General features: G+C 43.2%; 4 protein-coding genes and 1 long non-coding RNA gene across 12 annotated transcripts in view; 2 read left to right on the plus strand and 3 right to left on the minus strand.

Annotated features, from left to right (window-relative positions):
• Window positions 1–2,981: 2,981 nt before the first annotated feature.
• On the plus strand, window positions 2,982–23,950 carry per1b (period circadian clock 1b). 4 transcript variants are annotated; one of them, XM_080792698.1, is made up of 19 exons: window positions 2,982–3,202; window positions 10,500–11,115; window positions 12,650–12,903; window positions 13,044–13,165; window positions 13,715–13,916; window positions 14,345–14,539; window positions 14,847–14,925; window positions 15,018–15,124; window positions 15,263–15,416; window positions 15,666–15,927; window positions 16,071–16,339; window positions 16,630–16,745; window positions 17,081–17,227; window positions 18,054–18,377; window positions 18,543–19,342; window positions 19,677–19,863; window positions 20,138–20,354; window positions 20,817–20,967; window positions 22,248–23,950. In XM_080792698.1, the coding sequence occupies exons 2-19, from the start codon at window positions 10,721–10,723 to the stop codon at window positions 22,521–22,523; spliced, it is 4,257 nt and encodes a 1,418-aa protein (XP_080648824.1). In that variant the 5' UTR covers window positions 2,982–3,202; window positions 10,500–10,720; the 3' UTR covers window positions 22,524–23,950. The 4 variants fall into 4 exon arrangements, with proteins under 4 accessions (XP_080648824.1, XP_080648821.1, XP_080648823.1 ...); XM_080792695.1 differs by having other exon boundaries at window positions 18,054–19,342; XM_080792696.1 differs by lacking the exon at window positions 2,982–3,202 and adding an exon at window positions 8,203–8,451 and having other exon boundaries at window positions 18,054–19,342.
• Window positions 23,951–26,437: 2,487 nt separating this feature from the next.
• pcolceb (procollagen C-endopeptidase enhancer b) lies at window positions 26,438–35,840 on the plus strand. Its single transcript, XM_080792500.1, has 9 exons — window positions 26,438–26,573; window positions 28,842–28,950; window positions 29,113–29,371; window positions 31,226–31,350; window positions 32,487–32,623; window positions 33,103–33,776; window positions 34,357–34,440; window positions 34,835–35,005; window positions 35,432–35,840. The coding sequence occupies exons 1-9, from the start codon at window positions 26,482–26,484 to the stop codon at window positions 35,560–35,562; spliced, it is 1,782 nt and encodes a 593-aa protein (XP_080648626.1). The 5' UTR covers window positions 26,438–26,481; the 3' UTR covers window positions 35,563–35,840.
• A 3,666-nt stretch (window positions 35,841–39,506) lies between these two features.
• LOC308334931 lies at window positions 39,507–41,089 on the minus strand. Its single transcript, XR_013965940.1, has 4 exons — window positions 40,987–41,089; window positions 40,698–40,741; window positions 40,558–40,596; window positions 39,507–39,606 (listed from the first exon to the last, which is right to left on the minus strand). It is a non-coding gene; the product is annotated as an uncharacterized lncRNA (long non-coding RNA).
• A 1,323-nt stretch (window positions 41,090–42,412) lies between these two features.
• On the minus strand, window positions 42,413–51,234 carry LOC308335059 (transmembrane protein 272). Of its 2 annotated transcripts, none has more exons than XM_080792016.1 (5): window positions 51,223–51,234; window positions 48,155–48,244; window positions 48,008–48,058; window positions 46,411–46,617; window positions 42,413–43,738 (listed from the first exon to the last, which is right to left on the minus strand). In XM_080792016.1, the coding sequence occupies exons 2-5, from the start codon at window positions 48,225–48,227 to the stop codon at window positions 43,533–43,535; spliced, it is 537 nt and encodes a 178-aa protein (XP_080648142.1). In that variant the 5' UTR covers window positions 48,228–48,244; window positions 51,223–51,234; the 3' UTR covers window positions 42,413–43,532. The 2 variants fall into 2 exon arrangements, with proteins under 2 accessions (XP_080648142.1, XP_080648143.1); XM_080792017.1 differs by lacking the exon at window positions 51,223–51,234 and adding an exon at window positions 50,795–50,887.
• Window positions 51,235–54,156: 2,922 nt separating this feature from the next.
• The window catches only part of LOC308335171 (calpain-5), a 19,922-nt gene continuing 2,895 nt past the window's right edge, over window positions 54,157–71,183 (minus strand). For 3 of the 4 annotated variants that reach the window (XM_080792178.1, XM_080792176.1, XM_080792177.1), the window contains exons 2-13: window positions 68,919–69,084; window positions 65,807–65,938; window positions 64,713–64,918; window positions 63,668–63,860; window positions 61,934–62,127; window positions 61,203–61,280; window positions 60,050–60,515; window positions 59,208–59,330; window positions 58,640–58,836; window positions 57,810–57,928; window positions 55,355–55,491; window positions 54,157–54,712 (exon numbers count right to left, since the gene is read on the minus strand). In XM_080792178.1, the coding sequence (XP_080648304.1) occupies window positions 54,533–54,712; window positions 55,355–55,491; window positions 57,810–57,928; window positions 58,640–58,836; window positions 59,208–59,330; window positions 60,050–60,515; window positions 61,203–61,280; window positions 61,934–62,127; window positions 63,668–63,860; window positions 64,713–64,918; window positions 65,807–65,938; window positions 68,919–69,083 (2,190 nt within the window). In that variant the 5' untranslated portion in view covers window position 69,084 and the 3' untranslated portion in view covers window positions 54,157–54,532. The remainder of the gene's footprint in view (window positions 54,713–55,354; window positions 55,492–57,809; window positions 57,929–58,639; window positions 58,837–59,207; window positions 59,331–60,049; window positions 60,516–61,202; window positions 61,281–61,933; window positions 62,128–63,667; window positions 63,861–64,712; window positions 64,919–65,806; window positions 65,939–68,918; window positions 69,085–71,183) is intronic. The other variant, XM_080792179.1, reaches the window with a different exon arrangement.

Raw genomic sequence — 71,183 nt, forward strand, 5'->3', positions numbered from 1 at the left:
CAATTTGAATGAGGTGTGTAAACACTTATTTCACGCAGTGATATTAGTATAGCTATAGAGTGTTTGTGCAGTAACAGTGTTAAATAGCTCTATATTGGGGCAGTAATCATTGCTATAGTGTTTGTTCAGTAACAGAGGTCTCCCTGTCTCTCCAGCTTTTTATATTAACAGAAAAAGCATTTTCAGAAACTGAAACTGGGAAGCCTGACTGCTTGCAAAGTGGGGTTCAGGGACCCAGCTAAATGATAGTTTGTAATTCCCTTATGGGTCTGTAACTCAGAGTGTACAAATGGAACCATTCGTGCAAATGGAACCAAATGTAACAGGTCCATTTGGTTCCATTTGTACACTCTCAGAGTTAAATGAAGTTAGATTTTATACTATGTATTGGGGTCCCAGAGATAGAAATGCCATTAAATAGGGGGCCGTAGCCTAATTCAGGTCAAACCGGGGGCCCTAGCGCCGTAAAAATCTTCTCTTATGGGGGTCCTTGGCATGTATTTTCAACTGGGGGGTCCGCAGGCTAATGAGTATCGTTTTGGGGGTCCTTGACATGAAAAAGTTTGGGAACCACTGATCTATAGGGCCAACCACCACACTTCCACTCAACTACATTATTTCATTAGACATTGAGGGAAATTAAGATTCTCCGATTTCTTTTTACAAAAACGCAGATTATCAACTAACCGGTTAATCGATCGCTAAGGTTATCAAAACGTATCAATTCTCAATTAATTACTTAATTGAGAATTCCAATCCCTACATGTAGTTCAAAAGCCTATATTGTGGAGATGATTGGTGGTCTTGCAGCAATAGAGGGTATGAGCTATGCGTGTGACATCATCATCATACCCGGAAGTTATGTGGGAACGCCCACTGACACTGAGTGTCAAAAAACTACTTTCTGGCCCTGACAGCCGATACATCCAAACAGAAAAGTTCTGTCTGATTGCATTAAACAATGTTAAATAACGTTAAACCCACTTTCTCACTTTATGTATGCGCCTGCCCAAGATGAAAAACAATATGGTTATGTTTTAGAGTGTTCTGAAATTGCAGGGCAATACTTGACCTAATTACAATGATTGTTGAACATAAAGTATTATGAGTATAGCCTATCATCTCTCTGAGCCACCTTACTGTTCATGAACCCTAGTATACAGCATCCATAGCAAACTAGACTAGCAAACTAGAATAGCAAACTAGACTATAGCAAACTAGACTAGAAAACTAGAAGAACGGAGGAAATGAACAAATCCAACTCTCAGATTCCACAGCAACCAGAAGTACTGATGGTGATTTGTCCAAACAGCTTTGTGGGAATACAAAATGCAGAATGCATTTCCCCAGCAGTGTCCACAGACACCAGTGATAATTAATGGTCAGTTGTTGTTTGTGAGGTATTATGATGATACCAGTGATAATGGTCAGTTGGTGGTGTTTGTGAGGTATTTATTATGATGATAGCTAGTGATAATGGTCAGTTGGTGGTGTTTGTGAGGTATTATATGATGAGGGTATGAGGCAAGGTTTATTGAGTATTAATTTAGTGTTTGAGTGGTGCAACCACTATAGACAGCTATGTGTGTGTCCCTCCCTGTGTCCGAGCACGAAAATAGCGTTTTTTCAGTTCCAAGTGTTTTGTAGTTCCAGATATCGTCATATATTGTTGATGAAATTTCATACAATATCTTTCAAATATCGCAATATATCGAATATCGTGATATTATCGTTATTGAGGGCCTAATATTGTGATAGGCTATATATCGTATCGTGAGGTACCCATATCGTCCCACCCCTAGAAAATATGTCTAGATCCACAAATGGTGACATATTTTGATACCCCCTATATTATTTTATGAAATTACATCTTTGAATTGGATGTATATTGTATTCATCACACACCCTATAGCTAGCTTCTTCTTTTTTCTTTTTTTTTGGGGGGATATTTCATATTTGTCATGAAAAACAAGGCTTGTTTTCCTTTCCATGCAAAATAAGAAACAACAATCCAAGCCAAGAATGCTTTGGATATGGATGCAGAATTGCAGACCTAAATAAGCTGTGTGAGAATCTGCACTGCAGATTAAAGTCATGGGCACTGTGCACATGCATGTCATTCTGCCTGGTTGCTCCTGTTCCCTACATATGAAGACTTGTGTGTTGTTTACTGTGAGCAAACCACTCCGCACGCCACGTGCAGAAAGATCATTTTGCCGGCGTTAACGTGTTCTAGCCATGGCTCATAGCTGCAGAGTGCAGACCGCTACACGCCGCCGTAAATATGGGGATTTACACGCAGCATGATTTCCTGATTTATTTTATAAGTGTATATTTGTAGCCCAGGTCTCTAAATGTTCTGATCAATTGAACATGGTGGATCCTGTAAATAAGTGTAATGCTTAATGGATCGTCCACAGTCACACAAAGTAACAGTTTTTGTATTGACTTGTGCTTTCGTTTGAAATGTACCCACTACCCAGGCACGTCTGCAACTCTGCATACTGTGAAATAAAATGACCAATCAATTAATACTACGATTTAAACGAGCCGCCGACGACAACACTACAATATTATTACATTTTTAGACAATTAACCTAACGGGTCCGTTTCGTTGATTATTAGGTTCTATTTCTAACAGCGACTCTGCCTCTGGGAGTTTGTTTTTGTTTCGTTGTTGTACGAGTATTACGGGACTCTCTCTCGCAACGCACACCACACCCACTGTGCTGAGTGTGCTCTAGTAGTGTGTGTTGGTTCAGGAACAGCCACTAAACAACGTGATCTCTGAAGCCGCGTGCTGTTTTAATACCAACCAATCAAAACGCCGTGGGCGCGGCACAGGCAAAGCAAGTCTCCCACCGCTGTCCAATCGGGTCCCTTGCTACGCTCTGTCCTGGTTCGTACACATGCACACACGTGTATGCCTGCGTGTGTACACCGGGTACTAGTTGTAGCCTATATGTTCTTTTGAACACAAATGTCTCCCCTGAACTAAAGTAGAACACATACTGAACACAGACACAGAGACCGACCGGCACGACACGACACCACAGTACTACGGACTCAAGTGGAGCTTTATTGAAGTCTATGCTGTTTTACCCCACCCAATTATTCCTGGATATTGCATTCCTTTAACTTGAATTATATTTCGTGGGACATCAACAAAGTGCTTGATCGTTCACATTTCCGAAACATAACGGTAAGGAACAATGGCTGGGCGGATGGATGTGTGATTGCTGACTGTTCGCTTTCAGATATAAAGACTAAATGATACATAGAAATGTAATACATCCGATGATCCGTTCCGGTCCGTATTACGGTTGTCTGTCTAATCTAATGTAGGCGGCAAGGCCTAGGCTACATTTATTTTGTATCTCACAATTCGATATTACCAGTCCATGCATGCACTGACTGAACGCCCCCAACCCAACCGCAAATACTGTAGCAACATGTATGTTCATTTTCCATAGTCAAACGATGATAATCGTAGCATGCTGTGTGTATGATTGTGTCTATGTCCTCGACATGGTTCGTCGTGCTAGCCAGCCTAACCTTGGAGATTCAAGACAGATCATAGATGCATTTTATCGAGTCTATTTATAGATATGCAAATGTCAGAATCGATTATGATTAAAAGGTATATAGCCTGATCCAAGGCTATAGGACCATGTGGTGGTGACCGCATGCATGGTGTTGTTAGGGTAGGGCCGGTAGGTCTATTTGTCATCGAACATTTGCAAACATATGAGATTTGCCTTCTGCATTTTAGTGGTTTATGGTTGGCATTGGCAATATTCCTATGATGAGCAACACATTAAAGAGCGTCTAACAGTTTTAAGTACCGGCATCGATAGTCTGACTTATATTTCTATCCACTAGGGGCTGCACTTGTACTTGTGTGTCAGCTTGTTTAGTTTACCTCTAGTTCATTACTTGTTAGTATCTATTTCCATGAAGACAGGATTTGTGCTCCCCATGTTATATGGTGATGCATCATTAAACCCTCTATAGGCCTTTGAACTTTGCTTGCAAGAATGCTCATTGTATTCTGTCTTTGGTGAATGACCCACATTGTTATTGTTCTCGGGTATGTATTACACTCTCACTTGTGTGCTGAATTGGGCATTTCATCAGATATCATCCTTTGAAATGTTATGGAAAACCAGTCACTGCACCTGAGAGGCTGGTACACTTTTTTTGTATTTGCTATAGTCACATAAATAGGTTTTCAATGTAATGAGTCCTGCGATGCAGGGATGGTCTTTTAGATGAGTCCCAGGGACATTTTATGAGTCCCACTTATTTTGCCATTTTTACAAAGTGCAGCATTTAACTCCCATTTTATTTTATATGGCTATAATGTGGTTATATTCATGTAGAAAACAGAAGAAGAAATTATTATTATAACTAAAGCTAGCAAAATAAACTAGAATAAAAAACAGTACAGTCAAAAGTTGAGTTTTGAACTTTTGGTCCCAGAATCTACCGGGAGTTGGAACCCCAAGAACTAAAGCACCTATAAACTAAAAAACCTGCACCAAGGAATTGAGTTCCTAATGCTCCCCCCCAAAAGTTGAGTTTTGGGATGCACCCTAATTTAATCTCTGCACCTGTATACAGGGTTACAGGCTGTCCGTGGCCTATACATGCAGCATCACACACTGTCCTTACTTCTGGAGGATATCAATAATCTGAATACATAGTACCACAGTGGTAACAAGCCCTCATGGCTTTTTGTGTAATTTTCCATATGACTCATTCAATGAGTCGCTTAGAGGAGAGTGCCTTTTGGGCATGATTTCAGAAGCATTTATTGTACACTTCCTGGATCAAGGTCACACCAGGCCACAGCAGCAGAGTACCACAATACAAGAAATTAGTCAGAGGAAAGGCAATGGTGCCACTGGGGTGAGCTGCATGCACAGTTGCACACTACAGGTTCACATGTCTGGGACTGACTCAGCTTGTCTCATTAAAGAGATGTGGCAGTAGGCCTACATTAAAATACATTATAGACAGAGGAAACACTCATTCCCAGTGGTATGTTGAAATGTGAGCATTGTGTCTGTTTGTGCATTGATACTGACAAAACGATGCCTATCCTTTGTTCGTTTTACAGCCATGACTCTTTACAATACGCCTGGGTTATGTGCTTGTTTTACAGTAGCTACAAGAATACTACTTGCATTTTTACTTGCTGCATAGAGGTTGTACAAATGTACACACACTTAATTGCCAGCCAAAATTCAAGTTGACCTCATTTTCCCCAAGAGAAAATACTGGAAAGAAAACAAGGTTAGCTAGGGATAAAAGAGGAGCCAGAGAGTTCAGTAGAGGACATCTTGTGTGACCCAGCCCTATGATGCTACTGTATACTGTTACACTATAATGTAAGGGTTTTTGGCTTGCAGTCTATTATTTATCGTACAATAGATTAGGCTATATATTGGCACTTTGTTTTAACATTGTAAGAAAGGTGATGTGTGTCACACTGATGAAGGCTGGATATAGCCAGTCAGCATATAAAAATCTCTTTGATGAACTTGGAACTTGGTATTTCTTTCTATAGGCTAATCATGAGGGCGCCATTTCCATCTCATTGACACCAGAGCAAAATGTAGGTGTCATCGTACTTTCACACAGATCTACATGCTCATGACTGAGCTTAGTGAGCTAAATTGTGTAGATTGGCCATTTTTGCTAATCATTGTACAATTAAGAAAACTAGAGCGGTGCCCATTGGGCACTGGCCTACTTGGAATGATGCAAGTTGGAAATGAATGCCCCACCCAGTTATTATGTGTCCCTTTTATGCCCATATGGAGTTCTTTTACAGGCATGCCCAAATATGGAGTCTATGCAGATGTCAGAACATTTTTGTGATGTCAGAAAATGTCAGCTCCATATATGGAGATCTATAGGTGTGATCAGGTGTGATCAATTGGCTAATTTGGGCCCTGTACAGAACCTGGGCAGGGCCCCTGTCCAGAGCCTGGCTTTTTACCTGCTGTTGCATCCTACTATCGATCACCTGCCAGTGAGGAGCCCACACCGGGAGGACGTAGAGCCTTTGTTCTGCTCCTCCCGCCCAAGAGAGCCCAGAAAAGCAGAAAATCCCCAAAAATATAAACAAAAAATCCTCCATCACTCCCCACAATCCAATTAAATAACCTGCCTTTAAAAGGGATATTTCACTTTCAAACTGTTTTTAAGTTGCTTGATTCCGTAATTTAGATATTTGATATTCATTTTATAAGACATTATCATTTCTTTCATTAATTATCGGCCAACTAATCAACCAACATACATTAGTTACCTCCTCAGGGTGAAAGAGGAAAGGAAGTAGAGATAAGAGGAACATAGGTAGAACACACGCACACACACACACACACACACACACACACACACACACACACACACACCCAGCCAATCGCAGTACTTGCGCGCTCTGCTTTCGCAAGTAATAATGAAAAAATGAAATAGGCCTAAATGAAAAAATAAGTTCTTCTCACGCATTAGAAGGACAATATCAGCCACAAGAACCAAGGACGAGTGTTTTCGATGAATCTATATCATGGTTAATTGGAGTTTGAAGTTCTAAATAGCCTACTGAATCAAGCAACTTAAAAACTGTCTGCCCGCGCTAGACCTCTGTGTTTAACTTAACAACTTGCTAATCCAGTCGGGCCATTCACCAAAAATGTACTGGCATTACTCTGTGCCAACATCCCAAATTCAACTTCACGTGTTACGTTTGTCACTAGGTTTACACTAGAACACGTGTAAGAGTTGGTGAAATTATTTCTACCTATTTTATTAGACTACTAAAGAAAGAAAATAGGAAATAGTCACATACAGCACAACAATATAAAATTGGTGCGTGCCAAAATTGAGGGGGGGCAGGCATACTATCACAGTCTTGTGCAAGTGAGGCAGCACTTGTCAGCAGATATCAGACATGCAATAGTATTCATGTATACATTGTGTCATCTCCTTTAAAAAGCCCCTGGGAATCATCCATGCATTGTAAACTAGATACTAGTTGCAAACTGTTGATAAAGGATTAAATCAATCAATCGATGAAATGCATCCATTCATGGAGTGCTATGCATTTTATTTTAATTTCCTTGTTTATAGGATATGCAAACAAAAAAGTTTGAACTAAACTCTAATTGAGTATTGAATGTTGACCGTAGCGAAGTAGAGCTAATAGCCTACTTACTCATCCCACGGTAATTGCGTGGGACCTTTTGTCTTCATGACATGTTGAGTGCCGGTAAGTACAGTACAGTACAGTACATCATGTACAGTTCTATACGTAGGCACGCCGCACATACACACAACACACACTACTACAGCTAGGATCAGCCCCCTATATACAGTACAGTCTACACACCCACTATCTCAGTAAACTTAACTTGGCCGGGGGCGTGGTTATAAGCACAGCCCGTGTTGCATTTGAGTATGTCGCACCACTGACACAAGACACAATGCAAAGCACAAGCATGCAGTCTCCTGCACTGCCTTGCGTTCCAGTGTTCCACTTCGCGGTCCAATGGGAGCAGAGGACGACTTACGTGCCTGTCATTGGCCCGGCACGTCGGCCAATGGGCGGCGGGCGAGGCTTGCGGAAAGCACAGCCGCGTACACGTGCCTGATGCTTTCTGTACGTACATAGTACATACAGTACCGTGTGTCAGTGTTGCCATGTCAGCTTATTATAAGCGCATTTGGGCTTGTTTTTCCTGTGAAGTTGCTTGTAAATATTTGTAGTTGCGGTTTTTTGGGGGGGCTTCTTCCCTAATGTTGTTTAAACCAAGGTTACATTTTCAAGTCAAGGACCGCCCAAATTAATATATATTTGTCTGCGGACCTCCCCCAGGCCATCTGAAAAAAATGGTGTTGTTAGAATATTCTTAAAAAAAATCCTTCAAGATGTTTTTAATAGCAGATCTAAAAGCGACGCGTTGTGAGCGTGTAGATCTACTATTTTAACTACTATTTTACAGCACATTTTATATGTACGGTATTTTACATATACTTGCACACTGTATAGAAAAGAAGCGATCACTATTCACTTCACTGTGCCCTTCTTTTGGGCTTGTTTTCATAGACCTGGTCGCTTGTTTCTCTCTCACACTCTCACACAATCTGGCAACACTGCCAATGTGTGTCTGCCGCACACAATGACATGTTCAAAGCAGTTGTGCTATCTCGCGCCGCAGCATTGGCAGCAACAGTGAAACGGACTTTCTTTTCATTATCGAGATTCGAAGGTATCATTTAAAATCACGTACGTAGAGGAACAACGTTGTTGCTGGAAAGGATTGTGTTTTAATACGGAACGGAAGGAATAATGACGAGACAAAGCGGAGTGCTACTAGTCTGTCTGTGTTTATGATGAAGCCCGGGCCACGACACAACTTCTTCTGCACACAAGTGACATTGGTAGGGAATTATGATGCAGTTAAACAACACAAATATGTGTTTTTTTTAAATGGCATTATTCGATTTGTATGAGAATACAATGTGTGGTTGTGTAAATGAATGGCCAGTGGCGTTAGAGAAGAGATGTCAGGAAAGGAGCGATCCACGGTGAAATGCGATTCTCTCTGTGTCCGTGACTCGAGTCAAGTCATGATCACAATTATTATTATTAATTGACTGCTTTAATAGTTTGTGAGTCGATTTGTCTTAATGTTTCTTAACATTAATATAAATTGGGATGTTCATTAGTCATAGATTAGTAATACTACTAGTTTAGGGTATAGTGGACATTCCCTTCTGAAGTAACACTGCCTGCCACCATGCAGGTTAACCCGGCCTCATTGCTGCAGTACGTGCTTTCAAAAAGACGGTCTTGTGTTGAAGTCGTAACATTGTAATTGCAAGTCATATGACAACAGATGGGGGGGACCCCAGTCCCAGATGATAGATGACACTTAAGTGACAAATACTTACATCATCATAATGTTGTGAATGTGATATATATTGTTATCTTGACTACAAGCCCACAATGCCTTGTGTTGGCGTTACAGATTGTGAGCTTAGAGTGGCTATTTTCACATCTGTGGAACAGAGCCAAACTAAATGTAAAGCCTCAACTCCTACAATTGAAAGTGCTTGTCTCACTGCTCTAATGGCCACTAGACTAGACTGTGGCCTCACCAGCATTGGGGCCAGAGCCTAGAGATGTATATGCAGTGGATGAAAAAACATCTGTGTTTAAATTTAAATACGATAAGATAAACCTTTAATGATCCTCCCTGTGTGGAAATGCATGTGTCGTAAGCGGCAACGACAGTCGACAGTAGGCGTGAAAAGCTTGATAGGTAGGTAGGTATAGATGAGGTCAAATAAAATAAACAGACAGACGCTAGACATTACACAGTGACGTATGTAACGTGGGTATATTGTGTGTATATTATAAATTGACTGTGGGTTTTTTTCCTGCAACACAATGGCCCTTGTGTTAGTTCTTGATTAGAAGGTGACAGTGTTTTGTTTGTATAGACAGAGTGCATGGATTGGTTTTTAGTTTCCTGTGAATGTGGGAGAGGACAGAGGAGCCATTGCTGTTTGTTCCATGTATGGGTGGACCAGATTAGGCCATATAGATAGATGACTGTGTGGATTGTTAGCTAGCTGGATAGCATATCACACGTATTCTATTTGCATGAGCAGGCCTGCCTCAGTGCCTTCCAGCCCATTGGCCCTATCAGTCTCTGGCGGCCCATCATGGAAGTATGCATGGATGGCAGTCTGTCGTGATGCCTACTCACAGCTTGCCTGCTGTAGCCATACTTGGCAATCTCTTTCTCCCAGCTCCACCTCACACACAGGGCAAGATATGTGCTAAGTGTGCATTGTCTTCATTAAAGATCCAAAAATGTATGGTCCCTCCCCTTCCCCCTGTAGGCTCGTAATACAAGGGGACTTACCTATGATGACTAAGTTAACAGATATACAAATTCAGATTTATACATATGCACTTGCTGCATCATGCAAGTGACGACTGAGGGATCGGATTGTCATTTTGTCTGTCCTCGTGAGGACTGTTTCTTTTTACTAGACATGTGAATAAAGGTCTAACAGTTGGGCGGCAAGCGTGCATGTGTTAGCACAGACTCCCATCCATTAGGTGCCAAATTAAGACTGTTGCCAAGTATCAAGGCAGAGGCTCTGAGTGTGTACTTGCAGCTATTGCTATGTTTTGCTAGTATGCTAGATGTTTACTCAATTTAAGAGGAACTATCTGTTTTTATTGCAATGAAAATAAATATATCAAGACAAAGATGGATATAGCTTGTTAAACATGCAGAAAACAGCTAGGGGGAGGGGCTGCCTGGACATTCTACTGTGATAAAAAACTTGGGCTATTTTTATTAATAATTATCTTTGATCCACAGGAAGCATTGAATGTAATCATGTCAACAACCACTCTTAGAACTGTGTGCAGAAGCATGATTTGCTCTTCTCTTTTTCTCTCTCACCAGGTGACTGTTTCATCTGCAGAAAATCACCTCCTTTCAGCACATCACTTTGGAAGCCACCAGTGATACTTTTACATAGAAACATTAATATTTGGAGGATTTGTTCTTGAAAGACAGCACCGTCCGAGAACCTTCAACGGAGGGTTGTTGTGATTTTAGCAATTATGACAGGCCTGTGTAGACATAGCATTCCCACCTAAAAAGTGAAAGTAGATCTGATATTGATGATGTTGGCGTCCTCCTTGTCTAAAAGTATGAGTTATGAGAACTCAAAATCGGCCCCTAGCAGCAACACGCGGGGCCGAGTGACGAGGGCAGATGAGAAAGAGAATGACAAAGAAGCCAGCTCGGGAGGATCCGACTCGCAGAACATCGGCGGCCAGCCAGGCTCCATCGTTGCCAAACTGGAACATGGTGGAGGAGCGGGAGCAAGAAGTTCATCTCCCAGCGGAGCATCTGGTTCCCGAGGCTCGTCCGGGGACCAGAGGGGGCCTACCTCAGATGATACGGACGGCCTCTCCAGCGGGAACGACTCTGGGGAGAACAGGTCCCACGGGCACCAGTCCACACACAGCTCCTCAAGGAGCAAGGACTCTGCCATGATGCTGAGCAACAAGAGGTAAGAAAGAATGCATGGCAGATTCGGTTGAAGGAAAATGCAGTGCACATACAAGGAAGAATCTCTCTCACTCCCTTTCTTTCCCTTTCACTCTGTCTCTCTTGCTCATAACAGAATAGGGACACTTGGGTTCATTTGGTTAAGCCAGGAGTCTCAAAAATGGCAGTTTTGGTGTTATAATCCTCTTATGTAACGTCACCTGGAGAACGTTAATGGCACCTCACTTCACCTCCCAGTGACTTCATGCGCCTGCTGAGAAAATATGCCCTCTCCCTCAGACCACTCACATGGCAAAACACGCATCACGATGGCTTACGAACTTCACCTCAGTTACTAAGCAACCATCGACAGACACGGACAAATCCATGCCATGTCCATTTACAGAAATCTAACCAGCGTTTTATAAGATCACCCAATTTATAAAATCTCTCATAATAATGTGGAATTGAAATTAGTTGGTTTAGATTGGATGTTGATTTAAAAAAAAGAAAGAAAAAACATCACGAGCCTGCCTAATTGATAACATATTATAAATAGTATGTTAATGTCATGAATTCATTTAGGTGATTATGGATATTACTGGCCTCTCATTAATCACAAGTACCCAGTACATTTCCACAGGAAAGGGAATTACTTTAGCTTATTGTTGAAATCCTATGACTTATGAAGACTATCACGTACGGCTACCACGTAGGAGCTGGCGATGTTGTAACCCTTTCACCCAAAATAAATTGATGTTGATACAATTATAGCTTTCAATGGATGGATTTCTATCAGCCTTACAAAAGCTTCAGTCCGACTGCTCTGACAGCTGCTCTCTGAGATATCAAGGATTACATAATGAGGAACTAGTGTTTAAATAGCGTATGCTGTAGGCATGTGGGACCCTTTTGCAGAGCTTATTCAAAGCTTCAAATACTGCAACCCCCCCTTCCTTTTTCGGGTGTTTTCTGTAATTAGTTTCTTTTTAGTTTTGGAGTTGGTTGTTTTGTGAATATGTCTTATGTTAATGTATGGAGTTGGTTGTTAATATGTTAATATCTTTGATATGTTAATTATATCAAAGATTGTTTTACAATCTATGGCTATGACTTTTCTATGATATCAACTTGCAGACTAAACCAAAGGGGTATGAAATATAACATAAAACCAGAGAGGCTTTGTATAATTGCATAATTCGGGAGGCATTAGTCAATGATTAATCCGCTGAGGCTGACACTTAAACAAAAACTTCATAATGCAATTGTCTAAATATGATTATATTCCAATACAAAGGAAAGTGTTAAAATAGGTCATTTTAGGTCAATCCCCCTAAATTCATCCTCTGGGTCAGGGGTTCTCAAAGCTCGGTCTAGAGACTCTCAGGGCTCCTTGAGGGGGCTCCGAATAGAACCTTGTAGGTCTGTAACTCTGAGGTAACACTTCTGACCTCTTGAGTCATGTTGGGCGTGTATAAAATGTAAAAGTTTGACATCCACTCCTCTGTGTAGTTGCATGTACTGTATGTTTAAAACACTGACCCTCTTCTTCCCAGCTCCAACTCCCAGAGTCTCTCGCCGCCCAGTGGCTCTCTAGCCTACAGCCTGCTGTCCACCAGCTCAGAGCGGGACCCCCCGTCCACCTCGGGCTGCAGCAGTGACCAGTCGGCCCGCGTCCGGACCCAGAAGGAGCTCATGAAGGCCCTGAAGGAGCTCAAGATCCGCCTGCCTGCCGAGCGCAGGGGCAAGAGCCACTCCAGCACCCTGGATGCCCTCAAGTATGCTCTCAACTGTGTCAAGCAAGTCCGAGGTGAGAATGCTTTGTCTAAACGGTTATTCAACAAGGCTCACCTTACTTCAACTATAGGAATCAGGGTTACTTGATGCTAATTACTGTATACTGTATAAAATAGAGCTTAAGACTGATGGTGTATACTACTTCTTCTCCAGCCAACCAGGAGTATTATCACCAATGGAGTGTGGAGGAATGTCATGGCTGCAGCTTAGACCTCTCCACCTTCACTCATGAGGAGCTGGACAACATCACCTCTGAATACACCCTCAAAAACACTGTAAGTTATCAACCCAGGGATATTTTTGAAGATTGTGTGCCCAGAATAGAGGTTGATTTGGTTAAAGCAACTCAACTCCACCACCTAGTGGCCGTGCCGTATGGGAAATATATGGAAACATATATATTAAACAAGAGTAAAGAGTAGTTATCTGAGGAAAACAGTGAGGGAACACACTGTAGCTATTTACAAAGATAAGGCAGGAACTTGCACGTGTTATGGGACTAAGCTGTACCTAAAACAATAGATACCAGGCCTGTCATGGCACAGAACAAATGATGCCAAAGGAACAACATTTTACACAATTGAATGTGTAATTCTACCATGATATACTCAACACTAAAAGCCCCCCATTTTCTAAAATCACATTGAATAGTTAGGCACTTATTTAATAAATTATTATTTGGGCTATTCGCAATCACTTTTGCATAATCATTCCATTCCAATTTCCACTTATACCTTTTCAAAAGCAGATCTCCAAGGTCACAATGCATCGTGGTATTTTTGTCTTGGCAACTAATCATCACCCCCCCCTGTCTCCTTATCCAGGACACGTTCTCCATGGCCGTGTCCTTCGTGACGGGGAAGGTGGTGTACTTATCACCCCAGGGGTCATACCTGCTGCGCTGTAAACCCGAGCGCCTCCAAGGCACCGTCTTCTCTGAGCTGCTGGCTCCCCAGGACGTGAGCACCTTCTACAGTGGCACGGCACCCTGCCGCCTCCCCGCCTGGGCCACCTGCATCGGCTCTGGTGAGAAAGCACAATGTTTGGGGGTGACTGGGAGGATCAAAGGGGGTTATGGTAAATTGAAAAGGTCCATTACGTCTGGGTTTAGTCCTTATCTGAACAAAGTGAAAATATTTACTTAGTAGATTTAACAATTTAACTCGTGTATATATATGCACATTGTTGACTGGAGTCCCAGAGTGGTCTATACTTGCCTCCGGCGTGGTGCCCGGTACAACTGGCCTCTTTTAGAAGGCGCTTTTAGAATCATCCTTAGGTTTAAATGGGCTAGGCCATGTCTTTTTTCCCTCCCGATACACAAAATCTCTTCAAGTAGATTGGCTATATTTGCGGCATGTGTTCACCCCAGGATAGGGTTCATGTGGTTAACTGAACACTGGATTTTGCTGTGTACTAATCATGTCGACGCCCTTTGCCCCCTCCGCCTCCAGTCTCCCCTCCAATGGACTGCACCCAAGAAAAGTCCATGTTCTGTCGCATCAGCGCAGACCGGGCACAAGGCAGTGACCTGCGCTACTACCCTTTTCGCCTCACGCCCTACCAGCTGACCATCAGAGAATCTGACGCGACTGAGCCGCAGCCCTGCTGCCTGCTCATCGCAGAGAAGGTCCACTCTGGATACGAAGGTAAAAACACTTCGAAAGAAGCACGATGTTGTTTGTTGTGTTGACAGCCACTCTGATAGCTCAGTAGACAATGGCCGAGCGTGTTTGTCAATGTTCACTTCAGACTAGTGTTTGTGTCTCTCTATAAGATGAGGTCATAACAGAGGCTAAGGCAGTGATTAGCGTTTCCCAGTTTCTAAATGTAATTTGTAAAGGATAGGAAAATAGGATCAGTTTAAATCAAATGAGTGAGATTGTTGGCATCCCTGTTTTAGGCATGTCATTTATGTCAGTGGGAAGAATTAACAGTTGATTGTGTCCCTGCTAGCGCCCCGTATCCCAACAGACAAGAGGATCTTCACCACCAGCCACTCGCCCAGCTGCGTCTTTCAGGAAGTTGACGAGAGGTCAGTACTCCCAATCGACCAGCCTGCTGCTTTTACACAACAACATTCCACTGTATTTGTAATAACATTGTACTTGTATGATGTGTACACAGAGCGGTGCCACTGTTGGGCTACCTACCTCAGGACCTCATAGGAACCCCCATTCTGCTCTACATCCACCCTGAGGACAGACCTGTGATGGTGGCCATTCACAAGAAGAGTAAGTCTTATTTTATCTTTTATTTTTGTCTGCTCTACTGAGAGGTGATGTGACAGGAGCCCTCCCTCCGCTGTACTGCACTGCTCTCTTACACTCAATTTAACGTTCTCTCTGTGTCGCCTCATCTTGTCACCTCAGTTCTGCAGTTTGCAGGCCAGCCGTTTGACCACTCACCTCTGAGGATGTGCGCCCGCAACGGCGAGTACCTGACCATCGACACCAGCTGGTCGTCCTTTGTCAACCCCTGGAGCCGGAAGGTGGCGTTTATCGTAGGGCGTCACAAAGTCCGGACGTAAGCTCCGCTCCCTCACTGCTGTGCTTGAAATAAAATAAACACACAACCTCTCTGAAATTGAAATTCTTTCCGTGGTGGAAATGATGTGTATGCACATATGTGCAGATGGGTCATCATACACACACACACACACACACACTGTCATTTAAACTTTCTAAAAACACATACACCATACGTTTGTGGTCAAGGATGCTTTCGCCCTTAGTAATCATCACCCACCTCTCTCCCTCCGTCTTGCCTCTCCAGGAGCCCGCTGAACGAGGACGTTTTCACCACGGGCTACGAGAGTCGAGTCACCACGCCAAAGATCGCCGAGCTGAGCGAGCGGATCCACCGCCTTCTGGTGCAGCCGGTGCACAGCAACAGCTCGCAGGGCTACAGCTCGCTGGGCTCCAACGCGTCCCGCGGCTCACGCTGCTCGCACCAACAGCACCTCAGCGCCTCGTCCAGCGACAGCAACAGCCCGACTATGGAAGACGCCATCGTCAGGGTCGCCTCACACAAACCTGTGAGTGTTAGTAGCTTCTATGCATACATCATGTCACATCTCCTTTTGCCAATGCTGCTTGTGTGACTGTTAGCCACATACCAGAAAAGATTTGTTGAATGGAAACGTGTCTTGACTCTTGAATTGTGCCGTGCTTGTTGCAGATGACGTTCCAGCAGATTTGTAAGGACGTTCACATGGTCAAGACAAACGGGCAACAGGTCTTCATTGAGTCACGCAACCGCCCACCACTCAGAAAACACGCCAACACAGGTACAGCAAATGGCCTCAGAACCATCAGGAGTGCTCCAGTCAGAGCTCAACCTGACATGCCCTGTCCGCCCAAAGACCTGATCCCTGCACTGTTCATGCCAAAGGAGACTCCTACTGGCTACTCCTACCAGCAGATCAACTGTCTGGACAGTATCATAAGGTAAGGCTGGTTGGCACACTGGTTCAGATGACAGGGTTACATGACTAAATGCACAACCTGAGATAGAATAATATAAATGTTGTAGGGAATCGATTATTTTCTTAACAGTTATTATTGTATTGATTAATCCTTACAATGGCCAAATTAAGGATAGATTATTAATCAAATATTTGTATTGAATTGAGTACAGGAACAAGCCGAAAGGCTTTTCTGGTTTCAATCTTTTAGCAGACCTTGTATTGTATTGTACTTCCCTGTTAATAAAGTATTCAACTTGGGTGTGCTTCCAGGTACTTGGAGGGCTGTAACATTCCTAACACAGTCAAGAGGAAGTGTGGCTCCTCCTCCGGCACCTCCACCTCTGACGATGACAAACCATCCAGTGGCACCAAAAAGTATCACAAAGGTACATTCTATACTTACATCTTTCAAATATGGAGGGGGAAAAACTCTAGTGTGAAATTTCACACAGATACAAGTCAGCATAGTCTATCTACGGGGACAAACATAAGAAAGAAGACAAATGGTGCGTTCAGACCAGCAGATGAAACGATCGATGCAAAAAGAACGCATCACAGCATGATTTGCGGCAGCTTCACCCGTCATAGCCACGTCTCGCTGGCTTCCATTGACAATTAATGGTAGACTGCATCATTTAATCTGCCCGTGTGAACGCAACACAGACAATGAGTTTAGTTTTTTTATTTTATTAACTTGAGCTGGCCGTATGACTTTCTGCAGGCACAGGGCGGGTGAGCCTAGTGCGGGAGCCGTCGCCGCTGCCTCCTCTCATGGCCAGCAAGGCGGAGAGCGAGGTCTCCGTGACCTCGCAGTGCAGTTTCAGCAGTACCATCGTTCATGTGGGAGACAAGAAGCCTCTGGAATCAGGTGTGCAACAACGCTCAGCACACCTCCTTCTTTCTACTCCTGTAGTGTGAAACGCCTACACCGCTAAATTTAGTCACTTGTAATTGTCAGTGGTGTGAAAGTACATTTGCTCAAGTACACTGTACAGTTTTAGGTATTTATTTGTACTTCACTTAAGTATTTCCAATTTTTCAATACTTTTACTTCTACTCCACTACATCTCAGAGGCAAACATTGTACTTTTGCTCCACTACAATTATTTGAGTTACTAGTTACTTTATAGATTTTGATTAATATTACAAAACATGCATTACCCACTTCAGCCCTATATACATATCAGCATTGTGAGCTTGTAGATCTGCTATTTTCAAAAGATTTTGATACATTTGAAAACTTGTGAAATGGGACATTCTGCACAATGAGTACTTTTGGTACTTCAAGTAAACTTTTATGCCAATACATAATGTAACCAATTACATTTTGAATTCCAGACTTTTACTTGTAACAGAGTATTTCTATATTTCAGTATCGATCATTTGGATTCCATAGAAGCCAGCGTGTCTTCTGTGAAAGCATGCTGCGCACCGAAAATAGCAGATCTACAAGCTCACAACACATCGCAGCACGACGTGTTGTGAGCTTGTAGATTGGCTATTTTCAGTCATTAGTTATTTTAAGATGAAATTAAGTATTTGAAGTGATCAAACTAGCAATAGAATACAAGTTTAGAAGCATCTTCCAGAAACATGAATGGTCTCAGAAATGTCATGATTTCTTGAGCTGGTCGGCCTTAAAACATCATCATTACATTTTCAGTCTTGACATTATATTTTCTTTATTCTTGCAGACATCATCATGGAGGAGGCCTCTCCGACGCCCACGCAGGCTCCCAGTGTGGCGGTCACCCCTGCTCCACCTGCCCCTCGCCCACCGCCCCCTCAGTCCCCCTCCTCGACTCCCAAGCCAGAGAGGGACGGGGGATGGAGGAGCGCGGCGGGCGGCGGATCGAGCCGCCTGGGCCTGACGAAGGAGGTACTGTCGGCCCACACCCAGCAGGAGGAGCAGGCCTTCCTGGACCGCTTCAAGGACCTCAGCAAGCTGCGCGTCTTCGACCCGACCGCCTCCTCCACCGTGCACTGCCAGACCACACCCTCCAACCCTCTAGCCAGAGGTAGGGACAATAAGGGGCTCTCACCACGCAACAACACCGCCACCACACACAACACACGCAAGCGGTCCGCGCATGCGGCGCTCGCCCAAACAGTTACAGAGCAGTGGGAAGCTGGCGCGTTGCATCCGTGTGACGCCCGGTCTTTCTGTGGTGTGTCTTTCCCAGGCGTGCGTTGCTCCCGCGACTACCCCGGCGCCAGGGGGGCCGGCGGCAGCACTACAGGTGGTCACAGGCGCAGCCGCGGAGGCAAGAGGCTCAAGCACCAGGAGACATCGGACCAGCACAGCTCCATGGGGCTGAGCAGCAGCCTGGCCGCCAGCGCCGTTCATTCCCAGCCTCTGCCGCTCACCGTGGGCGCGCCCACCACCTCGTCCTCGTGGCCCACCTCTGTGGGCTCCCAGGCCAGCATGCCCTCCGTTCCCATCCCCACGGGCATGCTTCCCATGTACCCCATATACCCGCCTCTATCTCAGCACATGCAATTGCCAGACCCGACGCGCTTCCCCATGATGGTGGTGCTGCCCAATTACATGTTCCCCCAGATGGGCGGGCCCATGGCCCAGCCCATGGCCCAACCCATAACCCAGCCCATGGTCCAGCCAATGGTCCAGCCAATGGTCCAGCCCGGCACTGCCCACGGACACTTCTACAACCCCAACTTTCCCTACCCCGGACACGCATTGCCCACCCTGACACCTATGCCCCCCATCGCGACCCATCCTGTGCCCATTCCCGCCACCAACGCTGCGTCCCGCTGTAGCACGCCGGGGTCCGGCTACAGGACAGCCGACGGCGCCGAGTCGCCCCTCTTCCAGTCACGCTGCTCCTCCCCGCTCAACCTGGTCCAGCTGGACGAGGCGCCGAGCACCACGGCGCTGGGCGCCGCGCAACAAGCCACCGCGCCTTCTGCCACGCAAGGGGCCAACCAGAGGAGCTCCACGGACATCTCCAAGGAGAACGAGAATGTGAGTAGAGAAATATTCTGTTTCAAAAGAGGCTGTGCCATGATTTTGGTGCTTATTCTGTTTATCACTCACTCCTGTTAAAATAATATCTAAGATCCCCCTACGGGGATTATAATACAAATAAATAAATAAATACACGAACCTGTGGACCTCTATATTGACGTCAGACTTTGGTGCTCTATATTAAGTGGTGAAAGTGACTTATTTCCTTTAGTTTTTGTTCATCTACGTTTTTTTGTTGTTAAATAGTGCAAGCTCTAGTTCTGTTACGTCTCCAATGTTGTGTTCTTCGGGGCTTCTTCTCACCTTTTCTCCTTCCTTTGTTTCCCGCCAGGGGGAGGCCAACGAGTCCAACAACGATGACATGTCCACATCCAGCGACCTGCTTGACCTGCTGCTCCAGGAGGACTCTCGCTCGGGCACCGGCTCAGCCGGGTCCAGGTCCGGCTCCTCGGGGACGGGTTCCTCGGGCTCCGGCTCCGGTTCCAACGGCTGCAGCTCCTCGGGCACCAGTGGCACCAGTACGTAGACATATAGCACTGCCGTGTTACTAACACCTTGGTTTTACCAATGGGCTCTATGCACACCGAATAACTTCCTGCTTACCCCCGGCCGCTTCCCTACTTCCTTCGTTATTATATCTTTGGTCTACGTATGATAACGTCTTCTAAATCTTCTAAAAGAAAACGTAAAATATTTATTCAAAGATTGCAAAAAATGTTATGCTGCTTAATGCTTACCTTGCCTTATATTGAGCCGGATCTAAACGTCACTGTTTGTTTCATCTCCTTCCAGGGAGCAGCCAGAGCAGCCACACCAGCAAATACTTTGGCAGCATCGACTCGTCCGAGAACTCCCGCAAGCAGACAGCAGGGGGCAGTGTCAGCGCAGGGGGCAGCGGCGGGGACTCTGGCGAGGAGCAGTTCATCAAGTGTGTCCTCCAGGATCCCATCTGGCTGCTGATGGCCAACACGGACGACAAGGTCATGATGACCTATCAGCTTCCAGTCAGGTGAGACATGCCACGCCTTTTTACTCCACTAAATTTTTGGGTTTGTTTTAGGCTTTTCTGCCTTTATTGATAGTTAAGTGAAGATGGACAGGAAAGAGGGAGGGAGAGACAGGGGGAGACACGAACACGCGACACACTTTCAGGCCAGACTATTGCTTGAGCTTGTAGATCAGCTATTCCCACTTTTTTTTGCTTGTAGATCTGCATTTTCCACATTCTTTTTTAAATATATGAATTTTTTTCTACATGGAAATGATGATGATTAGGAAAACAATTATTGGGGTTTTCCCTCAAATAATTGTGATTAGGCTATTATAATAACTGACAGACCTACATCCTACATCTGAGAGGAGTTTTCATCCCTATAGCAAGACTCCGGGTCACTATGGAAAACGTGGTTGGCATTGTGATCGACATTTCGTTTATTATATAATCAACCACTCACCCTTCTGTGTGACACAGGGATGTGGAGGCAGTGCTGCGCAAGGACCGCGAGGCCCTGAGGAGCATGCAGAAGCACCAGCCACGCTTCACAGAGGAGCAGAAGAAAGAGCTGAGCCAGGTCCACCCCTGGATCCGCACCGGACGCCTGCCCCGCACCATCAACGTCTCTGTAAGTGTGCAAGACTACTTACTGACTGGCTAGTAAAGGGATTAATTAGTTTGCCCTTGGTAGTCTGAACGGTCTCGTTCTGAGAGTACCTTTCTGGTGATCTGGCATGCGTTTAGTCCTGTGACTTCTTCTTCTTTCTGCTTTTGTATTAACGCCAGTGTGGACGTCGCAAGGCGTATTACTGCCCTCCACTGGTCTGGTGTTTTATTCACCCCGACATAGTGTTCAGTATCGTGCAGCTTTCTAAACTGTCCATAGCCCTCTTCTGAGACACAGACCGAGTAGAAATGGTGTCAGCATCTCATAATGAGTATTAGTGAGGTTAGTAGTTATTTAAAGAGAAAAGTGGGTTAAAAGTGCTCCTTTGAACTGATCAGGTACTTTCAATATCATTATTATAATAGAAATTTGAAACCAGGAACAAATCTACGAATAAGATAATGGCCTATATTTATGTCGAAGTTGTGAATAGACAATGGTGTGTATTGATGTCGATATACTTCGTTAACTGGGGTCCCCCAGGGGTCTGCACTTGGCCCAATCCTTTTTTCCCCTATACATAAAATCTCTTAAAAAAATAGCCGATCTACAACTCGCGTTGTGAGCTTGTAGATCCGCTATTTCTTTCGCTGAACGTTCACCCTTTAACATTCGTATTATAACGTGCCCAGAATAGGGACTCTAGGGTTGATGTGGTTACACACAACTAACCCGCTCACCTCTCTCCTTTCTCTGACTTCCAGGAGAATAGGGACTCTAGGGTTGATGTGGTTACACACAACTAACCCGCTCACCTCTCTCCTTTCTCTGACTTCCAGGAGAATAGGGACTCTAGGGTTGATGTGGTTACACACAACTAACCCGCTCACCTCTCTCCCCTCTCCTTTCTCTGACTTCCAGGAGAATAGGGACTCTAGGGTTGATGTGGTTACACACAACTAACCCGCTCACCTCTCTCCTTTCTCTGACTTCCAGGAGAATAGGGACTCTAGGGTTGATGTGGTTACACACAACTAACCCGCTCACCTCTCTCCTTTCTCTGACTTCCAGGAGAATAGGGACTCTAGGGTTGATGTGGTTACACACAACTAACCCGCTCACCTCTCTCCTTTCTCTGACTTCCAGGAGAATAGGGACTCTAGGGTTGATGTGGTTACACACAACTAACCCGCTCACCTCTCCTTTCTCTGACTTCCAGGAGAATAGGGACTCTAGGGTTGATGTGGTTACACACAACTAACCCGCTCACCTCTCTCCCCTCTCCTTTCTCTGACTTCCAGGTGTGTACGGGATGCAAGTCCCCCCCCGCCGTGGCTGCAGGGACCCCCTTTGACATGGAGATCCACGAGATGGAGCTGTGCAGCGTCATAGACGCCACTCTGGAGGCCAAGAAGACCGATCCGTCCTCCTCCGACGCGGCAATGCGCCAGGCCCACGGCCACGAGGAGGAAGCCCACAGTGGCCAAGGGGCCAAAAGACAAAGCGGCGACCAGGAAATGACACCCGAGGAACGGTCCTCGCCGGCTGGCGACAAGGTCAGCCGTGACCCCTGCTGAGAGGCTGGCCAAAAGATCAAAGGACATCAGTATTAGTGACCTTTCCCACGATCGCCGTGGGTTTCCACAGGCGTATTTTCATGCGCATTCTTTTGAAGATGTCGCATTCGAAAATGCCATAACTGGAAACGGCAAGATTCGGAAAGGAGTTTCTCTGTCAACACAATGAACACATATTCGGGAAGGAGTTTCTCTCCCCCGATGGCGGCCTCAAGAAGTGCACATTCCGTGTCAACACAATGAACACATACCTACAGATATGTATAGATGATGTCAGCAGCAGACTATTATTTAATTTGTACAGTTTGTTCAACAGGCTGCTATTTATTGTGTCAAGTGACCTTTATTGAAGGTGGATATGTGCTCGGGCCTGTACTGTACCTTCTAGGGGAACAATGTCATTTGTACAGTCTGTTATCCACTTTTCAGTGTGCATTGGGGGAGGTCCTCTACCTACCTCTGGTCGTTCTTCTCTTGAATGTGAGCCAGGTTATCTGGTTGTAGTGACACTCATCTGGATGCTGTCCTCTCCCCACAATGACTTTTTCCACGTTCAAGCTTGGGGAAGGAGTAGCAACGTCCGCCGTATAGATACACTGTACATTAAGAAGCAGGTCGACTTTATTTTGTAAGCATCGTGTATATTTTTCTACTCCACTGGCTGCCACTGTAAATGGCAAGAGAAGGAATGCCTGTAAAGAAAGGTATTGTATATGTAAAAAGAAGAAGAAAAACTGATCAAACAAAAGGGTGGATCTTTGACCTTGAATGACTATTTTGAAAAACAATGTGTCAAACAATCGGAAAAAGAGACTTGTGAGACTTATGTCTTGTGACATTACAATCATATTTCTATGAATGGACAAGGTGGTTGTCACTTAGAGATCAGACTGAATGCACAGTCAGCGTTTCTCTTCGGCTGGGCATTACCTCTGTATGATGCCGACTTGAGTCACGTCACCACACCTGGGAAGATTTACGACATGCCTGACAATGGATATTATCGCTTATCGCTCGCATTAGAAGTACGTGAGCACAACCGAACAGAACCTCTGCGCCGTTGAGAGGTACCAGCATCGGTGAGATGCTTGCCAGGTCGGGAAAGGAGAGACGGACGTTTGAATATCTGAGAGTATTTTCCTTTTGCCTCTCTCTTTACTCTCTGTGACACTGTTTTGGTCATGTGGTAAAATATGCTTTATGGCGTCAGTGGTGTCTGCGACACGTTTCTAAATATTTTTGTGAACTTTTGTGTACAAGAAAAAAAAAAAAAAAAAGACAATAAAATGAAATGAAATGTTTCTGGATGGTTAAAGCCTGGTGTTTCATTTCCTTTATGTTTTGTTGGACTCCATAGTGTTTTGAAATCACATCTTGGCCACTTGTTGGTTGTTGTTTTCCAACAGTATAAGCTGGCTGGGGGAAAGTGTCCATAGGGGAATGCAGGAAGAGAAATTCATACCACAGTCTTCTCTGGCTCTCATTGTGGTTTCCACCCAGAGTGGTCACCGCCACAGCTTAAAAAAGACAAAGGCATGCCCCTCATTTAGACGGAACACGCAAACCAGCAAAGTTGACTTCGCTGCACATTGTGATTATGATAATGAAGATGACCATGACCATGATTACAAAGTATTGCGAGTTGAATTCTTCCACTAGCTAATAAACAAACTCATTCTTTGTATTTTGTGTGAATCCGTACCTCCTGTATTTAAAAACAAAACAAAAAACAACTACAATCAAGATTGGATTGTGCACATAAACCTGTACATGTATTGGCATTTGGCACTAGAATCTAACAGCAGCATACTTGCTTGCTCTCAAACATAGTCTCTGTGGTTTCAATTAAGCACTGGTGTAAAGTAACTAATTACATTTACTCCAGTACTGTACTTAAGTACAATTTTGAGGTATTTGTACTATTTCCAATTTCCAATACTTTTACTACTACATCTTCATCACCCCGGCTGGGTCACCCGAGTGAGGGGTATGATGTTTGCCAGACCCGAAACCCTGATGACCTTGGGATACATCACTGAGGATACGACCCAGGTGCATCCATGCGATGTATTTTCGTTCTGAGGTATTCTATTTATAGTGACTCATAGGAATAGACTATGTGACAACCAGGTATAGTCTGGTAATCACCAGAGAGACGGGTGACAGACGGAATGTAGACGGCACCCCGGGAGCAGTATGGGTTGACGCCCCAGCCTACATCCTCCGTGAGGAGGAAGCCCAAAAAACCTTCGGTAAGGCCTTTAGGAGGGCCATTCGAGCCGCAAGCAGTACCACCGTTGCCCAGGTGGAGCCTGCAGAACCATTGCGGCTCAAGAATCCACCACTCCTGAATGAAGTGTCTGGTGCTGGGAATCTGGTGCAACACACCTGGCTGTACTCCTGGTGAGAGGAGGAGTGGACCTGGTGAGACGTAGGAGGGGCCCGGACTGGAGTCAACCCTCAGAGCCTAGTAGTCCCTCCACTTGCCAGAATTGTGCCTCCCAGTCCCGCCAGAGTAGTTCTGGAGTAGTCCCAACGGACTGTGTGGCCCTGGTCTTTTCCTAGGTCTGATCCAAAAAAGTACAAAAAAGGAATACATTCTAATAATATTTACAAAGTTACTTTGAAGATTTAGATTTAGATTAGAAAACATACAGTACATTAACCACTTCAACCCTATGTACATTTGAAAATATCAGATCTACAAGCTCACAATGTGTCTCGATGCGACGCATTGTGAGCTTGTAGATCGACTATTTTTCCACCACTGCAATTAAGACAGGTCCCAGGTCAGTTTTAGGCTTAGTTTGACCATCCGTCAGTACAGCTACAGCACCTACACTGTATGTTCAATTTGTAGCACCGATTGCAATCAGGGTGTTCTTTCTTGCTATGCAATGCAATTTCTTAAAATTTAGGCCTAAATATCACCTTCACAGGCTCACACTTCATCAGTGCCGGTGTCCGTGTGTATGCACACGCAGTTACACTATGTGTTATGTGGTTATGCATGCCAACTAAGGCTGTGAAATGGTCATTATATATACAACACTGCCACTCTGTCCCTCTGTACAGGAACATACATTCACATAAATATTCCATTACCTCTTTAACAAAAACACAAGAAGGTCAACATGCAACACAGGCACACACTTTATAGTACACAGCAATATATCCTTAGTGTTAATGTGCCCTCACTGGCCGGTTTCTGCTCTCTTGAGTTAAACGAATACTCAGGATTTTACTGTGTACATTTTCACTGTACTGGGTTGTATAATCGTAGCATTGAGGCCAAGGTTTAGAGCACAAAACTAAAAAAATTGGCACTTCTGTACGTACGCTACCTTCACATAAGTCCTCCTCCTTTCATGCCAAGCCCCTTATCCACCCCAACCTTTACCCCTCCTTTCTCCATCTTCTAGCCTTCACTCTGAGGGGCCGTAGTGGAAAGTTCTAACTAACTAAGCACATTTTCTCGAGTGGGAACGTATTTAATACGGTACAATTTTGAGCTGCTTTTTACATTACTTGAATATTTAGATTTTCTTTTGATACTTCACTACATTTCAGAGAGAAATACCGTCTACTTTTTACACAGCTACACTTATTTGGCAGCTTAAATAGTTCCTAGTTACTTTGCATTAATTGTTTACAAAACATACACTTAAGCTCTATCATATATCAACATTTGAAAATAGCCAAACTACACTGCAGGTATATTTCGATACCAATACTTTTGTTCTTCAACACAGGTATCGCTATTGCTACTTTTACTCAAGTAAAAAAAACACTGCTCTGAGCCTTGACTGCTCTCCACGCCCGTATCCTGACTCTCCTCCTCCTCCTCCTCCTCCTCCTCCTCCTCCTCCTCCTCCTCCTCCGCTGCCCTTCTCCCTCTTTTCCCTCATACACACTCCCTCGTTCTCTCTCATCTCTCTTAATCTCGGCGGACAGCAGGATGGAGGGCAGAGTGTGTGTGTGGGGTGTGTGTGTCCTCATCACCTTGACAATGGGATGGACCACGGCTCAAAGTCAGACCAACTATACCAGGTACGGCAGTTCTACTGCTTTGTGTGCGTGTGTGTGTGTGTGTGTGTGTGTGTGCAGTGTGTGTGTGTGTGTGTGTGTGTGTGTGTGTGTGTGTGAGTGAGAGAGATGACAGTGAGTGACATCACGCTTGGATTTTCTTTTTCATACGTATTGGAATGCATGGAGAGGAACAGCGTATGCAATGCATGCCCATGAGTGGTCTTTGGAAACGCAGTCCCCTGCAGAGCCACTACAGACAGAGAGAGGTCTGATAAAAAAAGTGACCATGCTGCTGAGGGCATGCAAGATGTGGTTGATGTTTGTGCCCATCGTGATGATGGCACAAACTGTGCCTTGGCAGTGACGCGGTCATTGGCCATTCCTGTGGCAGCTTTAAGACGACATATTTTTAGAGATGTCGACAGATCAGAGAATTTCACATTTCGTACCATTCTCCATCAGAGTAAAAACCCTATAAACGTTGACCGAGTTCCCCCTGGGCTACTTGGTTCCCTTCCCTTTTTCCCCCCTTAACACCAAATCTCTTCGCTGACAGTAAAGCCAATCTACAAGCTCACAAGGCCTTTGTAGATCAGCTATTTTTGCCGAATGTTCACCCCAGAATAGGGTTCATGTGGTTAAAGTGAAATGTGCTGCCTCTGAGACATGTATTCATCCTCTGTCTTGATAGAAGTCTATTACAATCATAGGTCTGTAACTCCGAGAGTGTATACACAGAACCAAATATACTCATAACATGTCCATTTGGTTCCATTTGTACGCTCGCACCGTTATTATGGGTGTCCTTGACATTCAAAATGTTTGAGAACCACTGGATAGTGTGTCGCTGAGGCTGCCGCTGCACCCACGGATGTGAGAAACAAACAGATGCCTGTGGGCTGTTTTGCTTGGCAGGTTAGGGAGGAGAGGCCCCCCCGGCACTCTACTAGTTCAGCCCAATGTGGCCTCACACTCACAGCACCCACAGCACGCCGTCTGTAGGGACTTTAAAAGGGATATGTTTTTGATAAAATAAGTGTTAAAAAGCTCTGTATTCTGATGGTACTAAATTGCCACGGCGTTAGAGGAGTCGATCCCCATCTCTCCAGCCATTTAGTTCAGAAAATATTTTATGTCCGGATATAAATGCTATCCTATCAGGAGAGAGAACTCCTACAGGATCAAAGACGAGCAGACATAATTGAAACTGGAACACTAAATTTGAAGCTGATGGGGATTCTTTATTCCGATTTGATAAGTTAACATTGTTATCCTGAACATCCTGAGCATGTATTTTCTGTTTACCGAAGAGCTCGAGAGATGTAGACACACCTGTCAGTGTCAAATTTGAAGGAGCTTTTTCAATTAATTACATAAAAATATGTATATATGGCAGGCGCCCTAGGCCTGCTCTGTCTATAGGAAGGGCCGGCCCTCGGGCCCTGTCACCCGTTACCGAGCAAACGGTCTACAATGGATTACCACTGGAATATTTAACAAAAAACTTTAACCCTCCATTCCAAGTACTGTATATACCCCCTCATCATCTGTATGACCATGAGGAGGACAGCAGGCCACGTTGTGGAAGAAAGAGGACAGAAATGGAGCTCTGCAAGTCAGCCTTGGAGCAAAAAAGACAAACCCCAGCCACCCCAGAGCGTATAGCTGGCAACACCGCAACAATCCTGAGTGTTCATTTGTGCATGCGTGTGTGCGTGTGCACGTGTTTGTCTGTGTGAAGCCTGGCTTATCCAGGCACAATAAAAGTGATAATCAGATACTTGCACGCTGTTGTTGCCGTTTGTTTGCGACAACGAAATTGTCACCATGCAGACACACCACGCTCTGAAAAAAAAGAAACACACACACACACACACACACACACACAGTAAATTGGCTGTTCCTTGAATCAGAGAACAGACTGTGCTGATGTGGTTTCCAGTGTGTATGTTGACTGTGTATATTTAAACATTGTGTCTGCACACGCGTCACATTGCTGTGGTTTTGTGTGTAGGTTAAGAGAGAGTGTGTGTGTGTGTGTGTGTGTGTGTGTGTGTGTGTGTGTGTGTGTGTGTGTCGGTCGAGGGAGGGGGGTTCTGTGTGTGAGCACATGGTTTCTGGCTCAAAACCCTGTTGTTGCCTGCCACGTTTTTCACTTAAAAATCGGTTGTTGTTCCTGCTTTGCGAGTGACACCATCATGAGGCTTTTGTAAATTGCCTATTTTACCAGGAAAACCGCTGGTAGAACTCTGTCACTCAAGTCACTGTTGTGTTGCCTTCTTTCCACAGGCCTGTGTTCCACTGTGGAGGACACCTGGTCATAGATTCAGGCTTTGTGGCCAGCGAGGGCTTCCCCAGCCAATACAAACCCAACAGCAAATGCACCTGGTACATTACAGTGAGTCTCTCCCTACTAGACTTGGAACCGGCTCACTGCCCATATACGATTGCGTTCAGTGGAAATAGACAATATACCATTCTCCCAATGGTTGAGGTGCATTTATTTAATTGAATAAAATACTCACTCAAACGTTTGACTTTTTGACCATGTTACTTGCAGGTGCCGATGGGCCATGTGGTCATGCTGTCTTTCCGTCTCTTCGACATGGAGGCGGACCCCACCTGTCGCTATGACTACCTGGACGTGTACAACGGCCACAGCCACGTAGTGCAGAAGCTGGGGCGTTTCTGCGGAACGTTCCGTCCGGGAGCGCTCATCTCCACCTCCAACACCATGATGTTGGAGATGGTGTCGGATGGGAGCACCGGCGGGAGAGGCTTCCTGGCCTACTTCCAAGGCGGGAAGCCTCACGTGGAAGGTGTGTGGACATTGTGCACACACACACTCATTCAGACACACTCAGAAATACAGATGAGGTCGACTATGGTACTGAGGCAGGGTTTGTCTGGTTCTTCTTTACGTTAGTTTGTTCACATACGGTTCCATCATAGACTATATTCTCATCAGGTATGAAAAGAAAAGTCAGTTACAGATCGAGTGCATGAGACACACTGTTCTGAAAAACACTTTCAACCATTTATTGCATACTCACATACTTCACTTAAGGGCAGGCTGCAGCATACTTCACTTAAGGGCTGGCTGCAGCATACTTCACTTAAGGGCTGGCTGCAGCATACTTCACTTGAGGGCAGGCTGCAGCATACTTCACTTGAGGGCAGGCTGCAGCATACTTCACTTGAGGGCAGGCTGCAGCATACTTCACTTAAGGGCAGGCTGCAGCATACTTCACTTAAGGGCAGGCTGCAGCATACTTCACTTGAGGGCAGGCTGCAGCATACTTCTTGTGGAAATGGAGTTCAGCAAAGCCATAAGAACTAAATGATGTAATTGCAGAGAAACTGAACGAATGCATTACCAATTCAAACATTGTGTGTGATTAGTCAGAAATTCTGTGATTTATTGTAATGTATATTTCCTTCAATCTGCCGGCAACGTACTGTACCATGGACAGTTTCTGATGGTTGTCTGAGGATGTTCGGAAGGCACAGACATCAATACCTACTCGGCCCGATTTTTTTCTCGGTTCGCTCTGCACCAGTGTTCCCGGAACACTCGACCCACTCACCAGTGAACGCTCGACACCTCTCATAACTTCATGGATAGAGAATTTAAGGGTTAGGATCGACTTAAATAATATATGTGCTTTATCGCCGCAAAGCATATGTTTTTAACATAAATTGGTCAGTTGGCACATTCTTGGGATTAAACAATTGAATACATGTGCTTTGGAACATGGTCGGAAATTATGTTAATTGGTTTTACAATGTATGTGAATGCAAATGGGACCGTTGGAAGACATTTAGCCTGGAAGCTGATGGCTCAGATGATGACCTCAAGCGCTAACTGAATCATTACCACATAAATTAGTAGGCAGCCTAATTGATTGTGTGACTGAATTATGATTTGTCAATAGTAGGAAACTATTAAAACACTCAGACATTAAATCATAGCGCCCAGCGATTTATAGCAGCGGAGCACTTTTCCAGACGGACCAGATGTTATCCCGGATGTGGGATGTTAGCAGCTAAATGTAGCCAAAACACTCTAGAGCCGATCGACAACAACGGGAGGTTTTATTAATTCTATCGCGACTAGCGACTGGACCACGGAGGGCCGTCTAACACAGGATCTTTTCTTAGAATTGGACGGGATGATTTAGATTGCGAGTTATTAACGTTTTAAGATATTCATTCTCGTCGGCTAAACAGGGGGGGAACATTTTCGATGACGTCCCACTGTTACGCAACATCGAGTATTGCGCAACAGGCGCTCCTAGGCTGTGGAGCGATGCGATCGGTTTTAATATCAATAAACTTCGTCTTTTGGATAAAACTTCGTCCTGGGCGATGGGTGTTAGTAATTGAAAGGACGGTGAACTTCGTCCTGTGCGATTGGGGTGTTAACAGTTTAAAATATGAAGTTAGGATCTAGTTAGGTGCCGACCGTTCCGAGGTTGTGGATTTTACTGGGGCCGAGTACGTTGTGAACTTCTTTTGAAGTTTTTTTTTACTTGTCAAACAACCATGCCGTAAGACAATAACTATGTATTTGCACCCTTTTTCATTGTCATTGTCTTACGACGCGGTTGTTCAACAAAGTAATCGCCTTTAGAGGCAACCGTTCTTCCCCCCCAACACTTTCCATCCTATAGAGAACCAGTTCTGTGGGGGGAGGCTGACCAAGGAGCAGGGCTCGGTCAAGACACCCAACTGGCCCGAAACCGATTACCCAGCAGGCATCAGCTGTTCCTGGCACATCTCTGTGGAACCAAGCAATGTCAGTCAATGACAATACGGTGTACGCCCCCCCTCCCTCTCTTTCTCTCCCTCTCTCTCTCTCTCTCTCTGCCTGGACAACCCTCTGCTCATACTATAACACAATGACATTAATTACCTGGAAACTTGTGAAATGATTTAGATGTGCAGTGATTGGAAAGGGGGATTTATAGCTGTGGTTGTCCATGTCAGTCTATAGTGATCCGGAATACTGGTTTTCATTCTAGCGGGCTAATTGAGATCTGAGAACAACAGAAGAATGCACTTGACCTGCAGTCTGGATCCTCATAAATTAAGCAATAGACTTTGATGGTCTGAGATTTGTAAAATCAGGTGTGTTGAATCAGGTGTGTCGATAAATGGAGGGACAGGAATGAAAATAGGGGCCTTGGGGCCCATGACCGGGAAATGTTCTGGAAGCCCAGCTTAAAGCCTTTAGTACCGCGTGTGTGTGTGTGTGTGTGTGTGTGTGTGTGTGTGTGCGTATGTGCCTGTGTGCATGTGTGCGCGTGCGACATGTGCGTGCAACGTGTGCGTGCGCACCCTGTGACCGAGTATGAATGAAAGACCTCATTGAAACGCTAGGGCGTGTTCATGTAGGCCAAGAGATTGAACGCGAGGAATGGGTGAAGGAAGCGAAGCGGAGAAAGAGAGGGAGTAAATAGCTCTCTGTATTTCTAGAGTCAGACCCTTCCTCCTCACCTCACCTAACAGTATATTTACCACATTCTCCTCAATTCACCAAAAGCAGGGATCAAAGTAATGCAGGGATAGGTGCTCAAATCAAATTAATGTTTCTACGTGACTTCTGACTGTCAGTTACTGTATGTTTTAGAGTATTATTAGGATCCCCATTAGCTGGTGCATAGCAGCAGCTAATCTTCCTGGGGTCCACACAGAACATAAAAACATGACATTCGACATGAATGACATTACAGAGTAACAGGACAATGATATATATATAAAAATGTGATCAACAATTTCCTCATCCACCTTCTGATTCCCCATTTTCTTGGAAGAGAAACAAACCAAAAAGCATAGGATTATATCTGCCTCAGTTACATATTAGCCTATGTGCAGTGGTACTGTGGTAGAAAGTAAGCAATTTGCATTCACTTATGTCTCCTTTCTCCCCAGGTGATCGAAGTGAAGTTTGAGAAGTTGGACTTGGAGCCAGATACTTACTGCCGCTATGACTATGTGGCTTTTTTCAACGGAGGAGAACGAGACGACTCGCGGCGGATCGGGAAATACTGTGGAGACAGAGTGCCTGGGTGAGATGATGAACACAAACGGCCAGGCTATCTGGTCATATGGGCAGTGGTGATGATATGTTTTATGCCAGCTTCTAAGTCAGACTGACAGTTTAACAGTTTAATTCAACATTTACATTAACCCTAGTGTGCTTATTTTCTGCAAATTCTACATTTGTCAAAATCTGCCAAACGTTTTCCTAATCAAATTGGCATTTCTTAACGCAAATATCATTGTGACATGTTGTGAGCTTGTAGATTGGCTACTTTCACTACTTGTCACGTGAAGAAGATAGGGCTGAAGAAAATGTTTGCCACATTTTATCTTCCCACAAATGTTTTTCCCTTTACTTTTTACACCTCCTCCTGTCTCCCATGTTTTCTTGCTTCATGCTACTTTGTTCCTGTTCTCACCATCTTCTCTTCTCTTCCCCACCACCACCCTCATTATCATCCTGACCTCCTCCTTGTCCTTGTCAATCCCTTGTCCCCGCCTACAGAACTGTCGTGACCAATGGAAATGAGCTACTGGTCCAGTTTGTCTCTGACCTCAGCGTGACCTCGAGTGGCTTCATGGCCCACTACACCAGCATGCCACGGGGGGCCCGGACACCCACTGCAGGCGGTGACTTTGTCCACAGGCCTCGTCCTGACTTCACGCCCCAGAGACCTACCTCCAGACCAGCCAAGCCGACCTCAAAACCGAAGCAGACCCTTCAACCTAAACCGACCCCTAAACCAGCCACCAAACCGGTGGTAAGGATACCAGTGAGGCCTCCACCACGTACGCCTACAAGCAAGCCCACAGTGAAACCCACGCCCAAGCCGGCTAAACCCACGCCTAAACCATCAGTGAAAAAGCCCACAGCTAAACCCGGAGCTAAACCCACAACCAAACCTAAGTTTAAGGCAACACCTACACCTGGGATCAGGGCCAAAACCACGCCTAAGCCCGCACTTAAGGCAACACCTACACCTGGGATCAAGGTTAAAACCACGCCTAAGCCCGCACTTAAGCCAAAGCCGACACCAGGAATTAAGCTGGTGAAGCCAAATCTTAAATTTAAAGTAATTAAGCCCACTCCTAAACCTAAACCTAAGATGAAGCCTAAGGCGACTGCGAAACCTGGACAGGGAAGGACGGTGACGAAGAGGCCTGTTGTAATCAAGAAACGTGAGTGATTCAGTTGTTTAGATGTTGGTGGTGTTGTGGTTACATCTTCCTCTGTAAAACTTTGATAAGCAATAAGCAAGTAGAGCTGAGAAATACTGTATACCAGTGTTGTGGACCTTGTTTTCTACTGAATCACTGTCTACTAGGAGCACTTGGGAAGAGATTGGCCTGGGTGGGTGAGACTGCCTTTGACAATAGTGAGTGACAGTACAATGTAACACAGTGGCTCCAGTTTTAGCGTTTGGGAGCAATTTGATGTCTTCCCGGGGGCCCAAACTAGTGAAAATAGCCAATTTGACGTCTTCCTAGGGGCCCAAACTAGTGAAAATAGCCAATTTGACGTCTTCCTAGGGGCCTAAACTAGTGAAAATAGCCAATTTTATGTCTTCCCGGGGGCCCAAACTAGTGAATACTAAATAATTGTATTTAAAAAATCACACCTGTCTCTCTCTGAATCTGTCATGAGAGATTAGGGAAACACTGATGTAACATGTCAGTCAGAATTGGGTTTTTAATCTTATCCAGTGTGTTTGTTTGTTTGTTTGTTTGTGTGGGTGTGGATATTGTGTATATTCCACAGCTTTACCCACTCTGAACCCACTGTGTACACAAGCCTGTAAGAGGACCGGCACGATGCAGACCAACTTCTGTCCTCATGACTTTGGTGAGTCACCTCTTACACGATCTAAAAAAAGCGCTCGCCATTTTAGCTTTCTCTATTGAATTCTGTCTCTTTGAAAGTCTCTGAATGAAAAGAAGATTCTATTTCTTTACCTCAGCTGCACTACTCCATGTGACAGTTTATCTGCGTGTATGTAATAAGGTGAGCCTTGTCGGAGCCATGTGGCCCAACGGGTAGGAAGCCTGACTTTGTCAGAATGATCACGTTGGGATCACTCACATCACATGTTACTCCACTATAGAGAATGTGACACGAATCCTGGCGATTCCGGGCTATACAGCAGGAGACTATACCCAAGACAAAAATAGTAAGACTCGCCATCTCCCACCCGCACCCTCCCAATAAAATGTCTACCATATGTCTGTTTGTCTTTCAGTGATCACAGGCAAGGTTACGTCGTTGACCCCAGGGGCAAGGGGCAGCCAAACAGTGGAAGTGTACGTCATAAAGGCCTATAAAATGGGCCGTTTGAAGATGACCAAATCAGGGCCTGCCACATCAGTCAAGCTGACGTCCATGTGCAAAAAGTGCCCCGCTCTGCGCAAAGGTACGGCTACGTGTGCAGGGACACAGAAATTGCTCTGTTTCCCAGTCTGTTTTTTCCCTCACTTGTTTGCTCACTCTAGGGGCTGTATTTTGCGTGTCTTAAGTACCAGGTCTTATTCCCTAACTTGAGTAAACTAAAGACCTGGAGGCATGATCAATGCTCTTTGGCCAATCAGAATAGCCAAATGGCATTGATCACGCCTGAAATATTATAAAATATGGAACAAATCGATTGTATCGACTAATCTAATTAACTAATCTAAGCAATCAATAGAATAATCGGCAAGAAGATAATAAATATTGCAGCCCTACTGTATATACTCGCACATAAATATGATCCACTCACCACCACCACTGACAGCTGTGTGATCTGCTATTAGTTCTTATGAACATATTTTGATGGACACATTTCACTGTCTCTGTGTAGGAATGAACTACGTATTGATGGGGAAGGTGGACGGCCAAGGCAACGGTCTCCTAAGCCCGTCCAGCTTCACTCTCCTCTATAAGCCCGTACACAACAAGGCACTGGCCAACCTCTCCCGCCAGGCATGCTGACATCACATCATACACCCGTCAGAGAGGGGAATCAATCCTCGTCCTTTCTCAGTGAACCAGTAAACCTCACAAATATAGTGATACAGGTGGCATTTACCGAATAACATTTTGTTTACATGAAATAAATGGAAATCTAAATAAAATCCTCTTCAGATGGTTAAGGAGAAGAGTAACAACCGTTAGAAAATGTTTTTTTTTTATTAAGAATATCTTGGTTATTTTTGTATATGTAAATTAATGTATATTTCTGTGATTAAAGGATGCATATCACTGAGGAATGTGATCTTGGTCTTTGAGATGTGATACAGTCTACCCCGGCTTGAGGTCAATCCATCCTTCACTAGGCACAGAAGAGCATTCAGTACTCTGCTGCACTATATTGTACATTCATTGTCTTGAATGTGACCTTGGAAATGTACAAAAATTACAAAAACTGCTCATTTTGCAGATAGTTGTACCTGTAGCTAGTTTAAGCAACAATATAGTTTTGCATACGAAAGACTATATAAATGGTATCCAATGCCTCCCTGCTTGGCAGTGCGACATACTAGCGTGTGCGTCATGTCCCGTGGGGTGTATTTGTACATCATGGCTGGGGGATGTACTTGAACTTGATCAAGCCGCCTCATGTCATGCTACACCTTCACCATCACCCTACACCTTCACGCTTCACCTCCCAATGTATGAATGAATGAACCATTGTAAAGCGCTTTGAGCACTTGGAAAAGCGCTATAAAAATGCAATTCATTATTCATTATAGAAACAGGCGATGGGCGCCTGCTCTATGGGCCACATGGCTCAGTAACTATTGGTTCCTAGGGCTACATATCGTTTTGCATCTTGAGCATAATATAAAATAAAGGCGAAAGCCACAAAAAAACATAAAAAAAAAAAAAAAGAAGAAAAGTCACCGCAACCGCGAGTTGAATTCTCCGTTGTATTCGATCAATGCCGAGAAACGCAATTAACACTCTGAATGTGTGTATTATGGGCCGGCATGTCATGATGACAATGTCTCGCTGACTGGCTCACTAGCAGTGACACATTCACACATTCAGTTGAATGAACAAAATTGATTTTTGGAGGTGTGAATAATGAATATTTGTTAAAATGAAAAAATATGTTTTCATACTCTGCCACCCCAGTGTTGGTTGGGATGGGACCCGGTTTGTATAGCTTGGTTTGACTGTACTAAACAGGCATAGTTGTTTCTAGGGGTGGGGGGGCGAGGGGGGCAGCCCCACCCCTTGGGGCCAACGTGGCCCGCGACCCGCAATTTTATTTGCGTGCGCATGAGACTGGACCATATTTGTGGACCTTCAGCATTTCTAGTTGAGGACCTCTGTTATAGACAGTTAGATGTAAACGAAAGTCACTCACATCAATTTTATTTCTGTCGTGATTGTAAAAACAATTGTCTGGTAACAATTTGGCTGGCTATGTTGCATTGACCCACACCTCACACGTTGCAATCTAGAAGTGCACAGTGCAGTTTTCTTTGTGTTTATATATACAGTATATCTATATATTTATCTGGATTTTTTTTGCTGGATTTCTCCTTTGAAAGAAAATCAACAAGAATGACAGCAACATGCTGAGAAAAATAATTAACAGCAAACTAAATTATGTATGGTCAGGCAGGGGGGGAAATTGCAGAAGTCTGACTGGGAATTTTAATTACTGAGGAATGCAGCTATGAATGATAAATGCAACGGGAGAATACCGGTAAGAATGTTTTAATGTGTATATATAGATTTTTGCTTACTCATATTACAGGGCAACAAAGGAACAGGCCAGAAAAGAAAGTATCTTGTCTAACCACAAACTGCAAAACTGACAGCTCTATCAACAGGATGCTGCATGAGTCTTCAACAGACTCTTCACAGCACCTTGGCATGCAGAAGCCAGCAACTTCACATGACTTTCAAATGATATATAATAGACAAATAAGGGGTTCATATTGGACTGTAACTAATTGATTTTGTATCCTATAAATCAGCAGGACCGCACCATGCTTACATTATTTTTTCATTATGTATTGATCCTCACTTCTATGAAGACACATAAGCCATTTAATATCCAATGACCTAGTTTCTCCAGCCAAACTGTTGGCTCACACACAATTTTCAAATTCTTCCACCTATACACAGACAATAGTTACAGACTATATAGCATTCAGTGATTGTGAAATAGTTGTCTGGCTCAAGAGACTAATTGTAACCTAATATCTTTCTTTACACAAACTATATCATGCATTGGTAACTGTATTCTCTTTTCTATGGGCTCATAGTAAATATTGTATTGAATATATTATTGTGTCCTGTGTTTTATTGACTCTTGACTGTACGATATTTTATTATTGATATCTAAAAAGAAAGTGTATAAAGTAGTGAAAGGACATCAGTCAGCTGATCAGTCAGTCTATCAAATAAATGCAAACTAAGCATGATAGTCTAATGCCTCTATGGGGACAGACCCCTATGGTCTGTTTTTGCAAACTATATGCTGTTGGCTAATGAAACATATCATATTTTGAAACCAATTGCTTTTGGGGGAGGAAACTGATGACAAAAAGATAAAGAGAGGAGTATGACTAAGTGTTATCAGCGTCATGTTTTTGTCCAGTAGATCATATTTCACAATAAACAAAATTTTCATATCAAGGCCCATTATTTATTCAGCATTTGAGCCACGGACCACCATTTGATGAAATTTTGCCTCTCAGACCCAAAACTAAAGAAAAGTTATCGGTGACACACAATACATTCTCTAATTGTGTAGACTTCTTGTAAATTAAGTAATGCAGATGTTTAACATTCATTATTATTATTATTCATTACATAACTCTTGAGAGCATAAAATGGAACCGTACGGGTCCATTTGGTGTCATTGTACGCTCTCAAGAGTTAAAGATCTATAAGCGTCCATTTGGTTACCAACTTATCTAGCTGGGGACCACCTGGAACCCCCTCAAGGACCACTGGTGGGAAACCACTGTGCTACAGTACATAATGCTAAAAGGGATTCTTAGGCCATGGACTCCAACAATTGCACCTGTTTTGTTGCATAACAATGACTTGCCCAGTCTGTGATAAAGCACTGCTGGTTTTAATAACCATAAAGTATCTTATCCAAAATCGGTTCCTTCGTGAAAGCGCACCAGACGACACTTAACAGGGTGAGAACGACTAGGATGTTGACCATGGTGGTGGTGCAGAACGCAAAGAGGTAGAGGGCCTTGTTACAATACAAGGCTGATGCTACTGGATTGAAACTGGGCCAATAGATGGAGTAGATGGACACGTTACCTATAGAGAAAATTAGGAAAAACAATTTTACAATGGAAATTGTCTATATTATGATACATTTTCGAAGGTGTATGCAATTGCAATTGATCATTTGCAGACCGTGGCCATCTTGCCATCAGTTTGGAAGCGCTCCTTTTCAGTAATGCAACGTCCTGCTGCCTCCTGCATTATGTGCAAATTCAAAACAGGTGGTATGCAGGGCAGTTGAGTGATATCTAACAAGCACATCCAAACGGCAACACTTGAAAGATAATCACGTGCAACTGCAAGGAAATAAAGTAGCTTATAACATGTCTACTGTGGATCTTTATGAAACAAACACTTTGCAGATAATTCAAGCTTTTCGTACAGCTGCAATGTTGGTGAGTTTGACATTGTTTAATACAATCAGATAGGACTTTTCTGTTTGGATATGGGGATCAATGGGAAATTGCACCTAGTTACCACCCTGCCATTAACTTATATGGCAAGATGGCTGCTGTGTGCATGGTCAATATAATCAACTATTCATCCACAGAATGTTCCTTGTCTATGGAGAACGCAGGCTTACAAACTCACCGGATATCAAGCAGAAGACAAGGAAGCCAAGGATCAAACCATGGCAGACATCGCCGAACAGGCTGAGGTCATATGGTGAGCAGAGGAGCAGAGTGTCCAACAGGATAAAACCTCCCAACAACATCAAGTAGACGGGTATGAAGGGCTGCCGGGGGCATTCGTTCAAGTACACCGCACCTGCGGGAGGAACAGGCTGAATAAACGAGTACATCATCCAATAAATAAATAAATATACGTCTTCATGAATAAATTTGTCAACTTATGTTATTATCTTTTAACCATGATACAATGTTTAAAATAAAATAAAATTACAAAGAAGAAAAACAACAAAAAAGTGTTCCTCTTTCTAATTATTTGTTGGGCCCGATTTTGTTTGTTTGTTGCCATGATTTGTCACAACTCGAGTTGGCTTTGTACGAGGCTTAAAAGGTCTTTAAATAAATACGTTTTGAAATGTCTGAGGAAAATGAACGGGGAATCATTTCCTGGGCCCTGGTAGGGGGGCGAGACTGCGGCGCATCAATTTTCACAAACTGACCCGTAGGGCTGTTAAAGCAACTATAGCAGTTTCAAATATGAAAGCATTTATTTTTGCTAGAAAATGGGCAACATGTGTCTCATTGACCTATATGGTGCAATGGTGCATGGCGGCCATATAGGTCCTTATCCTGTCACCTCAAGTGGCGGCTGATGATGTTGTTACATTCTGAAATTGTATTCAAGCACTGAGCGTCTGAGACACGTGTTGTGTGTGTGTGTGTGTGTGTGTGTGTGTGTCACAACAATAGCATGCTCTTCTTAATGTGAATTAACTGTTACTCTTTGAAGGAAATGCTTCAGCGCCTGAGCATCTGTGACTGTTGGTCTGCTGAGTTCGAGGTTGATACATCTTTGGACCGTTCTCGAGATACACAAAGCACAGATATGAACACTGACAGACGCACACAGAGTTTACGCATTTATAGTACCTTATTATTATTAATACCGGTATACATTTCCAAAAGGGGATAATTAACTATAACCACCGATAATAATTAGCATAATACGACAGTGTGAATACAATGAAATCAAATTACATGGAAATATTTAATGGAAATAAATTGTGAAGTAGAATAAATCTTTACTCACCAATTGCCATCTGGGCATTGCAGTACACAATTAACCATGCTAAGGGGAGACAGATAGCACATCTTTACTTTACTGCAAAGTAAACAACACCAGTAGAGTTCATTTCATGGTAAATGTTTTAGATTGCGTTTCTAACCTACTTGCGTACTGTGACAACCACGGTTCTTGGAAGAGAGACAGAAGCCTGTAGAATAATATAATAAAAACCTTTATTAAAGGGCCGTTCATGCAGGCACTAGAACTATACAAATATGGTTTTAAAAATCATTCTAAGTCAAGTGGCTGTCTGGAAACTGGAACGTGGCTAAGTTAAAGACTTGAGATTCATGCAACACTCTAAAAACAATAAAGTTAGACAACAAACAACTAGGCCTATATATCTGTTAACATCAGACAAAAATCTCTCTCATCCCCCATCTTTTTACTAACCTTTCTTCTAGAGTGAGCCGTCTGGGAGATGCGCGAGGCCCTGTGCGGCTGGGAGGATTTGAGGATGCAGGGATGGCCGGAAGTTGGCTGCTTTTTGTGATTAATTTATCAAATGAACCTCTCACCGAGGACTTGAAATGTTCCTTCTTCTTTACCTTCTTTCTTTTTTCAGCCGGGGCCCCTGACTCAAATTTTCCCCATCTGTCTCGCTCTCTCGACATCGCGTTTCTTCCACCACCACCAAGTAGTACACAGACCTCACTCACACACACACAACGAAATGCACTTGCACTTCTTCCTCTTTGATTAGGCCTACACTTCCTCTTTCCATCTCGCCTTAGTTCAATTTGACTTGACTTTTGTTCAGAACAGCCACAGGTGATTTTGTTGAAGCACATTGCACTTCTATTCCAAACTTAGGCTACAGTACACAGTATGATTTGTTGCCCTTGATGCAGGTAGGATTTTAGCATATACCTGAGTTTTTTTCTCCTTTATTCCCCTGATAGAAGTAGCACCATCAGCATCATGATATGACCCGAGAGATGACAGTATGCTTTGACAATATTTTTTACCTGGTGGCCAAACCGGGGTTACGGTAACAATTATTTGTCCCAAAAAGTATTTACCCCATAGATGGGCCACAGAAAAGACTGCGTCACTGTCACAGTGACACTGTGTGTGTTACACTTTCAAAGTGAAATGAATACATATCTTCTGCTTCCTCAACCCAACATGCTCATATTACTCACCCCGTCTGCGCGTACAGCATGTTGCACTTCCTGTTGTATCAGTGAGCAAGCCTATAAGGGGAGTAGGTCAAATAAGATATACATTTATTTATAATCACATCATTAATGGTTTTGAAGGCTATAGAAGCAGTTAGGCTTACAGCTTGTTGCACTGCCTAATAGTGTAATAGAAACAACTAACACATGAATTTAAACCACATGTCAGCAATAGGTTTAACAGCAACATTCAGACATTTGAACAATGTCACCACAAAACTTGCCCCACTGTAGTTGCAGTACATTGTATAACCCGGAAGTACGGTATTGGCCTGTCTGGCAAGCATCCGGTGAATAATTATTTGAAGAGTGAGTGAGTGAAGGGCAAATTACAATTACAGATGCTTTAATCCTGAGTGATTTACACAGTGGAAGATGGGAGTAAGTGGCATGATGATATAATTATGTTTCTCCATCGAGTGTTCCTGCATTCTCCTTGCTCAACATTTGCCAGCCCAGCCCGTATTGTCTGAAAGAGAGTATAAATTGTATGATTTTGAAATTGTAATCACACTTTAATAAATACTCTACTATAGAGGGTGAGTCTATATAAGCCCCAATAGCAGCCCCTAGAGTCCCTGCTGCTCCCTACACCCAACAGGAAATTGGCTGAAGGGTTTATCTGTTTTGGGATCAGATACAGTAGTTTTCCATTGCAGTTCATAAACAATGTATCTTCACTGCAAATCAGTGGTTGACATTTGTTACTAAAGCCAACATGGGGATGCATCTGTCAGAGCTGTTGAACACAGCATCAAATTTGAAGACGTAAGACACAACATAGAGGTATGGAACATAATAGAATATTTATTGTAGACTGTATTGTCTTAGTAAACAGTTTCCAGTAGCCTGGCTTGTATAAATATTTTGAATTAAATACATTTCATGTGGCCATCCGATGTATCCATAGTATTCTCATGACTTTATTGCGTTGCAACTTGCAACGCAATAAAGTCTGTGGGACCAAGTCAAACAAAATGTAAGTGCTTGGCAGGGTGGGAGGAGCGCAGCCTGAAAAGGTTCAGAACCACCGTTCTAGACAGCCCAGGTGTCTGTGGAGCTCAATCTTTTCCTTTAAAGCCCCATTAGTATATACTCATTTAAAAGGAGCACCTGACCCATTTTCAACCCGACCTTCGTATAATTGGTCCGACTCCTCACTGGCTTCTTTCTGAGAAGAGGACATCGGTGGGGATTCCTAGTTATTGGAAACTACAGCCTTTCTCTTCCAGGACTGAACACACTGAAATAGAAATTATTGTATCAATTTTAAGACAATTAAAATGTATGAAATTATCATGATGGAGGCAGGAATGGAAGCAGGGCACCAATGAGACACAGAGCCAGTAGACAGATATGGTGCCATCTTAGTAGTTGAAATGGCATGGACTGGCCTTTATAATGTTACCACTGTCGCAAAATTGCTTGCTCAGGGTGGGATCTCTGTCGGGTCTCTGTTCTACATGTAAAGCGTCTTGAGACAACTTGTGATTTGACACAAGCATCAGAGAGGACCAATAACATGAAGATGAGGTTGATACTTTAATAAAATGTAATTGAAAAAAGCATTAGTGAGGAGTCGGACCAATAATATGAAGATGGGTGAAGTCGTCCTATAATCATATATGAGCACTAAAGCCCTACCCATGCCATCGGGCATAAGACAAAACCCCAGAGTCCTTTACTTCCATAGAAATCGAATGGTGTAAACCTATAATATCGGTCCTGAACCCTCCATTTGTTTGGTCGGGTATCTTCTTAGATATCATCATCGGGGTCAGCTCGGCCAAGGAGAAAGGAGCAAACTAGGAAACAGCAGCCAACTGACACAAAGAGAGCCAGTATGATGTAGATCAGAGTAGTGGTCCAGAAAGCAAACAGGTAGAGCGTCTTGTTACAATATTGATCCAACGCTGACGTCTTATTGTAGTTGGGCGCATAGATGGAGTAGATCCACACGTTACCTGAGAGAAAACGTGAAAAAGAAAGAAAAATAGAATGGCATTGTATTTCTTTCATAGTAATTTTATCTTTATATAATGAACTGGAAAGATTGCATACGCATACGTCCACCAACACTATCATGTTATAGATAAGATATGGATGGATATGTCACTTCCACCTTAGATGAGTAGTTACATAATTTTGCCCTTGATTGTAACATTTTCAACAAACATTAATCCTTTTAATGGTGTTAAACTGTTAATCACTCCCACCAAGTTAACATGGAGGAAAAAAAGCCTTGTCAAGTAATTTTGCTAACAAACAAACGGAATGGGGTGAAAACATCACCTCTATCCAACTGGCTGGCAGAGATAGTGAGCAGTTTGGTGGAACACTTTTTGTGAACTGGAATGATTCACTGACACTAATGACAATTGGGCATTGTCATTCAGTGCACTGAAAAGAGATTTGCTCCACCAAAATGCTCAGTGCTGTGCCCGAGTAGTCCCACTCACTGAACTTAAAAATGCAGTCAGTTTTACAAAAAAATAAAAAATAATGCTTCTTGTGTCACAACAATAGGTCAAACTTTATTGCAAATCATCCCATGTAAACTCACCCCCACCTCACAATCATTAGCAGACACCTCATATAAACAGAAACATAATAGGGGGCGGCGGTGGCTCAGGGGTAGAGTGCCTGGATGGGAACCTGGATGCACCATTTACCATTTATATAAATGCACCATTTATAATACATAAGTAAACAAATGAAATAAAGATGGTGATATTAGTGTTACAGTAATGGGATAGTATTAGAGGGTGCCCGGTTGTATAAGTGTTAGAAGTCAAAGGCAACCATACTATGTTTCCATCAAAACACAAGTACTTTGAAAATGTGCAAGAGGTGCCACATGTAATTCAGCAGAGAGCACTGGGACCAAGAGTGAAGAGCTGAGCTCCCGGTACATTTGAGCAAAATGTAGTTATTTGAGCAACTTTAAATTGGTTTCTAAAACGGGTAGTACCAATACTTGATTCTGATTGGCTGGTTACCGTCACGTGACCGGTGTAAATTCCACCGATAACCCACTCCTTCAATCACTGGGGCTACTTGCCGAGAAAAACAAGGAAGTGATGTGGCTCGCTCTGGTGGCGCAAAGCGTAGCTACTTTTGTGAATTCAATCGGTTGTTATTATTGCTATATATGTTTGTAACCGTTTTAGAAAAGCAATAAGCCACGAGAGGTCTCAGGTTACCGGGTATTTTACACTGGCTGCAAGTAGCAGAGTAGGCGCAAGTAGAGAATGGCGGTGGATGAGAAGAACACACACGAGGAGGAATGCACCCGTTTTAGGATGTCATATATCTGTTTATATTTTCTATTAAACCAGGTTTTAGGGGCATGGTGGCGCCTGCTGTAACTTCTTTGTCGAGCTTGGGCGGCCAATCGCGGTCCTGGATTTTCGGTGGCACCGAGAATGCCTGCACTGAGAATCAGCCAATCAACAAACAGCCTGTCGGAGTGGACCAAAAGTAGCCAGCTGCAGCCTCGCCAAAAGCCAATAACAACAAAGCCTGTTAGCAAAAAACGAGGGGCCCGCCCACCTCCCAAGGCAACAGAACAGAGAAGACAAATAAAAAAATAAATTAAAATAAAGTTTGATTCACGCCAGCTTGTTCTTTTGTTATTCTCTAGCATATGATCTTTGTGTTTTTGTTTTTAAATGTGACCCACACGTCCAAGACAATCGGTTGAGTTGGCAGTTCAATCACTGCAACAAGGAAGTCAGTATATGTGATTAGTTTTACTGTCTTTTAGTTGTCATTGCATCGCTTTGATTACGTTAATGGACTTCTGGTATCGTCGCATTATTATTAGTAGTCTATTTGAGAAAGCCTATCAAGTCAAGGAATGACTGTGCTGGCATTATATACTGTATAGCCTAGGCTACAAGTCAAGCATTATAGGCAATACTATTTTGATCAACTCACCTCAATAATACCGGGTGAAAGAAATATGTCACATATTGTACAATAGCCTATGAAGTTAATATAGGCTAGATTTAATGGTTTGCACTGCAATGACATGATCTGAAAAATGAATGAAAATCTATTGTGCCGTCGCGCCCGTCGGCCCGGATCGCACACAAATACCCTTGGCGCACAAGCGATACCCTTGGCGCAGTCGGTAGTGCCGTCGCCTCACAGCTAGAAGGTCCTGGGTTCGATTCCCGTGTTCCCTCCTCCGCGTCATCAGTGCCCATACCCGAGGTGGGGTTGGCGAAAGGGCCTTTCTGTGTGGAGTTTGCATGTTCTCCCCGTGTCCCCTAGGGTAGGTACCCTCACAAAAACATGCAGTCATCCTGGTGTCTAAAGACTATCTCCCCCTGACCAGCTGGGGCGCCTGATGGAGGGGAAAGGAACTGGTCCTTTCCCGTAGCGTGTTCCCTCCACACGCTACGTCCGGCCAGGGAAAATTCCCCCCTGTCAGGTGAAAAGAAGCAGCTTGGACTCCTCATGCATAGAAGGAGGCATGAGGTCAGTCCGCTGCCCCCCCAGGTTGGCAGAGGAATTGTAGCGCCCAGGATTACATTAGATAATTGACACTGGGTGAAAACAGGGTTACAAAATCGTGGGATAAAAGATATATATATATATCTTTTTTTTTTAAACAGGTTCTCAAACTCACCGGTGATGAACCAGCAGAAGAGGAAAAGAGAGGTCAGGGAATTCCAAGTAGTGCAGAATCGGCTGAGGGGGCTGACGGTACCGTCCGTGGGCTCCTGGGTGCACGGCAAGCAGGAGAGCACAGACAGCAGCAGGCCGAAACATCCCACCACCATCAAGTAGATGGGGATGTAGGGCTGCCTGGGGCATTCACCCAGGTACACTGCACCTGTAGGAGGGATAAGGGTGAGTCTATAGGGAGGCTCTACCTCAGACCTAAGCATGGCCATTGGCCGCTAAAAGTGGATCTCAGAATTCATTTCACCAGTCTATGACGTCAGTTATCTATGACATATTTATGGCGTTTCCGGGAATCTGGCCGTCGAGGCATTCAGCCGCATGGGTGGAGCTTCTTTTCCATCCACCAGCTGTCTAAAAACCAAGGAAGCTCTGAGAAGGAAGTGAAGTCTGAAGTGGTCACGTGACTGGGCTGCGCCATGACACTTTCATGGGAGCCAAACTACCCGGAAGTTTGGCAGAATGCACTGGAGTCAATGAGAGCTCAGTGACCAGCTCATGAACAAACATTATTTATGAACAATTGAGACCTTTTGTAAAGTAATCACTTCTGGAAAATAACAGAAGACATGTAACACATTATTGTCTGCTTTGTTGTTATTCGATGTGTACACTGTGTAATTTTTATAGAGGTATGGTATCGCTATAAAAATAGAGATACCATAAAGTACAAAGTACATTTCTGAACGCACCAAGTATCGCGAGACTTCCCACCGTTTCTTGTCTGGCAGCCAAATATCGCGATACTTCGTAGCCAGAAACGATACCTGCTGCTGTTTAGATCCTCAGATAAAATTATATACTGTGCACATCGAAAAGTAAGTGATTAGAAAACAACCTGTGATATGTCTTCTGTTATTTTCCAGAAGTAATTACTTTACAAAAGGTCTCAATTGTTCATGAATAATGTTTGTTATGAGCTGGTCCAGCCGGCACCATTCACTGCCATGTATTCATTGTGTGAGTGTGAGTTTGGCTCCCATGAAAGTGTCCATGAAAGTGTCATGGCGCAGCCCAGTCACGTGACCTCACCACTTCCCTTCCTTCTCAGAGCTTCCTTGCTAAAAACCCGGAAGAGACGCCGGCAGACAGCTAAAAACGGCCACGCCCGTCTGCTCAAGTGTGGAAACACTGTCTGCGTCGCTTTCACGCCCACTTGCTGTAGTTGAGACCTATGTTTTTCATTGGCTGTACTACAACCTATCATCCTGATTAGCTGCCTCGTCTCTAGCCAACCAAACACATTTTGCCTCTAGCCGACCATGGGATATAAGGCAGCAGCAGGTAATACATTTATTGTCATCAATTCTTGTTATTTTAGATGTTATGTTTCAAAAGAGATTCAGAGAAAAATGCTCTTAAATAATTCAAATTAAAATGTTTTCCCTAAATTTTCAAAATGAGTGAAAATAGCAAATCTCACAATGCATTTCATGACTTGGGAACCTATAAGTGATTAATTCAGAATGTATTCTTGTGAGTTTTGCTTCTGGCCTCTGGGTCTCCAGCTGCAACAGTTTGGGCATGGCTGCTCTACTCACCTATTGCGAGCTGAGCAATGGGAATGACACAGAACGTCACTTTGCAACATCCTATGGAAAAATGGAACACGCATAACAAATCTTTACTTTGCAACCAGCTTTGTCATGGATAATTTAAGACATTTTCAGCTTTAATATGCTTCTCACCAAGTATGGGCGCTGGAGGTTGAGGAGGATGTTGGATGTGATGTAGCAGACTTCTGTTTGACATTGTAAACATCAATCGATGACTCTAGCCTACAGAAGACACAGTAACAGTATGCTGTAACAAGCTATGACAATTATACAATAACTAGGTTTAGTGTTAATGCTTTGCAATAAAAGTAAGGTCACATTTTCTACTTCAACATAATATTCTTGGATTTGACCATAGAAGTTTAATGAAATGCATGCAAACCCACAGTCACGCATCTACTCAGTAACTGGCCCGATGTGACAATATTTGGAATTCAGGAATCATTCCATTTATAAATCATAAAATACTATATATAGCTTGAGGAACCTTTCATTTCAATTGAGTTCAATGGACAGGTGGTGCCATCTTGTGAGGTTTTCAGCTATTACGTTCAATGGTATGACATCACATTCTCTTTCTATCTAGCCATATTAAAGTATAACCGCAAGGAACCTAACAATTGTGCAGAAAAGCAATAGCACTTTAATATGGAACCTTGAACTACCTTTGGAGATACAACATTCTCTTGCTTTATTTCTTTAGCAGACGCTCATATCCAGAGCGATGTGCCAGATCAGAGTAAAATGGCCCGTAAGAACCAGGTAGTCAACAAACTACACTAGGGTAAATATAAATAGTCACATATAAGTAGAGTAGGTGCAGAGAGAAGAACGCTGTAGTGCTTCTTAGAAAAATAAATGTTCAGGCTACTCGTGGAAGATATTGGGCCTCATTCAAAAAACATTTCTTAAATTTGTCTTGCTTTTGCTCTAGATAAAATCCAACATGGGTCCCTCAGTTAACTTGTAGCTACCAATGGCCAACAGTGCCTACATAAGATGTGCATGCCTATTCATGTTGACTCGCATGGGTTGCTGCCCTGTCAATCCCATAAAAGGCATGCAGACTTACAGGTTGTGTGTAAATAATAAGCTTTGAAATACAGGAAGATATATTGTTGTGTGACTCAAGAAAATGTATTTTTTAGAAGTGGTGTGACATAATTGATGTATAGGCGTTCCTACATGAATTGTACTCAGAGTTTAAATAAAGGTTATGATGATGAGGATATAGAAATAGTCTAGGCCTACATGGGAATGTGTTTACTGTATATTTGCATTTCATACCTTGACATACAGTATGAGCACTGCATTATTGCAAAAAAAATGGGGGTGTAGCTTGAGCTACTCAGTACTGGCATAATTTGGCATGTGACATACACTACTAGAAATGTCCAAGGAACCATTTTATGAACAAAATGTTTGAAACCTATGCTGAATGGATAGAGGAGACTTCCAGTGTTCCAGGGACATTCCATGTCTTAGTTAAAACCAATTTCTTCATGCATTATGCCGATTGTAAATGTACAAGTTCTGTCAGAAGTCAAGCTATCATTTTATTCAGGTGAAATAGCTGACAGAAGGCAGTATGTTTTCCTAAAAACATTGATAGGGTTAGTGACATAGCTGCTAAATCCATGGTATCCATGCCCAGTGGCCCACTGATCACTTCAAAGTGATTGAAACATTCAAATAGGCTCCTCTTTGATAACTATAGCTTGATGATTAAATGGACAGAGATGCCACATAATATTTGACATGATGAATTGTATCATAACACAGATGAGTGTCAAATTAAAGGATAAAACAACATTGTTGTTGTCAGTAATGTGTTGGGCCAGCAAGTCTCTGAATCTCTACTGAAGGATATGGAACATTATTTTTCCTAAAGATGTTGGAGAGAGTTGCATGTCCATCAATAAGTACTCATCATATTTTCTTTTAAAATACTGTACCGATTGTAGAAATAGTTACAAGTAAACGTAGTAGGCTACGGTATTCAAATTTGACTTGAGTAAAAAATACAAAAGTATTGGCATCAAAATACCATATGCTAAAAGTTATGCAGAAGGTCCCATTTCACACATTTAGATGTAAAAAATGTATATCCATCCTTTTTGAAAATAGCAGATCTCACATGACCTCAAAAGGAATGCCAAAATCTGTTTCACTCATTTGTTATATTATATTTAATTCCATGAAGGCTAGTGGTTTTGTTCCTAAAACACAATTCAGCATACTGAGCCTAGTCTCTGTTCTTTATGTCTTATTTATTCATATTTTAACTTGATGTGCACTTTGTGCAGAGACAGACAAGGATCAGCCGTTATGCAACCACAGTGGGCCTACTAAAGTCACATACCAAAAGAATTAACACTAATCACATTCACTCACATCATCACATCACATGAGTCTATCTGCTGCCTGTCACACACGAACCATGAGGTTGGAGTTGGACTGCATTCCACCAAAACCAAAAGCCAGTCTGACCAAGTAAATTCAGAGTAGCAATCCACCTCCACCCACATGGCTTATTCTGGTGGGGAAAGTATTCAGACAGTTGGTCTAGCGTTCCCCCCACGTTAAGCAGATCCAAGCTGTTCCAATGTTTACTTTTGACTCGAGTAGTCTATACTCTAGGCTAAGTAGGCTACTTAACTTCTTAAACGATATAAAATGATAGCCTAGCTACAACAAAGGGGTAGAATAGATTCAAACAACACGATATGCTACCAAAAACTCGCATAAATGAAAAGTAAACATGACATTTACCTGAAAAAGAGCAAATTCAACTGTATCCTGGTCTAGTGGACGGTGGTTAAGGTACACAGCCATGGGCAATCAGATTATAACACTCACCATAAACAAATGAGGACACTAGTTTATCTGTCACGCTCAAACTGACTACACCTGTGCTGCGTTATCCAAATGTGCGTCTGTCTGTTCAACTCTTGGAAAGCCTGGTGAGGCGAGGTTAGTTCAACTCAACTCAAAGGGAGCGACATTCAATTCAAATCAAACGCATAGCTCATGATATACTGTATTATAGAAGGCAAGCGACGGTACCGGGCCGGCGGCGCACACACACATGGTCCATGGAGACATTTTGGGTGGACCTTAATTTAAGCACATGCGCCCAGAATAAAAGTATTCATTGTTTGTCGTAGCCACTTGTATTGTTAATATAATTGCACACTTACCTTACTTGGACAGTTGGACACACTGGCTGATATAGCCTACTGAACTGACAGCCGCACCTTGCCAAACAAAAGACCATGCAGCGCGCATGTTTCCTGCAAGGAACGTATTTCTCTGAATGGTAACAAGAAGACTCGGCACATTTACCCTTTTTGCCGACTTATCAAGACAAGTCGGCAAAACGTGGAGAAAACTCGGCAGACTCTTAAGAAGTATTCTTATGAATAGCTAGCCATGGTGGCATGGTTCATGACGCTCGTGACAGTCATGTTTCAGGGCTAATGAATAGCCTGGATGGAATTGGATTTATACTAATATTGAAACAAGTCCCCAGTCCCCACTACTTTTGTGTTATCCTTTTTTAACATTCATTGTAAATAGGTACCACGTACTGTAGGCTATACTATTTGCAAACTGTTAATTAATAAAGTATTCATCAATTTTAAAAAAATAGACTTGTATTGTATGTGTAAAACATTAACACTGGGAGCTTTCTGTGAATGCTGTAGCTGTCATTGTTCATTGTTGGACTGTTCTGTACACATTTACAAATAGGCTATATTAATTGTTGATAGACTATACACTGTATATTAAGTCATATTAATTGTTGACAGACTACATACAGTTCATTGTTGATAGACTCTCAGTGTGGATGCTCAAATAATGATTGTAATTGTTATGTATAGCCTTTATCGTGATTAGTGTGAAAATTAAAGAAAAAAGCTATTCCAGTTACAAAATTAATCAGACCATAAATTAAAAATAATACAAAACAAAATACTTTTTATTCACACATTTGTTACAAAGGAAGTGCTTTGTAGGTAGCCTAACCCTAACCTACACACTTAACTTACACCAATAACAACAACAATGTGGAGGGAAAACAATGCTGTTGTTTTTTGGTAAATAAGCTCCTGAGCTCATTAAAGGCATTGTCTAGCCAGCAGTTAGCTTAGAGTAACTGACTTATTTGAGAGTTATATACTAGTGATATAGTCTGATTTGATTACACATTGTGTGTATCATTGTCAAATTGTCCCACAATGTTTCTTTTTTAATTATATGTAACCATTTGTTAATGCTTAGATTAACACTGGCCAATAATGGCGTACTGAAACAGTTATTTTAATTTGTGCGTAATAAATACGGTGTACAACAATGTCGATATGGGGGAATCATTTTGTAAGTGAAGATATCAGATTTTCAAATGGTGGTTATATGGCAAATATTTGATTCTCTGTTTTACACACCATTATTTTGATCATACTGTAACACCCTATACTGAATTTCAATCTCCAGGTTTTCTTCAGAATATGTATGGTAATTATTATGACACTATGGCATAGGAGTCCAACTACGGGTAGTACAAGTGGTTCTCAAATGTTTTATTTGCAAAGACCCCCTTAACTCTGAGAGTGTTCAAATGAAACCAAATGGACCCGTAACACTCTCAGAGTTACAGACCTGTTATTCAGGGATATCTATTTGTGTTTCTGGTAATATTGTCCACTCATTTTGTATGTCTGTGGCAAAAAGATTATGATGACAAGAAATGTCCACCACAATTAAGCCAACATGGCGATGACCCCTGCATCTGCGTGGACCAACATCACCACCATCTGTCCAGCAGAGTGGTAACAATTAATATGTTACATATATTATACTGTCACTGTCTGGTACAAACATTGTATTTCCATAATTAAACTTTTTTAAATTATAAAATAAATTAATAAATATTAACTACATTGGATCCATTGGAACATCCATTTTTGAATCAAATTTCCTTTAAAGTGACGGTTTTAGACATAGTGTACAAGGTTTCTACCCGACAGCAATGACAAATCTAAAAGGCGATGGAGAAGCAGCCTTTAGCTATTATGGTCCTATAATGTGGAACAGCCTGCCTGTAAAGCCTGCTCTCTGAATCCACAGACATTTTTAAAAGAAACCTTAAGACGTACCTTTTTAGCATTGCTTTTAGTTAGGTCATATCATTAATCCTTGTTTATCCTTGTTAATCCTTGTTTAATCCTTATATGTGTAATGTTTTCAAATGTTTTCTTTTTCCTTCTTTGTTTTTCTTTTCTTTTAATGTCTTTTCTATTTGTAATCTGTGAAGCACATTGGGTTGCACTTGCTGTATGAAATGTGCTATAAAAATAAAGTTTTGATTGATTGATTGATATATAATATGTCAATCATTTTGCTATTGAAAACATGACTACCTTTTCACTTCAAGGGCCACTTCACCCCTTTTGCAACCAGATCTTATTTTAATGTTGTTTGGGAGACAAACACTTTCCTGTGGGGTTTTATGTGTGTAATATGTGTTTTTAGATTGTATTTCATAGTGTCTGTGATGTAATGGACACTGGTCTCACTTCCTACCTGGACTACATGTTGTCTCAGTAAGACTCTCCCTCTCCACAAGGTGGGGTGAGTGCAGCAAAGCATTATGGTGCCCATTAGTAATCCAGCAGTGAGACCAGTGTCCGTGACATGATATCACAGACACTTTGAAATACAAAAATATCTAAAAACACAAATTACCCACCCAGGAAAGTGTTTCTTGTCTCCAAAACACAATTAAAATAAGATCTGATTGCAAAAGGGGTGAAGTGGCCAAAAAAAAAAAAAAAAAACATTTCATCATCTACTCAGTCTTATGTGAACACCCCAGACAGTTTTTAAGTTGCTTGATTCAGGATTTTTGATATTCATTGTAACTGCCCCGCCCCCTTCCTATACAAACCCATTATAACTTCAAACTCCATTTTAACCATGATAGATTCATTGAAAACACCAACCTTTTTCTGTTGACTGTCTGATACTGTCTTTCTAATACGTGAGGGGCAATGTTTTTTCATTTACCGTTTTCATTTATTTAATAATTATTTTGGAAAATGTGGCAGACCACTTAGCGAGACGGAGGAGACTAAAGAATAAAAAATATATAAAAAATGAATTAAAACAGTAAATGAAAAAACATTGCCCCTCACGTATTAGAAAGACAGTAACAGTCAACAGAAAAAAGGTTGGGTGTTTTCAATGAATCTATCATGGTTAAAATGGAGTTTGAAGTTATAATGGGTTTGTATAGGAAGGGGGCGGGGCAGTTAAAATGAATATAAAAAATCCTGAATCAAGCAACATAAAAACTGTCTGGGGTGTTCACATAAGCCTGAGTAGATGATGAAATGACCAAAAGTTTTTTTGAAAGTGAAATATCCCTTTAAGTGTTCTCCAGGTAGGGCATAATGTGTTTGCCATTGCTGAGGGTTGATTGGACAGCCCCCATTAAGTGGATGTCAGTCACAAGTCTATCAGACATTCACTTGAAGATGTGTCTACATAGACGCAGCCTTGGCTTCCCGAGCGGGACTGACCGCCTCGGAGATCAATCACATGACTCTGCCTCTTCTCACAGTTTCCCGTCGTCTGGAGACGAAGTTTTCCCAGCAGAGAGTCCCACAGTAGACCTCGACTCCATAACTACATGGAGACACACACACACACACACACACACACACACACAATATTTGCCTCTGAGATGTAGTACAAGTAAAGCCCAAACCACACCGTCGAGACAGGACGAGACGGTTTTAGCGTTCGTCCCAGCGGTGTGATATGTCTTGTTGCACGTCGACCCAAGTGATTCAACTTGCAAGTAGATGCATGGTGACCCATTGGTGTGGTTTGGGCTTAAAAGTGTTGAAAATACTCCAGTAAGGTAAGGATACCTCAAATTTGTACATAAGTACAATACTTGAGTACATGTACTTAGTTACTTTCCACCAGTGTGTGTGTGTGCGTGTGTGTGTGTGTGTGTGTGTGTGTGTGTGTGTGTGTGTGTGTGTGTGTGTGCTTATGGCAATTGTACTGCAATTATATAACACTTTTCACCCATTCACACACCGATGGCAGAGGAAACCATGCAAGGCACCAACCAGCTCATCAGGAGCAGTTAGTGGTTCAGTGTCTTGCTCAAGAGCGCTTCCACGCTTTGCCAGGAGGAGCCGGGAATCGAACCTGTACTGAATCTTTGGATTCCAAGACGGCCGCTCTATCTCCTGAGCCACTGACACCCCATACAATATGTTTATATCCATGCATCCATGTATGAAACCTCTGTACCTCAATAGAGATGTGTGTGTTGAGGTGCCTCCTGTAAAAAATTGTCCGGAGGTTGAACTCTGGATTTCCATCCTCCTTAAACACCCGCGTCCTAATGGTGTCATTCTCACATCGCACCACAGCATACACATTCGGGCCTGTTGGGCAGATTTTGCACAGCAAAATTTTACTCTCGAGTCAAATTAACACTCTGGATTTAGAGTTAACCGGAATGCTCACCCCAAAACACACTCGTCCCTATTCTTTCCCAGGACCGCTCACCCCCAGTGGTTCTTGTATTCTTGTTGCAAACGTTTTACTATGAAAAATTGCATTTCATGTCAGTCAGTCAGTCACACTCACACTTCATGTCAGTCGGTCCGTCACGCCACGTGACACACTCCATAAAGTATATGGCCATCTCCATATATGAAGATCACGACACTGACCTCATCAAACCCTTGATGGAATCTGGATCATCACCTAGATCTGCATATATGGAGCCGGCCAGCAACTCTACATCTGACCTCATAGACACCATGTTGATCTGACCTCATCAAACCCTTAGATAGGGAGCTGTTCCCCACCCGTCCTTCCTCTTCGATGTCTCCCTTTTGACTGATACCTGTCCAATCAAACTCTAGACGGGCCCACCCCAAAGTCATTAGTGCAGCCGCGCCCGGCAGCCGGCAAAAACTAGAGTTATCAATAGGCCCAAAAATGAAGGCCTGAGGTTAAGGTTAGGAATAAGGTTAGGGTGAGGAATAAGTTTAGGAATAAGGTTAGGTTTTGGCATAGTTTTACTGCGGTTGCGGTTAGTTTTAGGCATAGTTTCACTGAGGTTATGTTTGTGAATACCTTGTGGCCACCATTCCGAGGTCGCCGGATTTGATCTGGGGCAAGGATTTGTGTTTTGGGGCAAGCGTTCTTGTATTCGATTTAGACACTTTAAAGGGCTGTATTTTGCTTAAGACCTGGAGGCGTGGTCAATGCTCTTTGGCCACTCAGAATAGACAAATGGCATTGATCAAGCCTCCAGGTCTTATGTTAAGTAATAAGACCTGGTACTTAAGACACACAAAATACAGCCCTCTAGAGAGAGGAAGCATGTACGTAGGTACTAGGGCATTAACCAAACGTGATTTTTGATAGTCGACTCGAATACCATCAAAATTTATAGTTGATTAGTCGGTGGTAAAATATGATATTTATTCCATCCAATCAAGCATTAAAACATCGTGTTCTGAAACAGCCAGCGAGTGGAGCAAAACAGAGCCGGTGAATGCAGGCCGAGTGGAATAGTACTAAGAGAGTGGCGACACCTATGGGCTATAGTTCCAAACATTGGAACTATCCAATTGAGATAGAATGAGCACTTCCGCATTCCATTGTTACAGTGGGAGTCAACACGAGTGTCGCCACTCTCTTACTAGATTACGCTGAATGCCGCTCTGATTGGCCGAAATTAGCTCAGCTGTTTCAAGTCAAAGTTGCAAGTCCACAATGACTCACGGATGGACGTGTTGTGAGCTTGTAGATCTGCTATTTTTGATGCGCAAGACCGTTCTACGGAGCAGCATAGCATGTTACGTTGTTCACAATGTTTGGAGAGTGGAGACTGGAGTGGGGAGGAGGAGGAATGAACCATGCGATGTTTTTCATACAACCCTAAATGTTCAACAACAAGTTACAACCACAGTTCCTTTGGTTTTTAGAAGGAGCTACAAGCTAGGAGGAGGTTATGATTACATACTAGGTTTGCTAGCTAGCAGGCTGCCAGGCTATGAAGATGATCAACTACTTAACTTCATCGCGACTATTATAACTATGATCGTGTGGCATAGCGGTTGTTTTTTTTGTTGGATAAGCATGAAGAAACATGCAATCACGGCAAGAGCTACTGTAGTTTGACTGTCACCAAACTGGATAATATTGGGCAGAGTGAGGAGGAACTCCTGCTATACTTTACTGTACCGGACGACACGACGACACGTCTCCAATCTAACTTGTTGAACAAACTACAGTAATAAACTCACCAATAGTAAAAGTATTTACACACTGTAGTTGTCCCCATTGAGCGTATGAGCCTATGAGGCATATCACATTGTGCTTTTCCCAAAGAAAAACTGTCTTGAATGCTGCTAGTGCCACCGCCAGTCCGCCGCCCCTACACGAGTGAGGGTGACGGCAAAACCCACGTACAGTAGGCTTGTATATGATATGAAAACAATCAGCCAGGAATGGATTAGTACTGAAGTTGGCGAACTACCAACAAAACAACAGAGCTCACAGCTGCATGCCTGCATGTCTGCTGTAGGAAAATAAATAAATAAATCATAATCATAAAAAATATTAAAAATAATATTAGCGAATAATCGGATGTCAATTAACAGTGTCGACTAGTGTTTTGCTAGTCGACTAGTCGACTATTCGATTATTATGTTAATGCCCTAGTAGGTACTATAGATAGACAGACCTTTATGTTTGGGGTGACTAAGTCCTGACGCCCTGTGGAGATGGACAGTGATCACCATTCTGGGCTGAGGTAGACAGCACTGGAATGCAGATGGGGATGGTAAATCCTCTTGCAACTCACTACATGGATTAGAGGGCGGAAGACAGGAAGGAAACAAGAATGTAAGAATACAAAAAGAAACAGATAATGGAATAGACTAGAAAATTCACAATTCTGGGGAATTGCAAGTGTGGTTGGTTGCTAAGTACAGAATGATGACAATGTAAGATCATTATGATGATTCTTAACCGGCCACGCATGTGGTCGGACTGTTGCATGATGTCGTGTGCGCCCCGTCGGAATGATGGTTCGTCGGAATGCCACTCTGTCTCCAGTAGGAACAAGACAAAGCATGGTCATGTACGCAAAGTACCCATGCCGTACCCAAGCTATTCTCAAAGCCACTTCATTTCACTATCACACTCTAAAAAATCACACCTCTGTGAACTGAGTGGTGCAACTCCCCTCTGTCGTCCGTCCCCCCGTCCCCCCCTCCTCCTCCTCCTCCTCCTCCTCCTCCCTCTCTCTCTCTCTCTTTCTCTCTCTCTCTCATTAGCAGGCAACCGTGCAGCACTATCTCTCTCTATCTGTTTCTGGCACAACAGCGCCCCTACTATTACTCATTAAAGTCACATACTGTAGTCATATACATAGTCACATAGGTTAACACATAGTCACATAGGTCAACACGGACATTGCTGTTCCTTGGAGTGGTTGCACCACTCAAAAAACAATATTACGCACATGCACATGCACACCCACAAACTCACATACACACACATACTGTATACCTGAGTTGGATGTGGGAATGGGAGAAGAGGCGTAGAAGGAAACGGCCTGTAGAGCCTGGCAGAAAGGTGGTGGGCAGCACAGCGTAGCGGCCAGGGGCTAGGGTCCCCCTCAGGGTCACACTACGGGAGTCCATGTAGATGGAGCTGGCTGCCTGCTCCACCACACACTGCACACGGCTGCAGCGGTTCACCTCCACCTGAAGACAGAAGGGACTCTCTTTTTTTGCCGAGCGTGGGAGTCTTACTAGTAGTAGCCGGTGTTGTTTTACAGCGCCGACTACTACTAGTAGAACTCCCTACTAGTACTACTAGTATATAGCGGGGTTATGGGGAAAAGGACATTATACTATTCTCTATCGGGTCGCAGCTTATTACTTAAATGCTGTTTAAACCTAGCCAGGTAAAACCCTCCCCCTTGAAAACATTTTAATTTCTCTCCGTGGGGAAGAAATTAAAATGTTTTCAAGGGGGAGGGTTTTACTAGGCTAGTTTAAACCAGTGGTTCTCAAATATTTTCCTCCAAATTAATATTATGTGTACTACTATTAATATTCTTAGAAGTCCTCACCTTCAGCACCTCAAAGCCGATGGGTAAATTATCTCCTTCTCCGTCTCTCCTCCGCATCCTCCTGTCCTCCTGCTGCAGACAGATCAACACCTCCTCATCCTTCCCACACACCTCAAACATGAACTGCAGAAGGAAAGAAAACGAGCAAGTTAAATTGAGCAACAAGCAACCAATCACATGTTTATCTTACCTTATTATTACACAGCTTGGTTGAATGCTTGATTCTGATTGGTCAATCGCCACATTCAGCTGTGTGTTATTTTCTGGATAATGACCGCTCCGCTCTATAACAGACCACTGCCTAATCAAAGGCTCGGAGCACCTGGCTGCAGCTGCTGCGATGCTTGGATTTTATGCTGTACCCAACATGACAGCCATGTAAACTAACACACAATGTCATTAAACTAAACAACATGCTTTCAAGAATGTTTTTGAAAACATTTGAAGCGAGAAATTGGCAATGCTCGACCACGAAAATTGATAACATTTGATCAGCACTCACTTCCTTGTTTACGAGGCGACTCGTTGCCTCTGCGGGGCCAAAACTTGGAATACTGTCATTACCGTAAGCAAGGAAATACTTTGTTTTGTTAATTTGTGTATTACGTAGCCGTGCAATAAGCGGGATAATGTCTGGCTAGGTGGTCATTGTTGGGAGATAATTCACCGACCACCGACGCGAAAACTCTTGCTTCTGTCTGGTTAATACTAATAGCACCATTGCAAAGTGCTATTAGTGTTGTTAAGGTCCCTGCAGTGCAGACTGATGTGTTTTTTGGAAAAACCAATCAGTCTGCAAGGACCTTTAGAGTTTAACTAACAGCGGTGCGTGGCATTCATACCTGGGGGTTGTTTAGGAAGGTGTCTCTGTGGTTGATGCAGCCGCCACATCGGCTCCTCTTGTCCAGCTGCGCCTCCCACCTGCTGTCAGACTCTCCTCTCTCCCTACGCTTGTCCTTCTTCAACACATTCTCCTCTTTGACCGCGACCACCTTCCCTGGACGCTTTTCTCCCGCTGCTCCTCCTCTCCCTCGCTCCCACTGTCTCTCCCCGAGTCGGGCCTCCTTGCGGTTGCCTCTCTGCTGGGTGGTGGTGGTGCCTGGCTTGGCGCTGCTCTTCCCCGAGGCCAGTGAACGGTTGCTGAGGGTGGTGGAGGAGGAAGAGCTTCCAGGGGAGGTGGGTGCCGGAGCCCACTCCCCGAAGCAGCGCACCTCCCTCCAGTGAGAGCCAGGCCACAGCTCGGCTTTTTCCTCCAGCCAGCATACCACCACATCCGTGAAATAGTGACAGAAATCCTCAAATTCTATCCTGGGGAGAAGAGTGCAAGATTAAATACAATAGTGCAATACTCCAGTAGTGGTCCTGTGAACCTTCCAGATTACTGGCAAGCATCCCAATCAGTGCAATTAGATGGACAATAACTAAGTCTTCAGTATATACCCATATAATCATACAACTTCTTAGTTTTATTTCTGTATTTCTACTGTAGGATTGACGGAGTAGAGTCACTGCTTCTTCGCCTGGAAAGGAGCCAGCTTAGGTGGTTCAGTCATCTGGTTAGGATGCCTATCGAGCGTCTCCCTATAAGGAGGTCCTCGAGGCACGTCCCACTGGGAGGAGACCCCGGGGCAGACAAAGGCACAGATGGAGGGATCGACTCACTGGCCTTGGAACGGCTCAGGATCCCCCAGGAGGAAGTTACTAATGTTGCTCTGGAGAGGGAAATCTGGAGCTCTCTGGTGGAGCTGTTGCCCCCGTGACCCGACTATGGATAAGCCGTTGAAGATGGATGGATGGATGGATTCACATATATTTTTGGGCTGTTCTACTACTGTAAAGGTAAATTATGTTAACATTTCTTTAACTCTATATTAACATCCTAATAAAGTACAGTAAATAAACCAAACCAAAGAAATAAGAGTAAAATGTCTGGCTTGTCTGCTGTGTGAATAAAGGTCAGTGGCAAATACGGTTACCACATCATCAAACATCTACCAGAACTCGCCCACATCTCGGACCGAGAGCCCCATCTTCTCCCTCGCAGCACGGCCTATCTGCTTCCACTGCCGAGACCTGCAGGGGGAGACCAACAACAATGAATGTGAGATACCCTGAAGATATGTGTGCTTGTATCCCGTTTTACGTTGATAAACATTATTTGTGATGTTTCTTGAATAAAAGAGCCATCAAAATAAATGCTATTTATTTGTATTAATTTGTGCCATGGATTTTCTTCGTCCTTTGTGTTTGTAACACGGAATGTGATGATTTGATTGGCTGAGCACGGAATGTAATGTATGATGATTTATGATGATACATGAGTGTGATTTTTGGATGTCTGAGCAGCACTCCAGAATTGTTTTTCTGAACAGTAATTGGCATTGGCATTAAACCCAACAGTCAGGAATACAAATCCAACATACCTCACATGTAATTATTATAAGTAGAACAGATACTCTCTGTCCCTGCAGTGTGTAGGCAACAATAACGCAGGCATCTAGTAAAACCAAAAGCATTGCAAACTGTCCGTCAGGAATTCCAGCAAAAGAGAGAGTGCAGTGACATTGGAAAATGCCGGGGGAGCAAAAAGAGGATTCATATGGCAAAATTGTCAGCAGAGATTTATCTGTTGTTCCCCAGACACCTGCGCAAAGTGGAATGTTTTCAACTGTCAAGCATGTGGCATCTTTCACGTTCAATGAATGAAATGTATCTGTGACCCTTACCCCTGACTCCAGGCGCCTGTCCAATCTGTGGTGCCCCAGGGGTTCCTCATGCGCACCATAAAGACCTGGGACACCCCGCACTTATTCAGCAGCTTTTCTCCAAACCGCACCGTCCTCAGTGCAGTGATCCCATAGGCATGGCCCCGCACCAGACCACAGTCTAGCACCGTCTCGACAGTCTCACCCTGTGCTGGCTGACAGTCAGTCACACACACACACACACACACACACACACAGGGGTGTAAGATTGAATCCGGCATTCAACACAAAACCATACAGACATCAATCAATGTCATGGAGACGGAACAGACAGACGGAACAGACAGACGGAACAGACAGACAGACGGAACAGACAGACAGACAGACAGACAGACAGACAGACAGACAGACAGACAGACAGTGATTTTCACTGTAAAGGGGCTTAATTTAATTTGTTAATTTGAGGTTAAATACCTTCCATAAACTAATACAGCAGACACATGCAATTGCATGATTATATGGGCACGTTTGCTAATAATGGTGACTCAACCAGTCAATCCGCAGTAGGCCTGCACTTACACAATTCTAATTCCATTTTCTTATTATTGATATCGAACTTCCCAGTAACTGACAACATTGATGTGTCATCATACATCACCAGATAATTTAGTGCAGAGGTTCCCAACCACTGGTACTAGCACAACTCATCAGCCGTTTATTTGAAACATATATTTTTAAATTGGCAAACTATCTAGAAAAAGCCTGGGACTTAAGGAAAAAAGCTATGTACAGCCAGTAAGGGCTGTTTTGTTTTGTTTATTTTAGACGATCAGCATTACTGTGTAAACAGACGTGTAGACGTTTGAAAAGGTGTCATATAATCCCATGAGGGATGGGCCAGGAGGTGGCATTAAACTTACATTCATTCATTCATAGTACCACTGGTGGAAATGAGCATAACAGCACATCTAGCTGTTAATAGAAGATTTGAGAATGGATTAATCACATTAATATCATCAGTTGTGCTGATTAGTGATTAGACAGAGTTTTGTCAGAGCAGCAGCTTTATTGTCTTAGGAATGGAACAAAAACGGGACCTGTATTTTAACATCAGTTATTATGGCGGTACATACTTGGAGAGCCAAATACTTTCTGAGGTATAAATTCAGTATAACATTGAACATTGGACCAGTTGATGCACTACATTTTTGTGCATCAACTGGTCAGGGACCAAATGCGATACCTTCACGGACCACCAGTTGAAAACCTCTGTCTTATCTGATCAATAATGAATCTTAAAGGGACACTATCACAATTGTCAACATTATACCGTATCTATTATGTAATGACCTGTGGCAGAAATTTTTTCCTTTTTTTGGCTTGTTCTCTTCTTGAGGGCCTCCTACATTCAGCTTTTAGTTACCGTCCACAAACGTAGTCTTAAACAAACATTTAATTCCCGTTGACAATTCATTTGATTTTACGTCTGAGATAATAGGCATAGTGTCTATTTTACGTCATGATGATGTATGATGATAAGAGCGGCCCTCACGTCACCCGGGTGTGATTTTTGAGGGGCGCTAGCCCCTCCTATATCTTTTTGTCCTCAACTCGTGTCACATTTGCCACTGACAATGAATGGAGAATTTTAAATTTACGTCATATGTGGACAAGCAAATCGGCTATTTTGTGCCCAACACATTCAAACGACATAAAACTAAAAGCTAAAAATGTGCTGTCACAAACAACACTGACTCGTATAGAGCAGGTGATGAGGGCTTTTCTGTCGTGGGCCTTGGCCAGCGTGTGGAAGAGCGCCATCCTCTGGTCACTGTGCTCCGACAGGGCCTGGATGTCCAGGGCGAGGGGCTCCGACACCCCCCCTGTGAAATCGATCAGCGCCTCTGCCGTGTTGCCCCCCTCCAACGCCTCGTAGCATCCGTTTAACCTGATGTGTTGTTGGGCAAAAAGAGTTGGTTTATGTTACCACTTGAGCTCAGAACGTGTCCTCCTTTCGGGCAAAAAAAAGAGGACACAATTGATTAATTAATAATTCACTGTGGTGTCAATCTTTTGTCTTCAATGTTTGTGTTTACACAACTTTGTCTTCAATGTTTGTGTTGACAGACTTTTGTCTTCAATGTTTGTGTTTACACAGACCCTCAAAGCTGGAGGGGCTAGCGCCCCTCAAAAATCACACCTATGTGAAGTGAGGGGCGCTCTTATCATCATACATCATCACATTCCCGCCAATCACAATTAGCGTCCTCACTTTTTATCCTCAAGTCCTTTTATCCTCAAGGCTAATCACATGTGGCGTCCTACATTTTCTCTAAATCTCTATGGGGAAAAATTAATGGCAGATTTTTCAGTGGAACCTGAAAACCACGCCCACGTCTATGCCCTCCAGCCTTCACCAATCTCATCAGATATAACCATGCAGCCTTTTCCATTAGCACAGTGGTTCTCAAAGTGGGGTCCTTGAGGGAGTTCCAGGGGTCCCCAACTAAATGATAGATAGTTAGTAACCAAATGGACCCTTATGGGTCTGTAACTCAGGTGTCCATTTTTACACTTGGTTAAATTAACAGTGATTTTACAATATAAATTATGGTCCCAGAGATAGAATGGGGTCAAACTGGGGGTCTTTGAAATTAAGATGGTTGAGAATCACTGCTAGAGCCGTACAAATCGTCTCTTATATACCGGGGTTTTCAAATGGGGGTCCACGGGCTAATGAATGTCAATTTGGGAGTCCTTAACATGAAAAGGTTTGAGAACCAACTGCATTAGCACTCACTTGGCGTAGGCCTTCTCCAGCAGAGCGCTCCAGAACTCTCGAGGCGTGGCGGAGCGGCAGAACAGCAGCGCCCCGTCCTGGCTCACGGGGAGGCGGTCGTCCACCACCACGTCCAGCCATCGGCCGAAGCGCCAGAAGCGGAAATGGAAGATCCCGGCGTAGCGACGTTTGGGGCTCCATTCCTGTTCCATGTGGTCAGGAATCACCTGGTCGGAAGGAGTCGATCAAGGCAGTTATATGAGTACCAAAAGTAAAAGTACTCAAAATGTATAAAATATATTTAGAAAATAGCTGATCTACACAATGCATTATTTCAAATTTCCAACATATATACACGTATAGGTTAGTGTGTTTTGGTTAGTGTGTTTTGGAATAATAATCTAAATCTAGTAACTACAGTTTCATCAGTAAAAAGTAACTACAGTTTCATCAGTAACAAAAGGGTTATTTTCCTATCTGAGATGTAGTGCAGAAGGAAAAGGGCACCGTTACGAAGGAATGGAGGTTTGGCCAGGGTTGGATTTGCTGGAGAGTTTTAGGGAAAATGCATGCATGCCTCTGCTTTTGATATCCCCCCTCTGGTCATTATTGCCATGGCCTGTGTGGGCCGTAAACGTGTTTATCCCTGCTTCAGATCAGACTGAATAAAATACATGCATTTCCTTTTGGGAAATGTAGACAGTCATTTCACAATAACAAAGTATATTTAATTAGAAATGTATCATGGCATCCCTTTGTTTTGTTTGAAATTTTTACTTGTATATAAATATGATCAAACAGATTTACAATCAAACATTTGCATGCAAAGGACCCCAATCTGAAAAGATGTTGTGCCAGGGGTTCCTGAGTAGATTTGTGTTCATTTCCAAATAATTCCATAAATGTCAAAGATTTTTTCTATTTTTCCACATTATTAAAATATAGAAGATCTACAAGGTTATAGATGTATGAAGCGATTTAACTGATTCTGATATATTAACTAATTCTTCTGGGGACCCCCTGCAACCCCCTCAAGGACCCCTGGCGGTTTCCCGACCCCGCATTGAGAACCATTGCCATAAGATCTTCCAGAACACTCAAAACTCCATACAGACCTTCTTCCAGAGCGACGGCTCTGATGCCAGACAGGAAGTGGCTGCCACCATCCAACAGTTACCCAGACTGCCCTGGTGCAAATCCCGTGTGCTGAGGCCGTCAACAAACAGCCGCGGGTCCTTACATAAGTCCTGGAGAGTGACGTGTGTGTGTGTGTGTGTGTGTGTGTGTGTGTGTGTGTGTGTGTGTGTGTGTTCCAAGACAGAAAGAAAAAAAGATAGAAATAAACATGAATCCTGGTGGCTTTTATCACGGAGCACATATGCATGTGGCGAATATGGTAACAGTAGGCTACGGTCGCATCTTTTCCATCTCGCCCCACTACTCTACCTATAGCTGTAAATAACAAACATAAATTCATGTCAGTGATTATATAAAAGGTATTATCATATTAATTTATAATTGTTAAGTTCACTTAATCACTCTGTATATCCATGGGCATAATAGCGTCCATGATGCCATCAAAAAACATGGGCTATAAGAAATGTGTTTAATAAAACAAAATTAACTGCTAGAAGGTTCTAAATTAACTAGATTAACCGTCTCTGTCTCATGTTATTCTTCCTTGATTTTACAGAGTATAGAGATAGACTAATATACCGGTACAATCAAATAAATCTGTATACAAGATAATTTCAGATTTCAGGGAGGGAGGGAAATACTAAATTAACTGTTAACTACATTAACACTTTTCGAGGGGGCGAGTTGGTAAAGGGGCGAGTCGTCTGGTATTCAGCGAATATCACCCTCCCTGCTCCGCTTACCAGTGGTGGTAGTGGCTAATTAAGTACTGTGCTTAAGGACATTTTTTAGGTATTTGTACTTTACTTGAGTATAAAATGTTAAGTATAATTTTACTTCTACTCTACATTTCAGAGGCTAATATTGCACTTTTACTCCACTACAATTATTTGACAGCTTTAGTTACTAGTTACTTTATACATTTTGATTATTATTAGAAAACATACATTAACCACTTCAGCCCTATATACATTTCGGCCATTTGAAAATAGCTATTTTTGAGTGGTGTACAACCAGCATCCTACAACCAGCAATGTCCGTGTTCACCGACAGTACCTACCTATGTGGCCATGAGCACCAGTGGTGTGCGCATGCGTGCACGCACGTCTGTGTGTGTGTGTGTGTGTGTAGTAACGTTAGCCTAGCACGTAGCAACACACATGAATGCTGCGTGCGTGCATGAATGCAGTATGTGTGCGCGTGTGTGTGTGTAGTAACGTTATTTTACATATGAAAACTTGAAATGGGACATTCTGCAGAGTACTTTTACTTTTCGTACTTTAAGTACATTGTCAATACTTTTGTACCTTTACTTAAGTACATTTTTAATTCCGGACTTTTACTTGTAATTTGTAATTGACCGGAATGAGATGATGTATGATGATAAGAGCGCCCCTCACTTCAAAAGGGTGTGATTTTATTTTTTACAGATGTTCAGTACTGTAAAACATATTGACATAAGCAAATAACCCCTTCAAACACACACATAAACAATCCAGGGGTGTTTGTCAATGAAACATTTTCCCTGGGATGATATCAAGTTGAGTTCAGCAGATGAAGTCAGACAGATTCAGTGACAGCTGTGATACCTTGATGATTGGGAAAGTAGAGTTGTGTGTGTGTGTGTGTGTGTGTGTGTGTGTGTGTGTGTGTGTGTGTGTGTGTGTGTGTGTGTGTGTAAATGGTCATGAGCTCATAGTTGTTTTGTTCCGCCTGTCTGCTGTTGGCGTGTGAATGACAACAGAGACGGGTGACAGCTGTCTCCCTTATGACTCCCCATGGATATACACTTAAAATACCCCAGAAGAGCATTATAGGAACACAATTCCATTATTCCATTAATAACCCATTGTTCCCCCCACACTGACTGAGCAATTAGACAGCCAATACAGTTTCAGTCAGGATGTCAATAGTGAAAGACTGACTTAAACTTCTTACACTGAATCAGTGGTTCTCAAACATCCGCATGTCAAGGACCCTCAAACTCATATGCATTTGGCTGTGGAACCCCACTGATTCCGTTCCCCCTGGGACCCCCTGAAGGACCCCTTGGGGGTTACCGGACCACACTTTGAGAACCACTGCACTCCACCAATGGGATAAACACTGATCCAAGCCAACAACTTTGCAAATTATAGGAAACCAATTATAATCTAAATCTGAATGACGAACATTTCAAGAGTTCAAAATATTTTTCAATTAAAATATTTGAAATGAAAATTAGATTGAACACTTGACTTGACCTTGACTGTAAACTTCCTATGCCATTGCCATTATTTATATTTGTTACCGTACTACGAAGGGCTATTTACGCTCATGTAACTACGTCCACGTCGAACCTCTGTGGTTAAAAGCTCCGCTCTGCACCCCACAAACATATGCTATTTAAATCAGTTGGAGCCCGTTGCAGAGACACACCAATATACCCCTAGTCAGTTGGCAACACGCGCCACACACACTCTGGTGTGACGGTTCGAGTTACACGGGGACGATGCTCCTGTAATAGAAAGTGCCTTAATTAACTACATCCTAATGGAAATATAACATACTGAGGACACTGCCTTTATACGCGCGTGTAGAGAGAGAGCCAAAGGATATTTCCAAATCATTCTTAGCATTCTTAGCATGGTGATGACCGCATTGGAGTCAGTGAGTGATTGCCAGCTGCAAGAATATGTTTAGCTTTAGATGATCACAACAACAAGAAAAACAAGACATTGGAATTGAGTGTCTTGTGTGTAAATGGACGAGTGAGGGTCAGGATTTGTATTTTGTATTTTGTATTGCACTCGATGAGGAACATGCCTCCCACTATGTGAATTAGCCTGGCCTAGCCTTCAGATATACTGTACTCCATGAAAATGTAAAGATATCCTCTGTCTGTCTGTAAATAGCATCCAGACTCCACGATCCTCTCATTGTACACAGTAAAACTGTGTGTCCACGTCTCTCTCCCTCTCTCTCTCTCTCTCTCTCTCATGTCTAATGTATGCTCCTATGTCTAATTTATGATCCTAAAATTGCCGATCTACAAGCTCACACCACCATTGCATGACAAATCTTAATGTGTAAATCACGCTTGGCGCTCACCCTCGGCCTCTTCCATGTGACTCCAGGCGGTGGTTCCCGCTTGTAGAAGAGGGACTGAGCGGACGCGGGAAACAGTGGGTCCTTGAAGAGCACGCCTCGACCCAAGCAGCTCCGCTTCAACCGACGGTAGTTCTGGCCCTGGAAGTCGCACACTTTTTCTGGCATTCTGAGTGGGGAGGGGGAAGAGAAATTGGAGAGGCGGTGTGTAAGAAATGCTCTTAATACTCCCCGACTAGTAGACTATACCATTGCAAACTAGAAAAGGGCGTTCCTCTGAGTGCCTGTCTGCCGGCCAGGCCTGTATAAGTAGTCTATCTATAGCTATCTAAGAAAAACATTCTTAGCATTTGTGGTCAAGTAAAAAATAACAAAATTCAAAATAACATAACATGTAAACAAGTAACCAAGACAGCGTCTGTAATACTGCATAGTGTAACTATCTAACTCAAAATAGGCTGGGAAAGAAGAGGCTAGGACGTGTGGAGCGTTACATCAATCAGTAACACCACCACAAACCATCCTGGTTCTCCATACATCTGGCCAGCTTGTCAGCACGTCCACGTAAGGTTAATGTGGGTCCTTGTGACCACAACACCAATTTGCTGGCTGGCAGTTCTTGATGTCTTTGGCAGTGTCCTGCTACTCTCATGATCCTGGCTGCTATTTTCCTTGGTCTTCCCTCAGATTCTTATTAGTAGACTCTTGCTGGTGTTAAGTACGGCATGCAACATTCTGATGTAGCACCCGTAGAGATTTGCAGGGTTGGTTTCCGGGTCCAGCCTTCACTGCCATATAGGAGAACAGACTCTGCTGTTGCATAGAAGAAGCTGCATGAGTTTGATTTGTCGGGGGTTGAAGTTCCATACACTGGCCAATGCCGTTCAGTGCCTTCGATCCTCACTTTCAAATCTTGCCTAGTTGAGGCCAGGTATTTGAAATCCTTGAATTCCTTCAGAACAGTACCTCTTGTTGTTGTTATAGGTGGATGGTCTCTCTCTTTCTTGGCATTCATCCAAAGGCCAAGCATGGCACACAGACTCCACTCTGCTCAGGAGCTCCTGTGCTTGTTCCACAGGCGGAGAGCAGACTGATGTCATCCACATGTAGTGGACGATGCTGTACTCCACATGCTTAATTTCATACTTTTTTTTTTTTACTTTTAACCAATAAACACATTGAATTAACTAGCACTGTTCTAGCATTGCCTGGACTTTATACTACCTCACCTCACCTAAATAAATAACTTTGGGAACTATTTCATTAGCATAGGCATTAGGCACAGACAAGACACAGTCTTATCCCCATTTCTATTGACCCTCTACTAGTCTATACCTCTGTGGGTCTGTCTGTAGGAACACCAAGGCCTCATGGCACCTCCAAACATGTCCAGCTGACAGTGTTGGGCAGTAGCTAGCTACAAGTAGCGAAGCTACATAGCTTACTACATTTATCAGTAGCTTGATGGTAGCTTCACTCCTTTTGAACCAAGTAGCGTTTTTTGTAGTGTAGCTATTTTTAGACCCAAGTAGTGACGTAGCTTTCAACAAAAGCTACAAAGTTACAAATTTACTGTTAAATAAAGTTTTGTGGGGGGAAAAAATCCCTGGAAAGAAATCCATGATTGGTTGGTTTAGATAAGAAGAGTCTGACACAAACAAACAGACCACCCGCATTCTCTAGTCTAAATCCCTGTCTCTCAGCTGGTGCGCAAATGGCTAGGCTGTGGCAATAATAATAATTTAAAAAAGAACAAAAAATAACTAAAATCGTTCATTTTTTGGAACCATGAACTTTAGTTCAAAATGTTGAATTATGAACTGAATTAGTTCCTTTAAATTTTTTTTACTGTGAACTGAACTATAGTTAATAAAAAAAAGAACTTTCCCAACACTGAACACATGAATCAGCCACACCGCAAGGTACATTAATACAAGTAAATGTGAAAAAGTTGACACCAAAAGCCAGACAGAGGGCTTGTTTGTTTTTTAATAAACAACCAAACTCAGCATTTTTGCCTGCCTATTAGGCTATTTGTTCGGTGGAAACTTGATCATGAAGTTGATAAAAAATATTTAAAAAAAAAAGTAGTGTCCATGTAGCTAGCTACTTTTGCCATGTAGCTTATAGTGTAGCTTGCTATAATTATCTGGGGATAGCTTTGTTGTAGTTGAGCTATATTTAATAGAGAGTAACTGGTAGTGTAGCTTACTACATTTTCCAAGTAGCTTGCCCATCACTGCCAGCTGATTCAGCCATAGTAGGCCA

Source organism: Protomyctophum bolini (genome assembly GCF_963924005.1).
Source record: "Protomyctophum bolini genome assembly, chromosome: 20".
NCBI lineage: Eukaryota > Metazoa > Chordata > Actinopteri > Myctophiformes > Myctophidae > Protomyctophum > Protomyctophum bolini.

Coding starts and splice junctions, on each gene's coding strand:
- per1b (XM_080792695.1), top strand. CDS start 10,721: ATGATGTTGGCGTCCTCCTTGTCTAAAAGTATGAGTTATGAGAACTCA. Junction 13,166..13,714: donor AATACACCCTCAAAAACACT/GTAAGTTATCAA, acceptor CTCCTTATCCAG/GACACGTTCTCCATGGCCGT. Junction 16,746..17,080: donor CACCAAAAAGTATCACAAAG/GTACATTCTATA, acceptor GACTTTCTGCAG/GCACAGGGCGGGTGAGCCTA.
- LOC308335059 (XM_080792016.1), bottom strand. CDS start 48,227: ATGTTTACAATGTCAAACAGAAGTCTGCTACATCACATCCAACATCCT. Junction 48,059..48,154: donor ACCTCCAGCGCCCATACTTG/GTGAGAAGCATA, acceptor ATTTTTCCATAG/GATGTTGCAAAGTGACGTTC. Junction 43,739..46,410: donor CTTCTGCTGGTTCATCACCG/GTGAGTTTGAGA, acceptor GTTTTCTCTCAG/GTAACGTGTGGATCTACTCC.
- pcolceb (XM_080792500.1), top strand. CDS start 26,482: ATGGAGGGCAGAGTGTGTGTGTGGGGTGTGTGTGTCCTCATCACCTTG. Junction 33,777..34,356: donor GCCTGTTGTAATCAAGAAAC/GTGAGTGATTCA, acceptor TATATTCCACAG/CTTTACCCACTCTGAACCCA. Junction 35,006..35,431: donor GTGCCCCGCTCTGCGCAAAG/GTACGGCTACGT, acceptor GTCTCTGTGTAG/GAATGAACTACGTATTGATG.